Source organism: Podarcis muralis, chromosome 9, assembly GCF_964188315.1.
Source record: "Podarcis muralis chromosome 9, rPodMur119.hap1.1, whole genome shotgun sequence".
In the NCBI taxonomy this organism is placed as follows: Eukaryota; Metazoa; Chordata; class Lepidosauria; order Squamata; family Lacertidae; genus Podarcis; species Podarcis muralis.
The window spans coordinates 12,466,443-12,533,367 of NC_135663.1; the positions used below are offsets into that span (position 1 = coordinate 12,466,443).

Consider the following 66,925-nt stretch of genomic DNA (forward strand, 5'->3'; position numbering starts at 1 on the left):
CAGACTCAACACATCTCCTACATCCCTGGTCACACCGGGAGCCAGCGTGGTGTAGTGGTTAAGAGCGGTAGACTCGTAATCTGGTGAACCGGGTTCGCGTCTCCGCTCCTCCACATGCAGCTACTGGGCGACCGTGGGCCAGTCATACTTCTCTGAAGTCTCTCAGCCCCACTCACCTCACAGAGTGTTTGCTGTGGGGGAGGAAGGGAAAGGAGATTGTTAGCCGCTTTGAGACTCCTTCGGGTAGTGATAAAGCGGGATATCAAATCCAAACTCCTCTTCTTCTCTTCTTCATTGATGAAGCATCGAAGAGAAGAGAGCAGAGAGAGAGAGCAGGCATGGGGACATGACCAGCTTATATAGGTTGCACCCCTTTACCTGGCTGGACACAGTGGGAGTGGCTCTCACAGGGTGGATTTTCTGTAGACCCTATGAGATCCAGCTTTCTCCGTTGTGTGTGCCTTTCTAGCAATCAGAAGTAGTGGCTTTGACTGCCCTATTTTAGATATCTCCCAGTTTGTTCCCTAGTTCTCCTTGCCTTTCCCCTGATGTTCCATGCATTCACAGTACATACAAGACAAGGAGGACTGCCAACAAGTTAGAAGACTTTTAATCAGTTAACTCCCTGGCTATTAATCACAGAACAAATTAACAACTCAATTGAATTTCATGAAATGTACATCTATTAGAATGTCGGTACAAATGCTTTTCTGAGGATTTTAAAGGAAAGAGAAGATTTGTTTCATTTGAAAAGAAAGGAAGAAGCCAGCACTCATTGCTTCTGGTGCCTTTTTAATCAGATTTGTAGAAATGAATAATGTCCTTTTCATAGCAATATGATGAAGCAAAAATGACTTTGTAAAAACACAAGGAACTGCAAGACCTAGCAGTGCTGTGGAATATTCAGATCTAGAAGATGTGCTGACATTGGTTTCAGCTGAACAATCTTTGATTGCATATCATTCTTATGGCTGGAAGAAAAGTCACAGGCCCCATTCCAGAAAGTTAGTAATGACAAACTCCTACTGAAAGTAATCAAACCGAAGTTAGTTATGACTAGCTTGTTCCAAAGAAAGATGGAGCGCACAAGGAGAAGGGGACGACAGAGGACAAGATGGTTGGATAGTGTTCTCGAAGCTACCAGCATGAGTTTGACCAAACTGTGGGAGGCAGTGGAAGACAGAAGTGCCTGGCGTGCTCTGGTCCATGGGGTCACGAAGAGTCGGACACGACTAAACAACAACAACAACAACTTGTTCCATCAACTTCCATGGGAGTCACAACTAAACAGTTTGAAGAACTTTCTCATGGTGTGTAAGAGCTGTTCAACAGTAGAACAGACCAAGATAATAATGCCCACTCACACCATAAAGAGCTCATAACCCACCATGAAGAGCTCATAACCCACCTCCTCTCAGCAGCCAGGAACATCATAGCCAGACACTGGAGAGACCTGTCAGGAGTAAGCATGGACCAATGGTATCAAATAGTATGAAACAGTTTATTGGTTATTAGAAAAACTAACCAATAAACTGAAACTGACACAGGGACAAATAGAAGAAGAAGCCTTCACCCTGGTATCAGGGCCGGATTTAGGTTTGATGAGGCCCTAAGCTACTGAAGGTAATGGGGCCCTTTATATGTCCAGCTGTCCTTTGTCAACAACAACTTGTCCCTGTTTTTTGTGTTGAATATATCCTATATGGTAATTTATGGACCTAATAGGTATTTAAAGCCATTTGCACATGCAGAATGTAGGCACCCTATACACAGAAATGAGCAAACCAGTGATATTTTAGGGAGCTAGCTAAATAGGCAGGGCCCATTACTTACATCACAGGAGCCTACACAACACAAAACACTGTTGCTGTATGTAGGTTTTATTGTATTTGCTTTTTAGCTTATATTTTGGAAATGTATATCCATGTTTTTTTCCTTTAATTTTTTTGGGGCCCCCAAGAGAGTGGGGCCCTAAGCTATAGCTTGTTTAGCTTATACGAAAAAAAATCTGGCACTGTCTGGTATGGCTCCCCTTTATCACATACACAACCCAACAAGACAATGGGGAGAATTTGCCAACAGTATGTGAATCAATCTGGTTAACCTGATTCAAAAACACACACACCACACTCACACATGAAAACAAAGTTCACCACAGCCAATCACAAACAAACAACTACACCCTAGGCCAACCCCAACCTCTCTCACCACCAAAGGAACACAAGCGAAGTAAAGAGAAACCTGCACAAGCGATGCTGACACAAAACCCCCCACATACATTAAGCAGAATAGAAGCATTGCCACCCCACCCCACTCGCCATGCCCCACTCTACCTCTTTCCCTCTTTTCTTCCTAATGTAACACTAATGTCTCAACAAATGTAACTGATCTGTAGAAAATGTAACTTGAAAAGAGACATTGTGCATACAGTGGTACCTCTGGTTGCGAACGGGACCCTGTTCGCAACATGAGCAGAATGCAACCCACGTCTGCATGTGCGCGTGTCACGACTCACCGCTTCTGCGCATGCATGTGACGTCATTTTGAGCATCTGCGCAATGCGCGAGCGGTGAAACCCGGAAGTAAGCTGTTCCGTTACTTCCGGGTCGTATCCTGAAAGAACGTAACCTGAACTGAAAGTAACAAGAGGTATGACTATATTTTTGTAAACCAAGAAATCTTTGATTAAAAATATGTTAAAACAACAACAACAACAGTAGAACAGACAACTTGGGAATGTTGGTGGACATAATATGATTCTATGGATGAAGCCATTGTCTTTCTTGCTCGATGATCTACTAGTTTAGGTGCAACCTGAAAGGCAAGGTCATCTCTAAGCTGATTTTCTCTTTGATCCAAAATGAGTGCACTGAATCCAGGGAGTCACAACACAATAGTTTCATTCATTTTGTGCCCTTGAACCACAGCTTGTTCATAGAATCATAGAATTGCGGAGTTGGAAGGGACCCTGAGGGTCATCTAGTCCAACCCCTGCGATGCAGGAATCTCAGCTAAAGCATCCATGACTGATGACTATCCGACCTCTGCTTAAAAACCTCCAAGGAAGGACAGTCCACAATCTCCAGAGGGAGACCGTTCCACCGTCAAACAGCTCTTGTCAGTCCCCATGAAGCAATGAATCATGGGTCAAATTTTAGCCCCTCGAAGTTAGAACATTGGGTGGAATGATTTCACCAGATAAAACGTGCAAACTAAGATAGCAATTTCCTTTTTCTGAATGCAGCTTTCTCCAGCTGATGCCCCTCAGCCTTTACCACTCTCCCCCCTCCAAAATAAAATAAAAAAGCCCCTCTCCTAAAAGGATCTGGTAATAATCCGCAAAGCATATGAACCGCTAGATGACTGGCAATCCTCGAATCCGTTCCGCTCTATTCTTTTCCAAAGGAATGTCTCCAATCTGACGGCACTCATTCCCCTCTTAACAGATGTTGGAGCCGCGGGCTGCTGGTCCTAAGGGGGAAAGAGGCTGGGTTGTCCTTTATTGACATCCTCTGTCAGAAGTCAATAAACTGTCATTGGGTCTTCAGTAGTCCCAAACAGGTGTTTTCTTCTCCTCTCTGTCTCACTACCAAAACCTCCTAAGATCTTGCCTATCGATGGTCCCCCGGTTACCACTTACCGCTCCCAATGACAGGTGTTCCTCTCTATTACCAGACAACAGGTGCTCCCTTTCTGACTACTGCCAAATGCAAAGGAGACTGGGTGGCAAACAAAGCCCATTTGCAAAAACCGATTGCTGTAATTAAAAGATGCAGGAAGTCCATATTGCGAAACGTAGGAGCATCGGCGAGGAGACTTATAGGCCACAGATTGTGTTGCGGCACATTTCTCCTTCCGAGGCAGAGAACATCTGAACGCACATCTTCCTTTAGTTTGAAAGGGATGGGTTTAGTCGGAAGGGAGCACTTAGCGATGGGGAGAGTCCCTCGCATCCTGAAATGGAAACAGAGCTCATTTTCCATCTGTTTGCAATGCTCCTTTCATAAGCTTTTTTTGCGGTGTGTCGGAAATTGCAACCGCAGCCGAGCATTAGACTCTAACAGGGTCTTAGCAGGGGTGATGCCAGACTGAAATTGTATCTGCACAGGGCACTCGTGCCAGTTTCTTTTCTCCCTGGGAAATTACTCCCACGTAGCACTTGCCTGTGCTTCACTTTCATGAGGATGCACCAACCACAGACCATTTATTGCTAACTAGCTAAAGGCCTGTCAGGTTTGTCAGCCAGGGATGCGGGAATGGGGTCTGGAAATAGAACAGCTAGCTCAAAACAAAAACTACGGCATGATAATGATTACTTCCAAGCTGTGAAAGCTTTGCATGCTGATTTCTGCAGATCAGACTTCTGTTAAGAGCATAAGGGAAATGAAAGAGCCTTTGCTCTGCCCATCTAGATGAGGAACTGTATAGCTCAGGAAAGTGCAGCTTGAGGTCTGGGGTTCCCATGAGGTCCCAATCTCAGTTTCCCAGAAATAACTTTTTCTAATTCTTTGCTTTTTAAATGTGTAACCTGCTTTTTCCTCAAAAAATATAAACCGAAGGGCACTGGCGGAGGAAGAAGAGTGCAGGGGGAGCACATTGCCCCTGGCAGCGCAATTCCGGTGGGGTGCCATTGCAGCTGCCCCCCTGCCCGCGCTGAGTGCCATGCCCCCAGGATAAATGCCACGCCCCCAGGACACGTGCCAGCCCTGCCCCCGCCTGCTCTCCACACACACACACACACACACACACACCCGGTGCTGGAGCATGAAGCTCTGCCACTGCTGAAGGGCTTGCAAAGGTAAAGGGACCCCTGACCATTAGGTCCAGTTGCAGACAACTCTGGGGTTGCGGCGCTCATCTCGCTTTACTGACCGAGGGAGCCGGCGTACAGCTTCTGGGTAATGTGGCCAGCATGACTAAATCACTTCTGGCGAACCAGAGCAGCACACGGAAACGCCATTTACCTTCCCACCAGAGCGGTACCTATTTATCTACTTGCACTTTGACGTGCTTTCAAACTGCTAGGTAGGCAGGAGCAGGGACCGAGCAATGGGAGCTCACCCCGTTGTGGGGATTTGAACCACCGACCTTCTGATCGGCAAGCCCTAGGCTCAGTGGTTTAGACTATATAGCCACTGTATCCACACACACCCCTGGTGCCGGAGCATGAAGCTCCGCCACTGCCAAAGGGCTTGTACCAACCCTTAAAAATAAAATAAAAATAATGTACAACATTATCCCAAGGCCAGTAAATCAAATCATTATATTAGGGAGAATTGCTTTGCAATATTTGTATGAGTCAAAACTGCAAATGAGATATTTGGGTAAAAATTTAGTAAAGTGCTGATGAATTTTCATGGAAACTTTTTAAAAAAATAAAAATAAATTGCAAACAAATGTGGAAATGTGCAGAACTGGAGATTGGGGAAATGTGAAATTAAAAGAAACCAAAATCAACATTCCCCCCGCCACCCTACCCAATTGTGATATAAGTGTCTCATCCAGAAAGGATCAACAGGAACATAGGAAACTGAGAAATACTGAAACGTACTATTGGTCCACCTAACTCAGGATTCTGTACACTCACAACCACAGCTCTCAAGATTTCGGGCAGGAGACAGTGCCAAGACTACACAGAGATGCTTGGGATTGAACCTGGGACTTAGGGGGGGGGAGTTATATTATTTTTTAAAAATGTTAATTTTGTAAAAAACAAAATCAAGGATAACAAAGGTATGTATAACATCTCTGTTTTCCTCTCGTAGATATGAATTTGGTGTGAGCCACTGCTCTCACAGGGCTTTTGAGGTTTGGGCAGAGAGAGAAGGGGGATAATGATCTTGCCTTCTTTTGCCTTCTTGAAGCTCCCTGTAAACAGAGGGAGGGGCCTGACACAGAGGGATAGGGAGTGGAGGGAGAGCTACAAGCCAGTCCAGAAAATCGCTTCATTAAGACAGGAGCAACCTTTAGAAGTCTCCGGGTGTTCTTTGTTCTACTTGCCGATCAGAAGGTCGGCGGTTCGAATCCCCGCGACGGGGTGAGCTCCCGTTGCTCGGTCCCTGCTCCTGCCCACCTAGCAGTTCAAAAGCATGTCAAAGTGCAAGTAGATAAATAGGTACCACTCCAGCGGGAAGGTAAACAGCGTTTCCGTGTGCTGCTCTGGTTCGCCAGAAGCGGCTTTGTCATGCTGGCCACATGACCCGGAAGGTGTACACCGGCTCCCTCAGCCAGTAAAGCCCAGAGTCATCCGCAACTGGACCAAATGGTCAGGGGTCCCTTTACCTTTAACTGTAAGTTAGCCCAGTGTTTCACTCTCTTTCCCTGACTTGCAAGCGACCTTGTCGGCTCCCTGATATGACCACATCTCCTGGTGGCAAATTCCACAGTTTAACTGGGGACTGTGTGAAGATTCTTTCGTCCATCTTGAATCTCCCAGCATTCAGCTTCATTAGATGAACTCCTTCAGTTCCAGAGTCATAAGAGAGGGATTGAACTAAAACCTATCTCTGTCCGCTCTCGCAACTCTGTGCATCATTTCATACGCCTCTCTCATTACCCGCTTGTTCACCTTTCTACTAAAACAAGAAGCCTGTAACATTGCAATCTTTGCTCATACAGGTGTTGCTCAGGGAACGGGAGCATAGGAAGCTGCCATCACACTATGGGTCCATCTAGTGCAGTATTGCCTGAATACTTCAGGCAATACCTGAAGGAGCATCTCCATCCCCATCGTTCAGCCCGGACACTGAGTTCCAGTGCCGAGGGCCTTCTGGCGGTTCCCTCATTGCGAGAAGTGAGGCTACAGGGAACCAGACAGAGGGCCTTCTCGGTAGTGGCGCCCGCCCTGTGGAATGCCCTCCCATCAGATGTCAAAGAGATAAACAACTACCTGACATTCAGAAGACATCTTAAGGCAGCACTGTTCAGGGACGTTTTTAATATTTAACACTGTACTGTTTTTAACACTTGATTGGGAGCCGCCCAGAGTGGCTGGGGAAACTCAGCCAGATGGGCGGGGTATAAATAATAAAGTATTAAAGTATTATTATTATTGTCTACACTGATGCGATGTCAATACAAACTCTTTATATAATCTATACAGAACATTGACCAATATGAAATATATGAAATATGCACTCTTTGCAAAACCAAATAAACAGAAATCTTCTAAATCTGTGAAAGTCACAGAATATGACACTCTTGATGGATTCTCTTGAAAACATAGAACCAAATAAACATAAGTCTTATATGTCTCTGAAAGTCTTTGTGGGCTATGCAAGTCTCTGAGAGAAGCAATAGGCCAGATTCTTATCTGGTGAAAACAGGCCATAAAGCTTTGTTTTATGACGTCCAATGCTGCTGAAGTGGTCCGCAAACAGACGTAGTGAACATTGATTCCAGATACACCCACTGTTTCGTGGAATTATTCTTCAGCACAGCAGGATACAGAAATGCTTCAAAAACCCATCTATATGGTGAATGGAATTGTATGAATAATTGCTATGGAGTTCTACTTCCTTGGAGATTTTTAAACAGAGGTTGGATAGCCACCTGTCACGTATTCTTTAGCTGAGATTCCTGCATTGCATGGGGTTAGACTAGATGACCCTTGGGTCCCTTCCACCTCTACAATTCTACAATTCTATGACTCTATTATTCTAATCCTGACATTAAGCATGTTGGTTATATGAGGTCGGTCACCCACAAAATGCCAGAGCATCAAAGTCTCTTTCCAGCATCCGAGAATGTGCACAGATTTGTGGACAGCAAAGGAATGGTGAGGGTTAATGGGTTCTTGTTATTGTTCTTATTGTAAAAAATGTCACGCATGAGTACTTTTGGAATCCAGTGTGTGCAACGTATATCTGTATATTGGGAAAACATAGATAAACCTGTTGAAAAAGAAGAATGTAAAGGAGAGATTTGGGGAGATGAAAACAAGGACTGTCATGATAATATGCCAGGGATTTGCTTTCATTAAGACACAACATAATGACAAAGCTATGATGCATTTCACGGATCATTGAAAGCAAAATATTATGTATTAGAATGTGAATAATGAATACGTTTGCCCACAAGTACTATTAACGCTGTGATGTTGATTGATGTTTCAGTTTAAATGTAATACATGGTGGTTTTAGGAGCTGCTATTGGTTTTTTAAAAAATATTTGAGTATTGATGAATAAGTGTATGTATTTTGATTGTCCTCTTGAGAGAGGTTTTTTTTTGGGGGGGTGCATCATTGTTTTCAAAACAGTATAAAGAATTTTATTAAAGGAGAAGGTTGTGTTTCTGAAGGAAAGCCAGAGAAAGGAAAATTAAAAGAGGAGATGAGTAAGGGAGAATCACAGTATCATAGGATTGTAGAATTGGAAGGGCCCTGAGGGTCATCTAGTCCAACCCCCTGCAGTGAAGGAGAGTCCACCACCTTGCGTGGGAGTCCATTCCACTGTCAAACAACTCTTACAGTTGTTTTTCCTGTTACTTAGTTGGAATCTCCTTTCTTGTAACTTGAATCCATTGGTTCAGGTCCTACCCTCCAGAGAAGGAGAAAATAAGCTTGCGCCATCTTCCATGTGACAGCCTTTGAGATATTTGAAGATGGCTATCACATGTCCTCTCAGTCTCCTCTTTCCCAGGCTAAACATACCCAGTTTCCTCAGCCATTCCTCATAAAGCTTGGCTTCCAGACCCTTGATCATCTTGGACGCCCACCTCTGTTCACACTCCAGCTTATCAATATCCTTCTCAAATTGTGGTGCTCAGTCAGTTGAGAGTGGATCTGTCAGCAGTACAGACAGCATGGTGGAGCAGAGGAGCCAAACTGATGTCCCAGCAGGTGAGTTGCTGCTGCTTACTGAGAGGGTGAGGAATGAGTTGACAGACAGTCCATTGTGGTGCAAACACACCAGTTGAACCAATCCAATGTTCCTGCCATTGCATTTCCACCTTGAAGCTCTCACCAACCCTTTGCTTCTCCCCCTTTCCCTCTCAGTAAGCAGCAGTGATTCACCTGTCAGGAGGTCAAGGAAGCACCTCCTTCCCAGCTTGCCACCTGCTACTCTCAGTAGGTAAGTGCTAGAATAGTGACATATGAAATCTCAAGATGGAAACCTGTTTTACTTTCATTGTTTGAAATTACAAACAGTGAGGTTCCCTGAGGAACCCACTGGCCTGTTTTGTCTGCATTTCTTTGTGCTGCCATTCCCCCTCGCCCTTAATCATGTCAATTTGTTACTGTGGTTTGTGAAACACAAGAGCAATCAAGTACAACATTCCTAGAGTGAACATGTTTACACATGGGGAGGAATGTATGTCCAGCCAGCAGGTAAACTTCCTGTTTCCTTCTGGGCTAGGACAGACTTCCTCTGCATGTGACTAGAGGTAGGTGTGGCCTCACCTGTGTGGGTAATGACAAAAGCACAGGGCAGGGCAGCCATCTCTCTCTTTTTTGACTACATGCATCGAAGAAGCAACATCCGCTTAGCCAAGGATGCTTTCTTGGCTCCAGCCAAGAGAGGACAAAGGGACTGTCTTCTTATGATATAGTTTCCAGGTATATGTTACTTTTCTAAGCTAAGTCTGCCTTCTGGGATCCGATTGTGAACAGAATGATATGTGAGTAAACTCTTTTTATACTTTTATAGAAGACTGTGTCGTGTCTTATCTTTTATGAGGGAATAAGGGGAAAATACCAGAACAGTTATTATAGAGGCTTTAGCGAGCCTGAGCAAAAGCATCCTCTGCAAGTTTAGAAAGGAGAATGTTACTCTGCTAAAATTGTGAACTTGTTAACACAAGTTTGAAAGGCTATAATCAGACAATATATCCTCTCCTGCATCCCTGAACATTCCCACAGTTACATCATTTAAAGGCCAATTGTTTTTCGTTTTTCTTTTTGTAAATACAGTTTCACTTACAATACACACTGCATTGTGGGTTTTGTAGTCTTAAGGGCTGCATAAACAGTCCTTCTTGCATATGCATCTCTTCCTCAAGGGAACAAAAACGGTTTGTTGTGAAGGGTTAAAAAAAAATCACACCAACACAGATGGTTTGGCACAAAAGAGGTTAAAATAGCATGAGAAAGCGCAGATGGCTTGGTGCAAAAATGTCAAAAAAAATATTGCGAGAATGCAGATATTGCAAGAACACATGATGGTTGTTCTTGTAAGCACAACTCGTAAGTGGATTTGTCAAAGGCATGGTGGATTTCTATGAACAGCTGCCAACTTTTTTGGATCTGGGGTTCAGAAATGGCAGAACTGCTATATTCAACCCAAATTCCACTGTTTTCAAATTTCAGGAGCAACTCTAGGCTAAACTGTTCCAGGAAGAACTTTTATGGAGTGAAGGTCTGGAGAAAAAGCCTTGCGGATTGGAGACAAACACACAGCTGCTCCTATATACGGAAAGTATCATATAGAACTGTAGTCCCCCACCCTACCCCCATAGACCACTTGAAGATAGCTGAAGGTTTTGGTGGACCACTTAATGATTTTTCTGCCTGTTTTAGCACTTGCAATGCACTATGTAAGATGCTGGGTGATTTTTAATTACCACATTTTTTGCTCTATAAGACTCACTTTTTCCCTCCTAAAAAATAAGGGGAAATGTGTGTGCGTCTTATGGAGCGAATGCAGGCTGCGCAGCTATCACAGAAGCCAGAACAGCAAGAGGGATTTCTGCTTTCACTGCGCAGCGATCCCTCTTGCTGTTCTGGCTTCTGAGATTCAGAATATTTTTCTTCTTCTTTTCCTCCTCCAAAAACTAGGTGCGTCTTGTGGTCTGGTGCGTCTTATAGAGTGAAAAATACGGTATATGCTTAATGCTTCTACTTTTTCTTGTATATTGTCTTTTGTATTGTATTATATTGCATTTTCTCATGAGTATGGGGGCAACCCGGGGTGCCAACTTGAATAAAATATTGGGGTGACTGGTAAGCCCTTCCCCACATAATCCATCACATTACAGGTGCACTATTTGAATGGCAATGCCCATCAACATGGGAGAGGGGCAGCCTCCTCAAAAAAAGATAATTTATGGGTGACCAAAGACCTTTGGGCCCCTAGGATTTGAAAGCTATGAATCGGTGTGTGGCATTTGCACTTCAAAATACCATTAAAAACAAACGCCAAGACTTCAGGTTGACTTGAGGCCTAGGGTGTCGACCCCTCACTCTACCCCCTGCTTCTAGGGTGAGACGCTAGTCCAAGAATATCAGCAAAGTATATATATATTAGGGGACATGGGTGGTGCTGTGCGTTAAACCACAGAGCCTAGGACTTGCTGATCAGAAGGTCAGCGGTTCGAATCCCCGCAATGGGCTGAGCTCCCGCTGCTCGGTCCCAGCTCCTGCCAACCTAGCAGTTCGAAAGCACATCAGAGTGCAAGTAGATAAGTAGATAAATAGGTACAGCTCCGGCGGGAAGGTAAATGGTGTTTCCGTGCGCTGCTCTGGTTCGCCAGAAGCGACTTAGTCATGCTGGCCACATGACCCAGAAGCTGTACGCTGGCTCCCTCGGCCAATAAAGTCAGATGAGCGCTGCAACCCCAGAGTTGGTCACGACTGGACCTAATGGTCAGGGATACCTTTACCACATATATATGTATGTATAGATAAGATGATAGATAGATGATAGATGATAGATAGATGATAGATGATAGATAGATAGATAGATAGATGATAGATGATAGATGATAGATAGATAGATAGATAGATAGATAGATAGATAGATGATAGATAGATAGATAGATAGATAGATAGATAGATAGATAGATAGATAGATAGATAGATAGATAGATAGATAGATAGATAGATATTACGATCAGTCAGACACTCTGTGTTTTCGCATTCTGGAGAACATTCGCAGCCGCGCTGGGATTATGATTGTTTTGTTAAGGTAGCGCGCAACTTAATGAATCATATACATCAGGGAAAGGAGAAAGTGGAGAGCGCGTGGGACGGGATAATTCCCGGCTTCTTGCAGGCGAGGAGACAGCCAAGGTCTCACGCACAGGCGTTGTCCTAACCGAAGGGAGTGAGACTCCTGGTGGCGTCGGCGGTGTCTGGATGGGAGCGCGCGCGCGCCTTGAGCATCGCACACGTCGGGTGAATAATTCATTGGCCAGTCAGGTAGAGGCGGGCGGGGCGAGGCGCGGCACGTAGCAAGCCCGGGCCAGTCTTGTTCTGGAGGAGACTCTCATTTGCAAAAAGACAACGTCGGGCGCTCGAATCCTGAGCGTCGCCAGGACGGCCCATTGACTTCACTAGGGCCACCCGCGCCTGCCAACACACCCCACAAGGCGGCCAAGGAAACGGAAGTTTGCCCAGTGAACATACATACACACCTGGGGAGGGGGTTTGATCCCTGGTGGTTTTAAGGAGGAGCAATGACTTCCAATCGAAGGGGTTCAGCTAAATCTTGTACAGTATTTTAAGATAATTTTCTCCCGAGGCCTCCCGATCCGCAACTGCGTTGGAGGCAACACGAAGGCCAAACAGGTGATTTCTGTCCCCCGAGGGTTCGATCCCGGATCCCGTTTCGCAACGTCATTCCTTGCGGATAGGAAGAGCGTTCATCTGGGCATGTACAGAGCAGCATCTCTCCTGTCGTTAACCACAGCCAAACTTAATACTTTTTGGAGGTAAAGAAAGGAGGTTGGTTGTTAGTTCAGAAAAGTGACGGTTCTCAAAGTTTGAGCCTTTGTATCCTTTTTTATTTTTACAGCAATTCTAGTTTTAAACAACAGTGCTTATGATAAATAAGATTGTGAATTTGGGTTTAGTTTCTTTTCCGTGAAGACGCCACTTTAAACACAGCCGGTGGAGCGTCTCACCGATTTCAGTGGGAGCTGCTTCGGAGTAAAGTCCACAAAGACCCGGCATTTTCCCAGTAGGGATGTATGGAAGTGAGAGCTGGACCATAAAGAAGGCTGATCGGCAAAGAATTGATGCTTTTGAATTCTGGTGCTGGAGGAGACTCTTGAGAGTCCCATGGACTGCAAGAAGATCCAACCGATCCATTCTGAAGGAAATCAGCCCTGAGTGCTCACTGGAAGGACAGATCCTGAAGCTGAGGTTCCAATACTTTGGCCACCTCATGAGAAGAGAAGACTCCCTGGAAAAGACCCTGATGTTGGGAAAGATGGAGGGCACAAGGAGAAGGGGACGGCAGAGGACGAGATGGTTGGACAATGTTCTCGAAGCTACAAACATGAGTTTGACCAAACTGCGGGAGGCAGTGGAAGACAGGAGTGCCTGGCGTGCTCTGGTCCATGGGGTCATGAAGAGTCGGACACGACTAAACAACAACAACAAGACCCGGGCTGCTTACAGATTGGGCGGACAGTGAAACGCTGGAAGGCCTGCCTAGTCCAGCTTCCTGTTCTCACGGTGGATAAGCAGATGGCCACGCGAGACCCGCAAGCAGGATCTGAGCGCAACAGCGCTCTCGCCTCCTGCGCCTCGCAGCAAGTGGTATTCGGAGGCGAACTGCCTCTGTCGGTGGAGGCAGAACATAGCCACCGAAGCTAGGAACCAATGATAGCTTCGCCGATACAATCCAAACATCAGGGCTTCAGTGGTACCTGCGCTGGCCTGCCAGAAACATGCCTATTCCGAGACTCTTCTCCAGACCTGAAATAGCTTTCCACCTGGATTTTCCTTTCCTTCCAGCGAGGAGGAGCGTCCCCTGACCTATTCCGCAATCTGCAACCGGATCCACTGCCTAGTTAAACCAGAGTCATGCCGCAGCCCTCAACACAACACTCCTGTCCGTTAAATGTTGCTGGACTACAAGGGCTCCCATCGTCCCTGACCATTGGCTACGCTGGCCGGGGCTGATGGGAGTTGGAGTCCAACAATACCTGGAGAGCCACACAGGTGTCCCCCATCTCCTGCACAAGGGCGCAAGTAATCTCCACTTCCACACACTGAGGCTTACTTCTGAGTAAACATGTTTAGGGTGGCGCTTCCGCGCGCGCACACTTTCCGCCTTCCTTCTTTATTTTATTCTTCATCCCGATCTGCCAAGCCGGAGTGAGCTATGCAAGACCACTGGACGACTATTCTTTTCTAGAAGAAGGTTGCCCCAAGAATACAACACCCTTGTTACATTTTTTTTTAATATTAAAAAAATCAACGTCAGCTCTATTCCAAAGGTAGACTGCCTCTAAAGGTGGACGTTTAGCTATCTCACTTACTGATCGCTCCTCCTCAAGGTGGCTCTAATCTTCTCTAATCTAATGGCCATCGCTAGTACTGGTGGCAGGGAATTCCAGGGACCCCGCTCGGCGGAAATCATCCCGACCTAAGTGGTTTGTGAATTGAGCTGGCTTGATCCTTTCCCCCAACATCACATGAGTATCGGATCCATTCTGTCCCACTCCCGTTCAAGTTGCCTCCAGAGAATGTGGTCTGGCTGGGGGTGGCTATATTTCCCCCCTCCTCCGGGGAGCCCCTTTCGCTTGTCTCCGTTTATTAATTATTCGCAACCCGCGAGCCTTGACGGGGGCGGCGCGGGGGGGGGGACCCGGAATCAGCCTGCTGGTGCGTAAAAGCGCTGCTGGCGCCGAGGGCCGCGCGTCCCTGGTGCGCTCTGCGCTTCTCCAGCGTGGCCAGGGGTGACCCTCGCCTCTCCGCCGCCGTCTTCTTCCTCCTACGTTCCTTCTCCCGCCGGGGGTCTTGCGAGGCGTCCTTCTCTCGCCTCCCCCCCACCCCCCGCCCAGCCTCGGAAGGACTGAAGAAGCGAGCCTCGTTTAGACTCCAGGCATGTAGGGGAGAGCTGTGAGATCACCCGGGTTATAAATATCTCCGTGCCAGCAGCTCCGCGCTCTCGGATCGCGCTCTCCCTCCAGCGGGCCGACGATGCCTTCCCTGCGCGCCGGAGCGCACGCCCGTTTGCCCCAGAGGTGCCGCGGCATTCGCAGCCGCCTCCGCAAAATGCCCTGCGCGTCCCTCCCGCTGGAAGAATGAGCTTGTCTTTCTTCCTCTGCCTTCTCTTTCTCAGCCACCTGATCCTCCTCGCTTTGGCACAGAAGGAGACGTTGCCCCCCAGAGCGCAACTTGGAGACGCGGCTTTGAGTGCCAAAAACAGCAGCAGAAGCAGGCTTGGAAGTAGGAATACTTCCTCCTCCTCCTCCTTTTCTGCCCCTTCCCCTTATTTCGCCCCCTCTTCGGGAGTTCAAGGCAGCGGTTCCGAAAGGAGCAGTTTCCAGTGGAGCCCATCCGGGCGCAGAACCGGCAGCCTCTATTGCAGAGTGGGCATCGGTTTCCATCTCCAAATCCACCCCGATGGGCATGTCAACGGCTCCCACCAAGGCAGTATCTTAAGTAAGTGCGTTTCGCTCCTCTCTCCGCCCCTTGCCTGGGGAACTGGGGCCACTCGGGGACATAAAATTCAATGTTGCAGTTCAGGGTATTCATTCTTTAATTTTTTTAAAAAGAGCATTTTTACTGGTTGGTTTTATAGGAATCTGTGTGTAGATGCTTATTCCTAAACGTTCTTTTAAAAAAACAAAATCGTACACATTTTTAGTCTTGCTCGGTGTAAGTGCGGCTACCTACCTGCCCAGATCCCTTGGGACCCTAAGCCTAAAAACTTTATGCATTTGATGTAAATTCGGTTAAAATGAAAAGCTTGGCTTCTGGGCACACGCTGAAGTCCCTGTGTTGCAGCCCAGAGCCGTTCAGAGGGACGCAGCTCAAAGAGATGGAAATTTCGCCAGTGACTTCGACAGCAAGTAGATTGCTTCCATAGCAGGTGGAGATCCTCATAATCTGTCTTCAATTTGGCCTCTGGAGGGAATGCAGAGAAGCAAGGTGGACTTCCCCACCCCAAACCCCCCAACTCCTTGGCTTGTTGTTATATTGTTTGTCCTTCTTCATAGAAGTTTACAGCCTGATTGGGGAGAGCTGGGAAAAGAGGCCATTCTATGCTGGTGTCTGCATGTGGGATACACAGCATTTTGTAAATGGAAAAGTGCCATTAATAACTTTACTACTACTAATGATGGTGATAATGATAACAATAGTGATGGCTTTAAGCAGGGCACAGACTACTGCAGGTTTTTCCTTGCACAAATCAATGTTTTGGTGTCTTCTTTGCTTTTGAGTGCCTTGCCTCTGCTCACTTCTATTTGAATTGTGGAGTCAGACTGCAGTCTGATAACCCTTTACCTGGGAGTAAGCTCCTTTGAACACGTTGGGCCTTGCCTCTGAACGGACATGGGTAGGATTGCATCACACCTCCTCTGCACACTTTCCCAGAATTAAGTTCCGCTGGGATCTATTTAAAAAGTGAAACAAGCCAGCATCAGCTATAGTACAGTCACATGTGAACAGCTGAATAACACAGCATGTCATGTTCACCTGTTGGTGAACATTTTATGTTTGGCTGATAGGAACCATCAGAAACAGACTGATAATTCCAAATGCAAATGGAAACAGTGATGCGAATAGTGGGAAAGGTCGTGGCTGGGGAGCATACACACTTTGAATAGCCAATGTCCAGCTTATATAGCCAGCAGCCAAACATTAAATGTTTTTCCAGGGCTGTGGCAAGAGGGAAGATTATATATTTAAATGTTCCCACCATCCAAAAATCCTTGTACGTTGCATGTCAGGAAGGAAGGTTTAGATTAGCTAAACTGTATTTCTACATAGAACCCCCACTTTTAAAAGCATCCCCCACTTTCTCAGTTATGAAGTTATGAAATATGCAGTTCTCTGTCAGCAGTCTGATACAGGACAAACTTTACTGCTCAAGTTTCTGTTGCAACTGATTTAAAAAAAAGGTGTGGGAGGGGAAAGCAAACTACTGAGAATAAGAGTGCTTCTTGGGACTTAGCAGAACTGAAACTATTTGCAAGGAGTGGTTAGATTTCTCCAGCAAATTCTAAATGACAATAGGTTTTGTTGTAATATGAAACCATTTTGGCACATTAAGTGGTATTTTTAAATAAAATAATTATGATAAATTTTATTAGGATTTCCCCCTTCAGCATTACTGAAAATGCAAAATCATTGAATTTAGTAAAATGAAAAGATTACTGTCATAAAGTTTATCGAGAGTTTTAAGTTTTCCTCCTGCAGTGCAAAGGGATTAGTGACTATCGCTGAAAGTTTAGTTTTTAAAAAGGAAAAATAGTAATGTTTTAAGTATCTCGCAAGTCCTATTGAAATTCTGGAATGCTGCTGAAGTATCTGATTTCCATGAAACTTTGTTTCCTGGGCCTAATTCTCACTGGGGTGGCAACTTGTATGTCACTCCAGACTGTAGGTTGGAGAAGACTGGACAGCTTCTCCCTGCCCCCTCCCCCCAAAAAACCTCATTGCATGTAGAGATCTAGCATGTCAGGGTGATTGCTAGAGTAGGACCCTTCTCCCTAACCTGCTACTTTTCTGTATACAGAGGCGGAGTTATAGCAAAGAGCCACTCCCTGCAGTCTGGAATTGTGTATCCCTAACTGAGGGATGCGGGTGGCGCTGTGGGTTAAACCACAGAGCCTAGGACTTGCCAATCAGAAGGTCCCGTTGCTCGATCCCTGCTCCTGCCAACCTAGCAGCTCGAAAGCACGTCAAAGTGCAAGTAGATAAATAGGTACCACTCTGGCGGGAAGGTAAACAGCATTTTTGTGCGCTGCTCTGGTTCGCCAGAAGCAGCTTAGTCATGCTGGCCACATAAAGCCTTGGCCAATAAAGAGAGATGAGCACTGCAACCCCAGAGTCAGCCACGACTGGACCTAATGGTCAGGGGTCCCTTTGCCTTTAACTGAGGGTGGGAGGGCACGACATGCAACAGTTCAAATGCAGCCCTCCATCCTCTCTGTCTGACCTCTCAGACTCTCTTGAGGCCACACACCCCACCAGCCATGTTCTGTGCCCCCCCCATCAAGTGCTTTTCTCTGGCGGCTAAAATGTGTCCTTGAACTATCACAGCCCCTCTAGCCTGAATGGAGAGATGCTGGGATGGTGATACAGAAAGTCCTGTTGGCTCTTGCATGGCTGGGATGTAGCCTTCCTGTCTCTTTTGTTGCTCCGCCCACTTTTGGCTCCACCCCCCACCCATCACTTGCACAAATCAGTGGGCCGCAAATTAGCCTGGTAAAACAGGGGTCAGCAAACTTTTTCAGCAGGGGGCCGGTCCACTGTCCCTCAGACCTTGTGGAGGGCCAGACTATATTCTGAAGAAGAAAAAAAATGAGTGAATTCCTATGCCCCACAAATAACCCAGAGATGCATTTTAAATAAAAGAACACATTCTACTCATGTAAACACATGATCCGGCCCCTGGGTCTTAGTTTGCCTACCCATGCAATAAAAGGTTGACTTCATAACCATGCTCTCCCCACTGACTTCTAGGAGAATAATTCTGATTTAAGTAAGATTAGATTAGATTAGATTAGAGGATCTACTTGTTTACCTCTGGCTTCTTGTCTTCTGTGCTCACACCTCTTTCCTAGAATACCTGTGTGGCTCCCTCATTCTCTTTTCTTTATTACTTGTTAATCATTGGAACAAAGACGATGTACTTGCGACATCATTTCCTTTGCATTCAGAAGGTCCCAGGTGCAATCCCTTTACATCCCAAATAACCAAAATCCTACCACTTATTAATTTCTAGGATTTATTGTACTCAGGTTCTGCTTTCGAGCTTCCCACAAGCATCTGCTTGGCTACTGTGAGAAGAGGATGGTGGACTAGATGAGTTTTCGGTCTGATCTTGCAAGGCTTTCCTTATGTTATTAAGAAATAATAATGAATGTTCAGGAAAGGAGCCTGGCAGCCGACTGATGGTGTTGACCCCTGCAGAATCAAAGTTGTGCATTGGTTAGTGTTGGGCTAGGATGGAGGAAATCTGGCTTGGAAGAATCCCTGCATCAGCCATGAAGCTCACTGCATGACCTTGGGCCAGTAACTATCTTTTACCCTAACCTACCTCAGAGGGACACGGGTGGCGCTGTGGGTTAAGCCACAGAACCTAGGACTTGCTGATCAGAAGGTCAGCGGTTTGAATCCCCGTGATGGGGTGAACTCCCGTTCCTCGGTCCCAGCTCCTGCCAACCTAGCAGTTTGAAAGCACATCAAAGTGCAAGTAGATAAATAGGTACCACTCCGGCGGGAAGGTAAACGGTGCTCTGGTTCGCCAGAAGATGCTTAGTCATGACCCGGAAGCTGTACACCGGCTCCCTCGGCCAATAAAGCGAGATGAGCGCCGCAACCCCAGAGTCGGCCACGACTGGACCTAATGATCAGGGGTCTCTTTACCTTTACCTTTACCTTTACCTTTACCTCAGAGGGCTGTTGTGAGAATAATGTGTGTGTGCAGAGGTGGGGGAAAGCTGCGTATATCTTATTGAGCTTCATGGAGTAAATATAAAATGAACGAATGAATGAATGCAGCTCTGCACATTATTGTTAGGGAAAGGTCATTGGTCACATGTATTGCTGCCATGTATTGCTTAAGTGCTTTAGCATTGTGGTTTCTGAGCTATGGTTTGTTTGGCCTTAGCCCAGAAGTTCTGGGATAGGAGCAAGTCAGGCATTGCTTCCCTATAGGGCTAGAGCTGGGGTCAGCAAACTTTTTCAGCAGGGGGCAGGTCCACTGTCCCTCAGACCTTGGGGGGGGGGGCAGACTATATTTTGAAAATAAAAATAAAAATGAACGAATTCCTATGCCCCACAAATAACCCAGAGATGCATTTTAAATAAAAGGAGACATTCTACTCATGTAAAAACACGCTGATTCCCGGACCGTCTGCGGGCCGGATTCAGAAGGCGATTGGGCCAGATCCGGCCCCTGGGCCTTAGTTTGCCTACCCATGGGCTAGAGTTACAAGGAAGCCTGGGGGGGGCTGCTTCCTTCGGGGATATTCCGGCTCCCCCACCTGACTCTCAGGTATTTTCCTCTTTCTGTTTAAAAAGTAAGTTCCTAGACTTTACGTGTAAAAAGTAAAGAAGGACAACACACAGGCAGCAGTTCTAACCAACTGCCAACTAAGAAACAAGAGAGCCTGTGGTGCAATGGGTCAGTGCGTCTGGCTGTTTACCAGAAGGTTGTTGGTTTGAGCCCACCCAGGAATGGCGTGGGCCTGTATTGCAGGGGGCTGGACTAGATGACCCCTGGTGTACCTCCCAACTCTATGATTCTATAAGCAATGCAACTAAATAACTTTATGCTTGCTGTGCTGCCTGTATTTATGTTCTGACCGTTCTGCAATAATTCCCAGTTCATTAAAGCCCCTTCGTGATACAATTCCTGGCTAAGGGTCTCGCTGCTTAATTCCTTCACTACCAGGTCCTGGGCCCAGTGCACTTTAAGTGGATTGGGTCCCTTGGTCCACTGCAAAAGAAGGTGCTGATCTGCATAAGATTTGTACCTGCTTTGTGTCCTATTTTGCAGATTTAGGAGTAAGTACCTTTAAACACAAAGTGACCTGAATAGACATGTACACCATTGTACTGTAAGTTAGCTATACAGTTAATTCTTAAGGACGCACGTGGTGCTGTGGGTTAAACCACAGAGCCTAGGGCTTGCCGATCAGAAGGTTGGTGGTTCGAATCCCCGCAACGGGGTGAGCTCCCGTTGCTCGGTCCCTGCTCCTGCCAACCTAGCAGTTTGAAAGGACGTCAAAGTGCAAGTAGATAAATAGGTACCACTCCGGCGGGAAGGTAAACGGCGTTTCCGTGCGCTGTTCTGGTTCACCAGAAGCAGCTTAGTCATGCTGGCCACGTGACCCAGAAGCTGTACACTGGCTCCCTTGGCCAATAAAGCGAGATGAGCGCCACAACCCCAGAGTCGGCCAAAACTGGACCTAATGGTCAGGGGTCCCTTTACCTGTTCTTTGTATCCTGCACAGTAGGAAACATGCCTAAGCCTCTTTGCAAAGTTTTCACATTTTGCATTTAACTTTTTTTCTTGTTGGGGGTTGGTTAACTACCACTTGTGCTTCTTGTGTTTGGCGAAAATGACATCTAGGGAGTACCTGATCTCAAGAGAACCCACCACAGGAAAGATACTTCTTTGCTGCTAGGGGAGAAGGAAGGGGAAACTATGGAGTTTCCAAGTATTTGAAAATGAGACAGAAACAGGAAAAGTGTACCAAAGGGTGAAACAGAAACTCATTAGGACCCCACGGATTCCTATGGCCCGGTATCTAAGCCACTCACTCATCAATCACAGCTCTGACTTCACTCATTGGTTAAAAACACTGATAGTCAGTAGCAGTTAGACTGACTCTTCCAGAAATTGCATAAGAGGTACCTGCATATTTCACTTCATAACTTTTCTTCCAGGAGAGCTAGAAACTTACTTTTAAAAAATGAGGCCCATTCTGGCTATGAACCTAGTACATCAGTACCCCTGTACCCTGTGTGCAACATCGGTGCCGGCCCTACCATTAGTGAGTGTCATGAAAGATCAGCATGTTGTTATGTTATCCCGTTTATGATTGCTGTTGCATTCTGAGTGCACAGGAGAGGTGCTTGATGGACTTTCTGCCAATATAACATAGCTGGCCTTGGGTACAATGCAGCCCGGGTTAGCAAGGGGTGGGTTGGTGGCATTTGCTGTCCTGGCTCAGGTGGCAAAATGTCTTGGGTCGTTCCCTATCCATTGCAAAGGTGTGTTTAGCATGAATTTGTAGAACAGGGTTCGACAACCCTGTTCCCATCATCCCTGACCACTGCTCCTGCAAGCTAGAGATGATGGGAGTTGCAGTCCACAAACAGCTGGTGTAAAGGATCAATCTTAGGGCAAAGATTTGGACTATATGAGTTTCAGGAACGTTCTCATTCCGAGGATGCAGTGAAATTACTTCCAGAATAATGGGCTTTGGGGTAACTTGCTAGACAGCTTTTATCTCTGTTACAGAAGCATCCTTCTAAGTTGCACTGGTATCACTGCTGTTTAACCAAACCTTTTATTTACGCAGCAAGAACCAGAACATTTGAGTCGCTGCTGAGCAGTTCCTGCTGGAAAAAAAGCGCTTATTGTGTCAGCAGTTTACTGCGATTCATCCCACTTTCCCCAGCCTCTTTATTTCACTGCATTGTTCGCCTCTCCTCGAGTGCTTAGTTTGAATTATCCATCTGCCTCCAGCTGTTCCTTGTCAAATCTCTCTCTTTTTATTTTTCATCTGCTCATTTTCTTTCAGTATCCATAAATATTTACACAGTGACAATGAACTATAAAGATAGTAAGGACCAGGCAAAAGCAATCGTTCACAAATGGCAGCATCTATTGGATTTCCTCCCCCACCAAAAAAAAAAAAAAAAAAAACACAACCCAAAGAAACATGAAAAAAAGAAAGAAAGGAAAAAGGGGAAAGAGGAACATGCCCACTTCTGTATTTATTTATGCCCTTGGCTATGCATGATTCCTGCATTCCAGGTGCCCAGTTTAATGTTCTCATGGACAGCCAGTGCCATTCCATAAATAGTTATCTGGTACTAGAATCACATGATGAGGGTTCCAGTACTGTGTCACTTACAAATTTCCATGACCAAATCATAGGGGCCACTTCTGGACTGTCGTTATTTTGCAGGTGGGATTCAATTTCATACAAGTAAATTCAGGTTGTGCAATTGAAGTGGATCTGGTGGTCTTGCACAAACCTTTCCAATCATTACCACTTCTTGTGGTCAGGAAAGTGACAAGGAAAAACACTGGAAACTGTGGGGGAACCATTGTTTGACATGACATGTCCTATGTGTGTACATTTATGGGTCTGGGGGGGGGTTAGTCTGTGTGAGAGTGTGTGTGAACAGAGTAAAGGTAAAGGGACCCCTGACCATTAGGTCCAGTCGTGGCCGACTCTGGTGTTGCGGCGCTCATCTCGCTTTATTGGCTGAGGGAGCCGGTGTACAGCTTCCGGGTCATGTGGCCAGCATGCCTAAGCCGCTTCTGGCGAACCAGAGCAGCGCACGGAAACGCTGTTTACCTTCCCGCCGGAGTGGTACCTATTTATCTACTTGCACTTTGACGTGCTTTCGAACTGCTAGGTTGGCAGGAGCAGGGACCGAGCAACGGGAGCTCACCCCGTTGTGGGGATTCGAACCGCCAACCTTCTGATCAGCAAGTCCTAGGCTCTGTGGTTTAACCCACAGCGCCACCCGTGTCCCTATGAAGAGGGTAGCCATCACCAATTATGGCAATACGTACTACTGTTATGAGACCCCCCCAAAAGCCTGATAAAGGGTTTAAACAACCCCAACTTTAGCTCCAGATTTTCAGCCACGATGGCCAGGGCTAAGGGGTTTGTTTATCCTTTCACTTGACCTGTGTTTTGGACTAGGATCTTATCAAAGATGCATAGAAAACACAAAGAGAGATTTTGCTTAACCAAGCTTCGATTAGGAGGGTAATAGCGGATTTTTGCAAGGCAGAGCCACGTAAGAAGAAAAGATATTGGACCTGGGGGAATTAATCGGGACATAATACGAGCAAAATAAAGGTCAAGCAGGACTGTGGATCAGCCCCAGAGAAACAGTCTTTGGATCCACCAGCACTGTACAGAATTGTTTAACAATCAATCCCTCTTTGCAGGGAACTCTGAATGTTGCAGCTCTGGGAGGGGAATAGAGGTCTCAGTACCCTTAACAAACTACAGCTCCCAGAATTCTTTGGGGGAAGCTGTTTAAAGTGGCATGATGCTGCTTTAAATATGTATGGTACAGATGGGGCATTTTTCCACTTACGTCTTCTCTTTAGAGAAGGAGAGGTGTGGAGCTGAGCAGCCCATAGTTGCTTTTGCTTTAGAACGTTCTGCATCGAGTAATAATATGCTTTTAACAATTTCAACCATTTTCCCTTTTGCATCTCGTCTTTCATGTTCTGACCCCCTAATAGCTAGCGCTTAGATTGTTCTTTCCAGGCTTTCGTAGCCCTACAGGGGAGATTCAGAATGTGCACTGCCATGTAAAAATAGTACCCGCTGCACTCCCTCGCTCTCTCCTTTTAGAAAGAACTGATCCTTATGCGGATTCAGAGCCAGCGTTGTTCACCTTCAGCACAAAGTAAATCTGCTCCTTCTATCGTGCGTTTGCTTTTGATAACCCCCTGAGCCAGAGCAACAGAAGACAAGAGGAAAACATGCTCTCTTCAAAAGCAAACCACCAAAAGATTTGAGAGGCAGGATGAAGCGAGGACAGCAGCAGGAAAATGGAAAGGCAGAGATGGGCTTCTGGTGTTGTGGTCCATCACAAAGGAGGGACGCGGGTGGCGCTGTGGTCTAAACCACTGAGCCTCTTGGGCTTGCCAATCGGAAGGTCAGTGGTTTGAATCCCTGTGATGGGGTGAGCTCCCATTGCTCTGTCCCAGCTCCTGCCAATCTAGCAGTTTGAAAGCACTCCAGTGCAAGTAGATAAATAGGTACCACTGTGGCGGGAAGGTAAACAGCATTTCCGTGTGCTCTGGCTTACTTCACAGTGTTCCGTTGCTTCACAAGCAGTTTAGTCATGCTGGCCACATGACTTGGAAAGCTGTCTGTGGGCAAACACTGGCTCCCTCAGCCTGAAAGCGAGATAAGTGCCGGAACCCCCACAGCCGCCTTTGACTGGACTTAACTATCCAAGGGTCCTTTACCATCCCAAAGCATTCAGTTCAGGATTTGACCACACTTCTGCTTGTCCCATGCCTAGAAAGCATGGGTCTGAGCGGTTTCCCACTTGCCTTGCTCCTTTTTCAGGGAAAATCCACTCTTTAGTTCCAAATCAGAACAAACAGCTATCAACCAAAAGCCCAATTGCCGTTTGCTCTGACTGAGTGCTAAAGAGTAGTTTTCCCTGCAGGAAAGCGGGAGGAGAATCATAGAGTCATAGAATGGTAGAGTTGTAAATTTGGCCACTAACTTGTTAGCAGGAATGCAGCAGTCAGAATGCATGGATATTATACCAACTGTATTGCTTACATAGAATCGTAGAATCTTAGAGTGGGAATAGACCCAAGGGTCATCTAGTCCAACTGCCAGCAATGCAGGAATTTCAGCTAAAGCATCCATGACAGATGGCCATCCAACCTCTGCTTAAAAACCTCCAAGGAAGGAGAGTCCACCACCTCCTGAGGGAGGCTGTTCCACCATCAAACAGCTATTTCTGTAGGAATGTTTTTCCTGATGTTGAAGAATCTCCTTTCTTGTAACTTGAAGCCATTGGTTCAAGCCCTACTGTCCAGAGCAGGAGGAAACAGACTTGTTCCCTCTTCCATGTGACAGCCCTGGAGATATTTGAAAGTGGCTATCCTATCTCCTCTCAGTCTCTTCTTTCCCAGGCGAAACATGCCCAGCTCCTTCAACCGTTCCTCATAAGGCTTGGTTTCCAGACCCTTGATCATCTTGGTTGGCCTCCTCTGCACACGTTCCAGCTTGTCAATATCCTTCTTAAAATTGTGGTGCCCAGAACTGGACACAGTGTTCCAGGCGTGGTCTGACCAAGGCAGAATAGAGTGGTACCATTACTTCCCTTGATCTGGATAAGAGACTTCTGTTGATGCAATTTGAGAGCCCAAAGTCCGCAGCTGCAAAGGAGGCAGCCTGGTAGCACAGTTGGCTCTGGCTGGCTCCAAGAGCTACTCGCTGCCATGGCGCCCGCCATTTTGCCTCGCCAGAAGTCCCCATATGATGTGTCTTGTGCCATTGAACCAATCACACAACATCCATTCCCTGATAATAAATCTACAACACTTAAAATATAAATCCGGGGACATTAAATGAAATCCGGGGACAGATTTTGTCCGGAGACATATTTGTAAATCCGGGGACCGTCCCTGGAAACGGGGACGTCTGGTAACCATAGACTGGATGACCATTGTAGACCCTTCCAACTGTATAATTTTGAGAATGCTATGAATGCATAGCCAATGAAACTGGGTAATGACAGCAGGGTGCTCCTTGTTTTCTTCAACCTAACAGCTGATCGGGGTTCCAACAGTCACATCTTGCTTCTCTGCATCCTACCAACAGACCGTCTGTCACCAACCCTTGTGAGCTTGCAGTTGTCTCTCCTCATGAGCAGTTAGAATGACCACGACACTTCCATGGTGTCCCACAACTCATCCATCTGCTGGAGAGAACTGCATTTATTTATTTTTTGCGGGGGTTGGAGGGGGAGCGAAGCCAAAGCTCTTCAGCTAATTGCTAGGGAACTTTCAAAGACTGAAGTCAGCATGCAACCTTGGTAAGTCTCCTAAACTCTCCTCCAGAGGCTTCCTTCCTTTCAGTTGCTATCGATAATATAAATGTGATGGCTCTGTGTCAATATAGGGTAAGAAGGGGGGGGGGGGCATAGCGAAGAATGCTTATCTTGCTTTCATGTATCTGATGAGCAGAAGGATCCATTGGTCTTTAGCTGCAATCAGGTGGAGCTTGGGTAACCCCAGGCTGCAATGGTAGATATGCTAGATGCATGCATTATAATCAGGAAAATTCTTTGCAGGCTTGTGCATCTTAGCCAAAATTGCATACCATAATGTGTATATTAGGAGAAAGTCATGCTAAAATGCTAAAGAATTTATCATTTTTTAAAAAAGCATTTGCAAACTGATTTGGAGAACTGAACGTAAGATTTAAAAAAAATAACAACGAGGAAGTGAGAGACCAAAGCAGACGGATTTGCCAGTCCCTAATTGCACTTGGCTTGTTTCAAATGCTCCTGGCTGCTTCCAGATCTGCCTTTAACATGTTCAGGAGTGAATGTCTTCTTCTTCAAACAATATGCTTGGTGATCAGTAGAGTCTCAGCGCTCCCCAGCACTGTGCAAAGCAGCTGGGTGTGTGTGTGAGAGAGAGAGGTCCGGAGTGTGTGTGTGCATGTGGTTAAAATCATTTGCAATGGATGCAAAAACCTTAGGGTATTCTGGAGGCTCAAGCCTGCTGGGATAGGGCGCTCTTTATTCTGCAAGAACTGTTCCTAAACCCAGGTGTATGGAAGCAGCTGCGTCATGTTATGGTTTATTTATATAACCCCAAGTGGTGAGCATCATATCAATAGGAAAGAAATATATAATAAGAGCACCAATAGATGCAGTCTATCAAAGCCATATAAAATAGCAAAATTACAACATACCTACCTGGATATGTGTTAGGAACACCAGTTAACCCCACAACAAGGAAACAGAAAAACCATAAAGCAAGCCAGCCCTGTCTCTCACCTGGGGTGAACACACTCCCTTCCCATCTCTGACCTGGGGTGTGTGTTTTACTAACTGAGGTTAACACCCACATCATATATTTAAAGCACTCTTCTTATTCTTTAACAGTCACGGTTTCCCACAAAGAATCTTGGGAACTGTCGTTTGTTAAGGGTGCAGGCCTGCCGTCCCCAGCACCCTTAACGAACTATATTTCACAGGATTCTCCACGCCTGCTAAAGCGGTGTAAGAATGATGTACAATGTATGTTGTGGTTGTGACAAGACTTTTTCTCTGGCACAGAAACCACTTCCCCTCCCTGGCTGCCGTCAGCCAGCCAGCTGACTCATTTACCCCAGATTATAATTGCCAGAGCCTGAAGGAAAAAATTGGGAGGAAATCCTACAAGCCTTCTGTCTCCCACCCTAGGGACCCACCAAACGCCGTGGTTATCTGCTGGCAAGAGAAACGCACTCTGTACATCCTCAGAGATGCTCTCATCTATCTAACTATGTCACTTGTTCCAACGTTACACACAACCACTGAAAACAAGTTTCCAGGATTGAGCCCAGAGGCTACAGGAATCAAGCATGGGGGCAGGGAGGTGGTCCTGGCTTAAATAACCCTTGCCGATTTTGAAGGTTTGTTCTCTTCCCCCCACACTGGTGGTTCTCAACCAGTGTGCCGTGGCACCCTGGGGTGCCTTGAATGATAGTCTGGGGTGCCATGGGCAACACTGGCCTCTGTCCCTCTTCCCTTCCCTCCCTCCTCTGATTAGCAGTGGACTTGTAATCTGGTGAACCAGGTTCGATTCCCTGCTCCTCCACATGCAGCTGCTGGGTGACCTTGGGCTAGTCACACTTCAGAGAAGTCTCTCAGCCCCACTCACCTCACAGAGTGTTTGTTGTGGGGGAGGAAGGGAAAGGAGAATGTTAGCCGCTTTGAGACTCCTTAGGGTAGTGATAAAGCGGGATATCAAATCCAAACTCTTCTTCTTCTTCCTCTTGCGTCTCTGCCTCCCCAAGGCTTGCACAGCTGTTTGTTGCAGAAGCCCTGGCTATAAGCTCACCAGGCGAATGGCGCCTCTGGTGCTGGCCAGGGGGTGCTTCCCAGGCCCCTGTGGGGCAGTGTGAAGAGGCACATCTCTTTGGGGCAAGAGGGGGCAGCTCAGAGACTAGGGGTGGCAGTTGCAGATGCCCAGAGGACTCCCAAGGAAAGGGGAGAGGAGAGGAGGCTGAGGGCACACCCCACAAGGGAGGCTGTTTGAAAAAGGGTGAGAGGCTGCCAGCTCTGCAGGCAAAGGGCTCTTGAACCCAGGCCCAGACAGAGGGGAGGGGCATATGGGCCACTTGGCCCGGGCCTCCGATTCCAAAGAGGGCCTCGGTCAGCATATTTATCCATATTTTCCATTTTGTCTTTATATGCAGATACGGTTCAAGCCTTGAAATAAAATTATTTGTCAGCATAACTTTTGTGAAAATTATTTATGTACTTACTTATTTATAAGACTTCAGTTATCCCCAGGGTTAAAAAAAAAGGGGGGGGTCACCTGGCCCAGGCCTCTGCCTGGCTCTGTAAGGCCCTACTTGAACCCCACAGAGGAGCCACAGAAAGAATGTAGTTGGTCAAGGGAGCCGTGGACCCAAAAAGGTTGAAAACCTCTGCCCTAAACCGTCTCCTGATGCCTTCCTGTTGAGGGCAGGTGGATAACCCCAGAGTGAGCAGCCATTAAATTCCACTCACACCAGTTGTGTCCTTTAAAACCTCAGGACGTCTATAAATAAATGTATATTCAGATAACCCGAGCAAGCAAGCAAGAAGCAATCAAGCATGAAATCACAGTTTAAGCCTAAAATGACAAAGCTAGTTTTTCTTCTTCTTCTTCTTCTTCTTCCTCCTCTTCTTTTCCCTCCCCCCCTTTTTTTTAAAATAAAAAAGATCTGACAATGCATAAGATTTCTTTCTCTCTTCTTCTTTTCTTTGCAGTGCTGTGAAAAAACGAATTGTGTTTTATTTTGGGATTTCTGTCATCCTAGGTATTTTGGAAATATTTGCTGTGTCTCAGGGGATTGTAGGAATACGAGGAGTTTTCAGCAACAAATTTTTAGCGATGTCAAAAAAAGGAAAACTCCACGCAAGTGTAAGTAAAAAACACCAAGATGAAATAAAATACTGCATTTCTAGGGTATGTGAAAAATGTCTCTTGTAGTTTGCAAAAGAGTGAAAAAATTGCAAGGTCGTCTGCGCTGCACCTTGTGAGATTTGAGTCCACAGCTCTACATATCACTTCATTCATTTCCCACCATTTCTTCAAAGGGGTTCAAGGTTGAATATGGGGCCCTTTCTCCTCATTTAATCCTCACAACAACCCTGTGAGGTAGGTTAGGCTGAGAGACAGTGACTGGGTTCAAGGTCACCCAGTGAAATTCATGCCTGTGTCGCGATTCGAACCCTGATCACTCAGGTCCTATTTCAACAACGCCATGCTGGCTCCCTGCTTATGAAAATACAGAAGAATGAAGTCCCCGTTGACCTTAAATTCCTCATCCCAGTCCAGCATAATTTTTGACCCAGCGTGCTGGGATGGTAGAGTGTGAGGTTCTTGATCTCAGAGTAATTGTAACTCACTCTACGTGGGGCTGCCCTTGAGACTGACCCAGAAACTCCAGCGGGTGCAGAATGCTGCGGCAAGACTCCTTATGGGGTCCTTGCCGTGGGATCACATTCACCCAGTGCTAGACCAGCTGCACTGGCTCCCAGTGGAGTACAGGATCGGATTTAAGGTGCTGGTTTTAACCTTTAAAGCACTACACGGCCTAGGACCCTTGTACCTATGGGACCGCCTCTCCTGGTATGTCCCAAGGAGGACCTTACGGTCTTCAAACAAAAACATCTTGGAGGTCCCAGGCCACAGGGAGGTTAGGCTGGCCTCAACCAGAGCCTGGGCTTTTTTCGGCTGTGGCCCCGATCTGGTGGAACGCTCTGTCACAAGAAACTAGGGCCCTGTGGGATTTTTTTTTTTTTAAATATTTTATTAAGGATTTTCTTGTTTTACAGAAGTGTAGTGCCTCGTTTTTTGTTTGTTTTTTCCCTTTGACATTTTTACAAATCCATTTCATTTGTTGAGGCATTAGGGGGAGAAGAAAAAAGAAAGAGAGAAGAAAAAGGGGGGGTGGAGAGAGGGAAGATGGATGGGGGTGGGGTCGGGTGGCGGTGTTTCTATTATGTTTAATGTGTGTAGAGTTTGGTGTCAGCGTTATTTGTGTCGTTCACTTGTGTTCCTTTGGTGGTGAGAGAGGTTGGGGTTGGCCTAGGGTGTGATTGTTTGCTTGTGGTTGGCTGTGGTGATCTTTGTTTTCGTGTGTGAGTGAGGTGGGTGGGTGTTTTGGATCAGGTTAGCCATATTGATTTGTATGCTGTTGGTGGATTATTGTCATTGTCCTGTTGGGCTGTGTGTGTGATAAAGGGGAGCCATACCGGGGTGAAGGTGTCTGTGGGATTTGACATCTTTCCGCAAGTCCTGCAAGACAGAGCTGTTTCACCAGGCCTTTGGCCAAGGCACAGTCTGACCCCCCCCCCCTCATAGAATGCTAGCCCAATGGTTGCCATTAATTTGATTTTGAATTGATTTTAGAATGAATTGATTTTAGAATGCTGTGTTACTTTTATTGTTGTTAGCCGCTCTGATCCCAGTTTTGGCTGGGGAGGGTGGGATATAAATAAATTATTATTATTATTATTATTAGTTAGAGTCCCATGCTGGGGGAACAATAGGATTCCTGACCTTGACTAGATGACCCTCCATCAACCATGTATGGCAGCAGCCCATCAAGGATTTTGTTTCAATATCCCGATGCTGCTGTCTGCCCAAGCTGTGTTGCACCAACACTACTCCAAGGGTTCAGGTTTCAAAGCCCTAACAAATCACTGCAGTTTTGTTGTCTCTTACTGGATCCATATAGGCATACAGCAAAACTACTTCTACTTCTTTTGCCAAATCCGACACGGGTGGCGCTGTGGGTTAAACCACAGAGCCTAGAACTTGCCGATCAGAAGGTCGGCGGTTCAAATCCCCACGACGGGGTGAGCTCCCATTGCTCGGTCCCTGCTCCTGCCAACCTAGCAGTTTAAAAGCACACCGGTGCAAGTAGATAAATAGGTACCACTCCGGCGGGAAGGTAAACGGTGTCTCCGTGCGCTGCTCTGGTTCGCCAGAAGCAGATTAGTCATGCTGGCCACATGACCCGGAAGCTGTACGCCGGCTCCCTCGGCCAATAAAGCGAGATGAGCGCCGCAACCCCAGAGTCGGCCACGACTGGACCTAATGGTCAGGGGTCCCTTACTGGCCCAGGAGACAACCTTCAACAGATGAACCTGCAAACAGGGTCTTCTGCAAGCCTGGCTAGGATTCATCATAGATAGTGTACTGCAGGGATGGGAAGCCTCCAGCTCATGGGTCAAACCAGTCATCCAGGCTCCTTTTTTTGGCCCCGGGAATCTCCCCAGGCTACACCCTTCACTGGTCTTGCCTCACAGCCTCTTGGAGTGGTTTTGCCTGGCTGGAATGTGCCCATCCTTCCCCTCGCTTGCCTGGATAGAGGACAGAAAGTGGTGTTATAAGAAAAACTGCTCCCTTTCTCTTGTGGGGTATTCCAGAGCCCTTATAGAGCCCTTAAGTGGGTTCCCTATCGGTAGGAGAAATAACAGAGGCCAACCAGAGGCCATTGAGAAGCAAAGCGGCTCGTAAGCCTGATCTTTATTCAAGGAACTGTGGCAACAGGGTTCCCACTCACTGCGCGCAGGAGGGAGGAGAGAACCCAGAACAATGGTGCGCAAGCCCTTCTATAGACTTTTGAAATTTCCCACCCTGTAGCCCAAGACCACCCCCCTAAAACATCATACATACATCACAGAAAGAGGTGGTCTACAGCAGAGGAGGCGGTCTACAGCAGAAATCCTGTCTGCCAGGATACCTGATAATGGTCACTGATTGCATTGCCTGGGTAGTCTAGCCATTCTTTTATGATGGCAATAACAATTATAATTATAATTATAATTTATTATTTGTACCCCACCCATCTGGCTGCGTTTCCCCAGCCACTTTGAGCAGCTTCCAACAAAGACTGAAAATACACTAAAATGTCACAAATTAAAAACTTCCCTGAACAGGGCTGCCTTCAGATTAATACTTTCGTACCTGAATCCATGTCATAGGTAAAGGTAAAGGGACCCCTAACCATTAGGTCCAGTCGTGGTTGACTCTGGGTTGCAGCGCTCATCTCGCTTTATTGGCTGAGGGAGCCAGTGTACAGCTTCCGGGTCATGTGGCCAGCATGACTAAGCCGCTTCTGGCGTACCAGAGCAGCACACGGAAACGCCGTTTACCTTCCCGCTAGAGCAGTACCTATTTATCTACTTGCACTTTGATGTGCTTTCGAACTGCTAGGTTGGCAGGAGCAGGGACCGAGCAACACGAGCTCACCCCGTCGCAGGGATTCGGACCGCCGACCTTCTGATCAGCAAGTCCTAGGCTCTGTGGTTTAACCCACAGCACCACCCACGTCCCGAATCCAGGTCATAGGCCCACCCTATTTATACACAAATATGCCCTTAACACAGGATTTGCAAGCAAAAAGACAATGGGAAGGCTCTCAACCATTTGCCTCCCTTACTGCAGAGGAATATTTGAGGAGAGTCAAAATGGCTTCAGGACTGCTTTCCCATACTATGAATATTTATTCTATATTTGAGACCTTAAATTTCTTATAACAGTGGTTATGTGAGCATGTGTAGAAACTAGCCTCCCGAATAAGGTTAAGATGTACACTGATTTCCCACCCACTTTTGCCTCTGGCTGTGCCCATCCTGGCATGTGGCCCCTGGGAGGTTACCCAGAAGAGAATGTGGCCCCTGCAGAATTCCCCATCCCTGCTGTACTGGAAGAGTCCATCTCAAGTGCTGCCCTGGCAGATGCCCAAACAAAGATGGCGGCCTTCCTTTGGCGTAGTGGCCCACAAGTTGAGCTGTTCCGCTCCCCCCCTCTCCACCGATATGAAATCGTCTTGTTATTTCATGCTATGAAATTCTGACGTGATTCAGCGGCTGCCGAAATTAAATAAGCCCCCTTCCTTGGCTTCCGGCTAATTGCTGGGAGCAGGACGTGGTTAGTTCCAGGGGGACCAGACATGACGACCTACTTCAGACAGGTCACCAGGAAAGGTTAAGACCCCCAATTCTTCAGCCAAATCAGCGCAAGAAATTAGTCGAAACCTGAGCCAAATGTCTAAAGTTCACTGGGCTAAACAATGCCGATAATGTAAAAACAGCATCTGTTGTTCTTTGCTGCTTTGGCAGGGCGCGTTTATTTTGTGGGATAATGAGTTCGAAGAGGCGCGAGGAAGTGCTGTGCCTGTCACTCAGGGAAGCGCTTTGATTTTAACGGCGTTTTGATTACTTCTAGCTGAACTAGAGATAAAATCAAGTCCCACTGTTGTTTTTGGGTTGGGGGGGGAGGAAGTGGAAGCAATTCCGTGGGCTGTAATAGGTTTCCCCTTCTGTATCTGAGGTCTGGCCTTCCATTTCAAGTGGTAATCTAATTAAATTATAAAGCAGTTTATTTTTTATTTTTTTAATAAGGAAACTGGATTCAGGAGCAACGTTAATCCTGGCAATTATCAGCTTCCCAAGCAGATGGCTCAATTTTTTTGTTCTGAAAGGAGCACCCATCCACCCCTCCTGTTATAATGTTTCAGGCTAAAACCCAATGGCCACATACATGAGGAGCAAGTTGCAGCGAATCCGAGGACATTTTTCTCCTGAGTAAATATGCATTGAACTCAACATCGTCCTGCCCAGTAGCTTTTCCTTTTGTGAGGTTGTTTTCTCAGAAGAAGCTTTGCCGTTTGAGGAAAATATGTATCTCAAATAGGACATTTCTTTCTCTTCTTTTTACAGTTAAGTTTGTGGGTGGCGCTGTGGGTTAAACCACAGAGCCTAGGATTTGCCGATCAGAAGTTGGGGTGAGCTCCCGTTGTTCGGTCCCTGCTCCTGCCAACCTAGCAGTTCGAAAGCACATCACAAGTGCAAGTAGATAAATAGGTACCGCTCCGACGGGAAGGTAACCGGCGTTTCCGTGAGCTGCTCGGGTTTGCCAGAAGCGGCTTAGTCATGCTGGCCACATGACCCGGAAGCTGTATGCCGGCTCCCTCGGCTAACAAAGCGAGATGAGCGCCACAACCCCAGAGTCGGCCACGACTGGACCTAATGGTCAGGGGTCCCCTTTACCTTTACCTTGCAAGCAAAAGGGCGAAAACAGACGAGACACCCGTAGGGCAGTTAAGGGTTCCCTCAGTGTGATCGGTTCTACCAAACCTTTCCCACTGATATATAAGATAATAATCTGTGGGGTTTAACAACGCTGAACTCACTTGTCATGCTCGTAAGGGAATACCCATTAGCAAGAAAGAGGCTGCCTTGCTGATGTTCCCAACTTGCACAAAGGCAAAATTGACAGAGACATCTTCAGTGTAGCATCCAGTTTTAATAATTCTCTCCTCATTGATTGCAAAGGCAGCTGAGCAAAATTAATGCCCCGTGAGACAAAGGATTTGCTCTTCTGGTTGACACAGATCTTGGCAGGAAACAGAGGACCTGCTTCAGTAGCCTCAGACAAGATCGCATTGATACTTTTTCATCCTTTTGTACTAGCCCGGATGGCCAGACATAGATTAGAAAGGAGGAATGACCTTCAGAAGAGACATCTGTTCTATTGGATGTACCCCACTGTTAATACTCTCTCGGGATCCATCCGTCAAACTAGTATAGTGTTAGAAATCCCAGAAGTCAGTCTCTCTCTCTCTCTGGAGCTTATGTCTAGAAAAAACTTTACAAAATCTAGACACCCCCTCCTGTCATCAAATAGCTGGAGGCAGATAGAGAAGGAAAGTGATAAAGAGCAGCAGCAATGTTTCTGTATGCTCCAGTGGCATTGCGGCATTTGCTGCTGCCCGGAGCACACATGCACATACCGGGCAGGGCATGGAGAGTGAACAGAACCCACCACGTAGTCCTTGCCACCAACACCTGTGGGTGGGGGCCAGGCATGGGCATAGCCAGGATTTATGTTGAAGGGGCAGGGTTCATGTTGGGTGGGAGGGCAGAACCTCAGTTAAGTATTTACCGCATTTTTCGCTCCATAAGACGCACATTTTTCTTCCTAAAAAGTAAGGGGAAATGTCTGTGCGTCTTATGGAGTGAATGTGTGGTCCCTGGAGCCAAATTGCCCAGAGGCGAAAAGCAGATTGTGCTTTTTTTTTTTTTTAAAGAGGGAAGTGGGTGTTGAAACAAAGCCGCTAATGGGCAAGCGATCAGGGAGGGAGATAAGGGACGCTAGAGATAAAGGAGGCTGCCTGGGAGGGGGGAGGCAAAGACAGCTGTCAGGGGCTCAGGAGCAGAGGCACAGGAGAGGGAGGAAATAGAGACCGAGGGGGAGGAATCTGAAGGAAATGTTAGCGATGACAGCCGTCCGAGGTCTCTGAGTCTCTCCAGCGACTCGGAGGATTCACAGAAAGGGGCTCCCATGGTCAGAGCAAGGGGGGTGCCTAGGGGGACACCCCAGGAAGAAGGGGCAAGAGGGGACTCAGAGAGCAGCAGTTGGAAATCAGGACCAGCTTCTCCACCAGAGCGCAGTAGGGGGGAGGAGTCCCAGGCATCGGGATCAGGCGGCGCACCGCCAGCGGGAGGACATGAGTCAGGATTGGCCACACCTCCATCGGAGAGCGAGGAAACGGTCAAAAGGAAGGTCGGAGACTGGGCGCGCGCGCCAAGTTCAAATGTACAAGAGGGTGGCGCAGTGGGCAGCCCGGACAGGGAGCCAGGTCCTAAAGCCCGCCGAAAGGAGGGAGGAGACTCGGGGGGGTCAGCGTCAGCGTCAGAAGAGTCCAGGACGGAAGGGACCCCGGGGGGTAGAAGGACCCAGAGGAGAAAGGAGAGACGGAAGAGGTGGAGTAAGGTTAGAGTCTTAAACTGGTGTACAGGGGGCGGAGACTCAGATGGAGCTTCGCCGGTCTAGCCTCTAAGATGTAGAGCTGGGGCGCTCCGGTTTGGAAATGGAAACTGTACTTCAATAAAGACTTTTGTACATTACTGCCTGCTAGCGTTGGTCCTCTGTGAGCTGGGACCTGGAGCCAGCTCTGACAACAGCAAACTTACAAAGGGGGGAAACAGGAAGACTAAAGCAAAAGAGAGAAATTAGAAGAAAAGGAGGAGCAAAAAACTGCTCCAGCTAAGGAAAAGACACTACACTAAGGCAAACAAGAGGGAAGGGTATGTTGAAAGGAAACAGCTGATCAATGGGGTCAGAAGAGAGATAAGGGACGCTAGCAGAGGCTGCCTGGGAGGGGGGAGGTAAAAGCTCATGGATCCTCTGGATTTTTACATTGGGTCACCCCAAATTCACCATCAGATCACATAGCATGTCCATGGCTACAGCCTGCACCAAAAAAAATCACGCATTTACTGTTTCCTGGGGCTGCAATGGTGCAAAAATGTGGTTACAAAGCACGGATCCACATGGTTCCTCAAGATTTTTGCATTGGGTCACCCCAAATTCACCATCAGATCCTCCTCCAAAAACTAGGTGCGTCTTATGGTCAGGTGCGTCTTATGGAGCAAAAAATACGGTATATTGATTTACTTGGCTACGCCCATGGGGCCGGGTGCAGAGGGTCCAGGGAGCCCACCATGCCTATTCAGCCATCGCCACCAGAGCCAAGTGGGGCTGCAAAGAGGAGTGTGGCCGACCGACACGGCCCTTGGTAGGTGAATTCCCCCCTGATGCTGACTGGGCAGCCATTCAGCAATGGGGCTGGGGATGTGGTGGCAAGGCCAGGCAGGGCTCCGGGGCCCAGAGACCCCTGGTGGCAGCCAGGGCAGGCCTGCATGGGGATGCCTGGTTTGTGCCCCCTCAAAATCGTTCACCCAGGGTTAAGGCCCCCCTGCCTCCCCCACTATGCCTCTGGTGTGCCCTATGGTCATGTTTGAACTATCTCTTAGGTTGTGCATGTATAGGAGAGTGAGGTTTGGGTCTTGCAGGCTCTGGGAAGGTACCTACTGTGGGAATGTTCAGGGATGCAGGAGAGGATATATTGTTTGGTTATAGCCTTTCCAACTTGTGTTAACAAGTTCACAATTTAGCAGAGTAACATTCCCCTTTTTAAACTTACAGTGGATGCGTTTGCTCAGGCTCGCTAAAGCCTCTATAATAACTGTTCAGGTATTTCCCTCTTATTCCCTCATCAAAGATAAGATGCAACACAGTCTTCTATAAAAGTATAAAAAAAGAGTTTACTCACATTCTGTTCACAATCGGATCCCAGAAGGTAGACTTAGCTCAGAAAAGTAACATACACCTGGAAACTATCTCATAAGGAGACAGTCCCTTTGTCCTCTCTTGGCTGGAAGCCAAGGGGGCATCTAGGGCTCAGTAGATGTTGTTTCTTCGATGCATGTGGTGAAAGAGAGAGAGATGGCTGCCCTGCCCTGCGCTTTTGTTGTTACCTGCAGAGGTGAGGCCATGTCCACTCTAGCAAAACAAGGAATGTTGTATATGACTGCTCCCAGTGGACTACATCCCACATTTATATGGGGAGGGAGTTCCACAATTTGGGGGCCGCCAAAGAACATGCCTTCTCATGCCCCACCCCCCGCCCATCTTCTGAAAGTGGCAGAGGCAGCAAGAGGGTCCTGTTTGCCAATCTTAGCACCCAAGGGGGGGGCTCTGTGGGGAAGGGGGCAATCTCTCAGATATGTGGGACCTGAGTTGTTTAGGTTTTAAATGCTAATGTGTGCACCTTGATTTGGTCCTGGAAATGAACTGGCTGCTGGATTTATATGTGATCGCAGTGAAACCCTGGCTAGTAATCTGGTCGCTGCATTTTGGACCAGTTGAAGGTGCCAAATAGTCTTCAGGGGCAGCCCCATGTACGGTGCATTGCACTAATCTAGTCTGGGAGTTACCAGTGCATGGTGACCAAGTCAATTCTGTCTGAATGGGGCTGTAGAGCAGGAGTGGAGAATGTTTTACCAGCCCAAGGGCCACACTGCCTCCTGAGCAACCTTCCAGGGGCCACGTGCTGTTGCTGGGCAGAGAAAGAGGCAAAATGAGTTCTGGCTCTTACATTAGTACACTAGTCTACATTCTAGCTATGCAAATATCAGTGGTTTCTACACAAACACACCCTTCTTTATCCTGAGGGCAAAGGACAAGATGGTGCGGTCCCCATTCTGTGCACAAAATCTAGATAGACTAGTGGTTGACTCTGACTTCAGCACTGGTGATGGAACAGGGTAGCAGAGTCTTCCACCACTAGCACACATTTCTAGCCACTTTCAGCCCTTTAGAACTTGCCGCCTGAGAACTTGCAACACTCTGCCTCTTGGAAGGGCCAGGCTTGAAGTGAGGCCTAGGGAGAATCACAAGGGCCCAACAGAGAAGCATGGAGGGCAGCCTCTGAGGTTCTCCACACCCGATATGGAGAGTGGGATCCCCAAAGCCAACCATCTCCAGTCCATTTTTCAACCCTAGAGATTCCATGGGGCATCACAAAATCCAAGATCCCCAGATTACTGGGGCAGGGAACGAAGAGGCGGATTGTCACAGGACAAGACCTCATTGTAATCAGAGAGGGAGAGGAAGGCCATTCAGCTGCTAACCTCTCCATTACTCTTTCCTCCTCTCCCTTAATGAGTAGACCCTTGACATCAGGACCCTCTCCCATCTACCCAGACCTATTGATGGATGAGACACGCATTTCCGTGCCAAAACAATCCAAACTCCTTTGGGAGGCAATCATGTGGAATTGTGTTCTCAGATTTATAGTGAGCAAGTCAGCAACGCTATCATCTTTCAGCTCCGCTATATTGTTAAGTAGCTACTTAGCTCAATCTCTCTCCTTTTTTGGTGGGGAAGAACAAGAGGAAAAGGGAGCAAAAACGGTTCTTCTTTTCACATGCAACCCATTGCGATGGAAATTTTGAAAGTGCTTCATTAAAACCATTGTCTCCCTTTCTCTCCAGCAAAATGTTAAAAGGAGATGAAAGGTTGTCAGGAAAGTTTTGTTTTTTTTAAAGACTCTCTGAGGGGGAAAGCTTTTATTATTTATTTTGTATATTTATATTCCACCTTATCCTCCATTGGGCATAAGGAGGCATATTTGCGTTTCCGCAGCCCATGTTAGCCTTACAACAACCTTGCGAGGTGGGCTGGGTTGTGAGATACTGAACTAGTCTCAGGTCAGCCAGCGAACTTCCTGGGCGCATCTGAATTCATTACAGTCAAATCAGGCCCCCTAAATCAGACCTTTCATATGCACAAGCGAATCCCAAATGCCGCTGTTTAACAAAAAATATAATTTCTGTCCATGTGCCCATTTTTTCAGACATCAGCTTAAGAGATTGGCATTTTGGATAACATCACTTTGATCATTGGACTTGGGCATTTTACAGCACTTTCCCCCATCCACCCCAAGGCCTGCTGGACACATGATGCAAAATTTTGTAAAGATTGTATGGCCTACATCCATTGACTTTCCCCCAGGATCTTGAACAGAGTGGCCATATGCTCTCTTTTACAGAGGGCAGTCCTATTCGAGTAAACCCTCTCTGCTTAAAGGACTGCCTGGTCCAAGTCTGGTTGAAAGATAAAGAACTGTAAGGCTGAGTAAAGCACAATACACCGTCATGTGATAGACAACAATCCCATGACTGCAATCATGGAGCAGGAATTCTAACAGTTTACCCCTTACAGACCTACAATTCACAGCACCCATAACAAACCACAGTTCCCAGTATTCTTTGGGGAGAAGTCATGTGCTTTAAGGAAGGAGAGCAGGGAGGTGGTCTTCAACTTGCCCATCACAGGTCACCTGACCACAGTCTTCCCCATTACAGTATTTTATACTGTTGCACGCTCCACCAGGAGCTCCATACAAACTGCCCAGGCTTGCACCCCAGGAAGGTCATTGCTAATGCAGCGGTTTGACTTCACCCCCGGAGGCGCACTCCATTGTCTCCTGAGGCAGATGGATGCCAATAACTCCTAGCAAGAGCCGCATACCACCCACCATGTCTAAATCTGCATCTGTACAATGATTAGCATTTGCAGATTGTATGCAAAACCATGTCCTCCTTTTGGGGAAGTGGATAGCTTAAGTGGCTATCCTAACCCCATATGAAAGTTGGGTTGGTGTGTACTCTCAGTGTCCAGATGAGATAAGATTAAAAAAAAACCCAACCCAATAGATTTACCAACCCTTTAGCTTCAGGACTTTTCCATCTCATAGTAGCCTGTGGGATCAGGCCAAAGGCTCATCTGCCTCCATATACGTTACCCATCTATGGACCAGCCAGAGATGTCTCTGGGAATCTCACCAATAAAGCATGAAGGCAAGAGAACATTCTTTTTTTTATTTGCCCCTATGGCTTGTCCCTGGGTATATAGAGCCCTGTGGATGGGCTCCAAAAGTACTTATCATCCATAAATCAAACCTATATATATATATGACCCCTGACCATTAGGTTCAGTCATGACCGACTCTGGGGTTGCAGCACTCATCTCGCTTTATTGGCTGAGGGAGCCGGCGTACAGCTTCCAGGTCATGTGGCCAGCATGACTAAGCCGCTTCTGGCAAACCAGAGGAGCACACGGAAACGCCGTTTACCTTCCCACCGGAGTGGTACCTATTTATCTACTTGCACTTGACGTGCTTTCGAACTGCTAGGCTGGCAGGAGCAGGGACCGAGCAATGGGAGCTCACCCCGTCGTGGGGATTCGAACCTCCAACCTTCTGATCGTCAAGTCCTAGTCTCTGTGGTTTAACCCACAGCACCACCCGCATCTATATATGTGCTTAGCATCTCATTCAGGTTACAGTTAAGTTGCACATTATTTCACCTCACCCCCCCCCATGCATCTTAATAGTTCAAGACACAGAAATAAAATGAATGATTATGTGTCACAGTGCCAGCTCCCCTCCATTAGGGGGGAAAATACTCCAATCCATTGTATTCTCACACAGGGTAAAATTGGCTTTACTGGTGACTTGAAGCATCAATATGGTGGACGTGTGCACTCTATATGCCCTTTACGGTTAGTTAAGTGACTGTTTCTTACCTTGCATTATGTTAGTCATGCAAAAAGAAAAGGCGTTTCTGCAGCCTCATGAGAAATTTCAGGGAGCTAATCAGGAAGTGTGGACAAGAGAGAGTCTAAGGAATAATTTGAAAACCGGGGGGAACACGTCTATAGTAACAATAATGATGATGATAAAATAATAGTACTTGCTGGGGCTGATGAGAGTTTTGGCTATGCAACATCTGGAGAGCCAAAGGTTCTCCGCACCCTGTCTACAGCAATAAAATGGGCTTAGAAGTTGGGTTGTCGTTTATTGGTGTTTAAATCATATTGTGCATTTATGTGCTGTAATCCACTTTGAGACCTTCAGGCGAAGGTTCAATAAGAAAAATTAGAAATATTATATATTATTACTATTTTTTTTAAAAAAAAATATTAGATTTTCCACAATTATAACAAAAACCACAAAGCAGAATGACACACAAAAACAGAAAAAAAGAAAAATACATCAATGAATGAAAAAAAAAGGAACAATAAACAGATAAACAATAACAACAAACTTAATTCTTTACAAATCCAACCTTTTAAACATCTTGGTTGACTTCCTCTAGTCCTTCCCTTCTGAGTTTCCTTGTAGTTGAAAGTAGAAGCTTTCCAATATCATTATTAAACTAAAACAATTTCCAATTATAATCCATCTTATTTGCTTTTCTGAATATTCTAAATCCCGATTATTTAAGAAATAATAATTATAGGCCAACAGAGGTACAGTGACAACCCTTTTATAAAGCCAGCATTTGATGCTATTGTCCTTTCCTCCTTCTAATTCCCTAGGCCAAATTCACAGACGACTGCAAGTTCAGGGAGCGGTTTCAAGAAAACAGCTACAACACGTACGCCTCAGCAGTTTACAGGACTGAGAAGACGGGCAGAGAATGGTACGTGGCCTTGAACAAACGGGGCAAGGCCAAAAGGGGGTGCAGCCCCCGGGTGAAACCCCAGCACATCTCGACGCATTTCCTCCCGAGGTTCAGGCAGGCAGAACAGCCAGAACTGGCTTTCACTGTCGCCATTCCTGAGAAGAAGAAACCACCTGTCGCCATCCCTGCAAAGCCAAAGGTCCCGTTGCCGGTGCCTCGGAAGAACTCGCCTCCGGTCAAATATAGACTCAAGTTTCGCTTTGGATAGTAATGGCCCAACTCTCTTCCGCTGAGGAATGTTGTTTTCTTTCTTTCTCAGGAATGGTTGCTGCTTATATGCGACACCACAGGGCAGAATAGCGGATGGGATTCTGCTCTGCGTTTCACTGTGCCGGGAGGTCCTTTGGGAAAGAGTCATGTTCGTTTGGGTCCCTAGCGCCCGAGTTTAATTCACTTTTTTCCAGTAGCTACAAACGAAGTGGAATTCTCCAAGTGCTCTAAGGCGTAGGGTGCCAGAGATGAGCAGAAAGGTTGTTTGGGCATGGGTGGGTTGGGGACGCCTTAATTTTCAGTCTCATCTCTCCGCTTTCCAACTGCTGAGCATGGATTGTGCTTAAAACGGCTGTTCAAAACTGGCAGGCACTATTGCTGCAGTAATGTGTTTTCCTGCCTCGGCAGGGACTGGACTATATGGCCTTTGAGGTCCTTCCCAAATCTATGGTTCTGTGACTGCTGCAAGATGTGAAAGATTACCTCATATGTTGAGTCTATTTTTTTTCTTCAAATTCCTGATAATTGTTTTCTTACTGTGATCTTTTCCTGTGAGAAGGGGGAGGAAATTGCTCGTGTCCTTTCCATGACGCCCCCATCACCTTTTTCTGCACTTTTACGATTTCCCCACCCCCGACATACCTCAGACAAACAGAAGGTGGAGTCACCCAACTGGTTTCTCTCATGATTTTGATTTTAAAGACGCCATTAACTTTGGAATCCAGCAGGGGGGAAATAGTGGCACAGCAAATTTGAAATAGTGATGCAACAAAACCCCCGAAAAGGTTCTATATGAACCCACAAGGCCAAAGCTTGTGGTTTTAACATTTGCACGGTGTTTTGCATGCACCTGTTCTCTCCTGGAAGTCCTCAGTAGCGGAGTAGCCATGATTTTTTTTAGACGAAAGCAAAATTTAAAACCAAATTGGAGTGTTCCTCTTCAATCAGAACAGTCAATGAATTTCAAGGGAAGCCAAGACAGTTGGCTAGCAACATTTCATGAATGGGGTGAGATTGTTCATTCCTACTTCATATACACCATGGGCTCCTCCAGATTACCATTTTGTTATTAAGCATTCATCCTGATTTGCTCGGCCAGTGGATATAGGTCTTCCTGTTAGTCATTCATTCATCCTAAACCTTTCAGTGTCCCCCTCATCACTTTCCTAACAGCAAAAGGTCATTTTGCAAAAAAAAAGTGGGTTTCTTGTGCCAGGATAACAGAGGGTCTGGCATGGCCCACTGATGAGGGGAGGCAGCAGAAGTCTAAGAAGTGGCACCCAGCTCACCTCCCCCACCCATTCGCCCCACCACCCCTGCCACCAGCAGAGAGCCATCAGCAGCAGGGTGTGCAAGATCGCACTGAAATTTCACGAGATCTCACTGAGCACTTGAGATCTTGTGAGATTTCAGCAAGACCTTGTGAGATTTCAGCAAAAGCCAGCGTCGTCATGCCACACAGGTAAGAGATGCGGGAATGTTCAGGGAGGCAGGAGAGGATATATAGTTTAATAATATCCTTCCCAACTTGTGTTAGCAAGTTCTATAATTTAGCAGAGTAACATTCCCCTTTTTAAACTTACGCAGCGGATAAGTTGTTGCCAGGCTTGCTTTAGCCTCTAAAATAAGTTTCCTGGTAATTCCCCTTTATTCCCTCCTAAAAAGAATAGACACGACAAAGTCTTGTATAAAAGGTATAAAATAGTTTACTCACACATTCTGTTCACAGATGGATCCCCGAAGGCAGACTTAAGTTACAAAATATATACACTTGGAATCTATCCCATAAGGAGATAGTTCCTTTGTCCTCCCTTGGCTGGAAGCCAAGAGAGCATCTCAGGCTAAGGAGATTTTGCTTCTTCAAGGAATGGAGTCAGAGAGAGAGATGGCTGCTTGCACTGTGCTATTTTGTTACCTGCACAGGTAAAGGCAACACCCGCCTCTGGTCACATGTAGAGGAAGTTTGTCCCAGCCCAGGAGGAAACAGGAAGTTTATCTACTGGCTGGACAAACATCCCTCTCTAGGACTGTTGTATTTGACTGCTCTGTGTTTCACATCCTACAAGAGAGGCACCAGCAGTGGGGCACCAGCACACCCCTGCTTTGTGGGGGTTGGACCCTCACAATTCTATGACCCCCCTTTCACCTCAAGTGGTGAAATGGGACAAAGCACCCTTGCAAAGGACTTTGGTCTGCTTTAATTGTCCAAACCTAAATTTCCGGTATGCACTTGAAACCTTAACCCTTTCTGCGAAAGAATCTGGAGGAGACCTGGATGAATTGGTTGCTGTTGCTGTTGCTTTGAAAGCATATTTCCTCAGATCACCTGATTGGAAAACCTCATTGTTCCTGGTAGGTCAGATGATCAGCGATGTGCTGTGCTCCAAATAAACATATGTTCACAACATCCTCATGCCTCTCACCATCCTGGGGAAAAGCGTGGAACACCGAGGCTCCACATTGTGTTGAAATTTGTTCCCAGAAAGTAATGAGTGGACAATGTCAGAGATTCCCCCTCCCAAATAAATATGTGCAACTTTCCTAAAAGAGAACAGGCCAGCCATTGCTCCCCAAAGTTCCCCATGCATATATATGTGAGCCCAGGGGAATTTTGGGCAGCGCTCATAATGTGAAGAGGGTAGAAATACTGTTGTGTGACTCCATCCTTACTTCTGTGTTGTTGTTATTGTGTTGTTTTATTTTAATTTTTTTTAAAAAAACAAGGATTGATTCCACTCTTTGTAGAATTTAGTTCGTGTTTCTTTTTTCCTCTAAAGAAAATAACAGTACCTACCTTTGGATTCCATGCTATCGCATAGATTTCTGTCTGTCCAGATCTTTTGCTCTCTGTCTTTATTCTCCCCACCCTACGGAGAGGCAAATGAGGGGATCAAGATTGAGGAAGCAAAGCTCTTCCGTTCCAAATGACCCTGATTCCATTCCCCCTCCCGCTGTTCCTTAGACAGCTGGAAGGACAAGTCTTATTCTGTCCATCAACCTCATCGCTTCAATGTCTGCGTTTAAAATACCTCTGCCATGAGCCTCTGGAATTCCTGCTATTATAGGTCCAAAGAGACTAAGCTGCTCTAGAGGAGAGAGATGGAGGGAGGCGAGACCCACCCCAAAGGTGGATCAGATAACAACCGCTGCTGTCTCCTCCTCTTAACAAGTGTTTTACTCAGCGTGAAAAACACCCCCTTGAGACTCCTTTTCCGAAGGTGAATAGTCCTTGTTGCTCTTCCTGCTCTCCTCGTGACTATTTAAAGGCTGCTCATGTGTCACATAGGATCAGACCACCTCTGAAGATACATTGGGCTGCTCTTGACACCCAGACAGATTGAACACACACACACACAAAGAACCGTGTGTTAACATACGGGTGATTTATTGCTGCGGCTTCAACTTTAAGCTGAGAACCATCTCTGTAAAATAGGGATTTCCCCCCCGCCCAGTGAGACTGACTCATAACGATCTGGTCACAGTTTCTTCGTTTGCCTGATCAAGGACTGTATACAAGCATGCACTTTGGCAAAGAAGGATAAAACTTGATGCAGCAGTACGGAATCAGTTCTGCAGGAAGACAATCTGCGTTATGTGACATGCATACATTATGCAAATCTCTCCCCACTTCACATGGTTTATTCTGCTTTTTGAGGAAGGGGTCTTATATGGTTTTTTTCTGTACAGTGGTACCTCAGGTTACATACGCTTCAGGTTACATACGCTTCTGCTAACCCAGAAATAGTGCTTCAGGTTACGAACTTTGCTTCAGGATGAGAACAGAAATCGTGCTCCGGCAGCGCGGCGGCAGCAGGAGGCCCCATTAGCTAAAGTGGTCTTCAGGTTAAGAACAGTTTCAGGTTAAGAACAGACCTCCAGAACGAATTAAGTACTTAACCCGAGGTACCACTGTACTCCTGTTGGTCATGGCGAAGGAGCTCTAGAGAGCACTGAAGCAAAGCCAGTGGGAACTTTAACTCCTGAAGCCCCTCTGGCTCTTGAGATTTTAACAGGTGTTTCCCGCACACTTGTAAACCCATCATTCCATCTGTAAGGAGTAGAAACCTGAGTGCAGGCCGAGAGCAGGATTTGGTTCCCTGTCCTGCTCAGTCATAGCCTGGGACTGGTGTAAACAGCTCCAGCTCCGATGGAGAGTCACTTTGCTGCCTTTACACCAAGGGCTCAAGGGAAGGAATATTCAACCCTGCGAAGCATACCTCTGCCAGCTTCCCAAATGCAATCCGTAGGATGCTCATATGCCTTTGAATCGCCTGCTGCAGCAGAACAGAGCATAAGAAGAAGATCCTGCAGGATCAGGCCTATGGCCCATTAAGTCCAGCATCCTGTTCTCACAGGAGCTAACCAGATGCCTGCCGAAAAGTGGCCCGCAATGCCTGAGCGGTTCCCAACAACTGGTATTCAGAAGCAAGCTTAAATACTCCTCTGTTTGCATTACGATTGCCCTTTTCATAACCTTTTCCAGCTCCTTTTTTAGGAGAGGCGACCAGAGCTGTCAGGAGATAAGCAGGAAGTAAGGCAACTCTTTCCCTACCGAGTTCCATCATCTGCCCCTCTTGCAGATACTGTATTTTTCTCTCTATAAGACGCACCAGACCACAAGACGCACCTAGTTTTTGGAGGAGGAAAAGAAGAAAAAAAATATTCTGAATCTCAGAAGCCAGAACAGCAAGAGGGATCGCTGGACAGTAAAATCAGCAATCCCTCTTGCTGTTCTGGCTTCTGGGATAGCTGCGCAGCCTGCATTCGCTCCCTAAGATGCACACACATTTCCCTTTAATTTTTAGGAGGAAAAAAGTGAGTCTTATAGAGCAAAAAATACAATAATTAAGGTGTCTGGAAAAGAATTGGGAAGTGGGAGCAGTCGGCGGCTGCCTTTTCCCCCTGCTGTACTGAGAAAATTCAGGTGCATCGTATTCTCTAGACTGCAAACCTGGCAAACCAATTGTGAGTCCTCAGAGGTTAGAAGGGAAAGGATGAGACCCAGTGGAAGAAGGTGGGACACCTACAGCTTTTCAATATGTAATCGAAGGTGAAGTGTTTTTATATTATTCTTTCTCTTAAAGAAGAACAGAACAGCCAGCGGAAATGCCCAGCTCTACTCAGATACAACTAAGTGCAGGACCAATTCACACATTCATTTGCTCTGTGATTTCTAGTCATGGGTCTGATAGGTTTGGGGTTTTTTGCTGTCCCATTGCTTTCCTCGGGAAAAAACCCTGTTCATTGCTGAATTGGAACAAACGCCAGTCAGTTTTTCTGTGGGCTGACGTTTGTTTTAATTCAGACAAACAAAAGTGTGGGCGATCCCTTAGTGACTACACTCTATAACAATAATACAGTCGTACCTTGGTTCTCAAACTTAATCCATTCTGGAAGTCTGCTCCAAAACCAAAGCGTTCCAAAACCAAGGAGCGCTTTCTCATAGAAAGTAATCCAAAACGGATTCATCCATTCCAGACTTTTAAAAACAACCCATAAAACAGCCATTTAAATGAATTTTACTATCTAATGAGACCATTGATCCATAAAATGAAACCAATAATCAATGTACTGTACTATAAAATAAATAAAACAGTATTGTAGATAATAAAAATGAAAATTATTATTATTTTCTTCCCTGCACTGATGATAGTCATTGTTTGGATGGGGAGCTTTTATCCATTTCCGCAGTCACACAATCAATCAATCAATCAATCAATCAGTAGCTGAATACAGTTACAAAAACAAATTAACCAAAAAAGCCTCAAAAGCAAAAACACAAAATAAATAGCAAAAACAAAAGCGCCAAACTTAATCCGTTCCAGAAGTCCATTTGACTTCTGAAATGTTCAAAAACCAAGGTGCAGCTTCTGATTGGTCCAGGCGCCCCGGAAACAATAGTCAACAGCTGCATCAGATGTTTGGCTTCTGAAAAACATTTGGAAATCGGAACACTTACTTCTGGGTTTTCGGTGTTTGGGAACCAAGGTGTTTGAGTACCAAGGCATTTGAGAACCAAAGTACCACTGTACAAAAGGATTAACTGGAAGACAACCTGGATGATGTCATCAGGAAGGGACAGCATTGTTAGTGAGTTATGATAAAGCACTTGGAAAAGCTGGGCATTTTAGGAAATGAAAAGAAAAGAAAGCTGGGACAGACCTGGCTCTTCCGAGCGCCTTTTTACAAGAAGGCATTTGGAAATGAGACGTAGGCTGTCATAGAATCTTAGCATGCCTAAGATTCAGGTTCAGTCCTTGACATTTCCAGGTAGGGTTGAGAGAGACCCATCTGAAACCCTAGATGGCCTCTGAGCTGGGTGGACCAATGGCCTGGCTCCATATAAGGCAGCTTCTTAACTCATTAATTGGATACAGGGCTCTATAGTCCATGTTGCTTGCAATGCTTGCTTATGCAGCAGGGTCAGGGATCTAGGTTCACAGTCCTCACATCACACCTCCCTTGAGTCAAGATCTACAGTATACGTTCTCCCCTCTCTACTTTCCTTTTGGAAGTTAAATCATCCTAGTGCCATACATTCAACCCCAACTGGAATTTATGCTCAGTTGCACGAAAGAGAACGCAATTTGCTGTGACTTAGCACCTATAGGATTCATCAACCTGCCTGGAGGTCAACATGGAAGCAACTGAGGGTGTGGCCTACATTTGCTTGGCAATAGCATCATGTTTCATCCCTCATCTCCTAGGCCTTGTGCGAAACCAGGGCCGATATGCAAGGTTAGGGCTGCGGCTGAGAAAGGAGGCTGCTGCAAATGTCCCACGGTGTCCACTATTTCCTTGATGGATGAAGGCATGATAAGTATGAGAGAGCAATGCATAGATCTTGAAACTGTGATGTTCACTTTGTTTATGGAAGGCACGTAAGTGTCATGTTTGGAGAGACATCCTAAACTTGGCAAAGTCCCATATTATACTAAAAGGTCTTTTGAAATGTCGGTAGAAGAAAACCGTCTAATGCTTTAAAAATAATAACAAATGTGAGATCTGCTTGATAATTAAAGGAAGCGATGTTCAAGAGCAATATACCTCTTCATACCAGGTGGTGGAGCAGATGACACAAGGACGGCTTTCTTGCATTCATGTCTTGGCTGTGAGCATCGCAGAGGCATCTGTTTGGCAGCTTCTGCACGAAAGAGAATCTGGGCTCAATGGATGTTATTTGAGCTGATCCCTTTTGCTGTCTTGCAAGGAAAGTTGTTCCATGGACAATCATTAATTTGTGTGGTTTTTATCATGTATTTATAATCCCTAGCACTGCGTATAGAGAAAATGCAATTTATTTTATTTTCAGCAAGGCATTTTGGGCAATAAGCAGTGGTGCTGGTATCTGAAAGGCCTTTTTCCAAAACCCATGGTGAATCTGTGCAGCTTCTACATTTCAGTGGTGAAAGCATTTTATACAGACGTTCGAAGTAAATAATTATGCATAAAACCTCGCTGTGTTGTATAGGTAAAATGAATATCAGAAAACGGAACCAATCACCAAGTAAGCCTTAACAAATTTCCTTTTAAAAAAAAAAAAAAAAGAATGGTTTGAAGTTGGGATGATCAGCTTCTGAATAACCGGTCCTTTAACAGCAGTTTGATCTGCAGCGAGTGAAACATTTAACTCTGTGCCATTGAAAGCTTCATCAGCTGAATTTGGCAGATCGGACCTTTGCTAAGGCAAAGGGCAGGACTATGACTGCCTCTCCGTGTCCCCTGACCAACCAGCAGTCGCGTTTGCAATAATGGAACATACGCTTCAATCTTGTTACTCATACTAATATCTTTCAGTTGCATATTGGCAATAGCAAAAAGCAGCCATGTGGTCCATTTAGAGGTTGACTGAGAAATGGAAAAATAAATGTGCAAAACATTACCACCAACACACACTTAGGAAGTGTGAGTTTTCTCTCTCTTTCCTGAATGATGACAACCTCCCTTTTTCTAACAGTGTCTCATTTCATACCAAGTTTAAAAAACAACACACTGTTCAGTGTTCCTATTAATAATGGATGAAAAGAGGTTTCCCTAAGCTTCTCCACCACTAAGGATATTGCAAATGACAATGATGCCATAATAAAGTACACACCTATGCTGGCTTGTAAACAACACAGTATGGTTTTGGGCCTTTTCTTTCTAAATTACTACAATACAATTGTGCTTCCAGTATGTGTTTATAGTTGTTGTTGTTGTTGTTTAAAACCCGCATGTGTAAGTCACACATCTTAATCCTTGCAAGTGGGCATAGTATTGAGCTTTCCACAGGTGGACATTTGCTCCAATTCGGGGTGGGTTTCCCCAGGGAAAGTGGCCGGGCAAACGGAAAACTGCTCAGACCTGTGCTTACCAGGTGCAGGACAATCAAAGAGCGGGTGATCCCTTAGTCCAGGCTTCCTCAAACTCAGCCCTCCAGATGTTTTTGGCCTACAGCTCCCATGATCCCTAGCTAGCAGGACCAGTGGTCAGGGATGATGGGAACTGTAGTCTCAAAACATCTGGAGGGCCGAGTTTGAGTAATCCTGCCTTAGTCTATCACCCTATCCCTTTCCCTAGGGAATCCAAGGAAAATATTCTAGTCCCTCTCTTTCAAAAAAAAACCAACTGTGAAAAATATACAGTGGTACTTTGGGTTACAAGGGATGCGGGTGGTGCTGTGGGTTAAACCACAGAGCCTAGGGCTTGCTGATCAGAAGGTCGGCAGTTCGACTCACTGCGACGGGGTGAGCTCTCATTGCTCGGTCCCTGCTCCTGCCAACCTAGCAGTTCGAAAGCACGTCAAAGTGCAAGTTGATAAATAGGTACCGCTCCGGTGGGAAGGTAAATGGCGTTTCCGTGCGCTGCTCTGGTTAGCCAGAAGCGGCTTAGTCATGCTGGCCACATGACCCAGAAGCTGGATGCAAGCTCCCTCGGCCAGTAAAGCGAGATGAGCACCGCAACCCCAGAGTCGGCCATGACTGGACCTAATGGTCAGGGGTCCCTTTACCCTGGGTTACAGATGCTTCAGGTTACAGATGCTTCAGGTTACAGACTCTGCTAACCCAGAAATAGTACCTCGGGTTAAGAACTTTGTTTCAGGATGAGAACAGAAATCGTGCAGCGGTGGCAGCGGGAGGCCCCATTAGCTAAAGTGGTACCTCAGGTTAAGAACAGTTTCAGGTTAAGAACGGACCTCCAGAACGAATTAAGTTCTTAAACCGAGGTACCACTGTGTGTATTATTATTTTTTAAAAGGTTTGTAGAAACACTAATTGAGGGGTGAGGAATAGAGAACATCATTGCACACTACTTTGAAAACATGTCCACCGGTGTACAGACGAAATTCATAGCAGCTGCAACTTTAGATGACGTTATAGACAGAGGTGCCAACTTGTGAGGGACCTGTGGGACACACGTCATGTGTGCGACATCCTGGCATTGAGTCAGGACGTCGGGAGGAGCTAAGGGGCAGAACTGAACATGGCGGCAGCAAAACTTCAACGGCTGGCAGCTCCTGCTGCTCCTGCTGCTGCCACCACCAGCCAGGGGTCGCTTCACCCTCCTTCCCCTCTGTAGCAGGAGAGGAGGAGGAAAAGGACCTGGGCACTGGAACCACGCTTGGCTCCATGCTTGGCCCTGATTCTTTTGAACATTGCCCCCCCCAGAAAATATTTGGGAGGCAAAGGGTTGGGGCTTCAGGCATTGGCCTGCACAAAGGTGTGTACAATTGCAAACTGCTATTTACAAAAGTGCGAAGGAAATGATAGGTTTACAAAATACAAATACCGTAGTTTGCTTGTTATATACATAGGTCAAAGGTAAGATGGTTAAGTTCAGTCAAAGGCAAGTATGGGGTTGCGTCGCTCATCTCGCTTTCAGGCCGAGGGAGACGGTGTTTGTCCACAGACAGCTTTCCGGGTCATGTGGTCAGCAGGACTAAACTGCTTCTGGTGCAACGGAACACCGTAGCAGAAACCAGAGCTCACAGAAGCGCCGTTTACCTTCCCGCTGCAGTGGTACCTATTTATCTACTTGCGCTGGCGTGCCTTCGAACTGCTAGGTTGGCAGAAGGTGGGACAGAGCAACAGGAGTTCACTCCATTGCAGGGATTCGAACCGCCCACCTTCCGATAAGCAAGCCCAAGAGGCTCAGTAGTTTAGACCACAGAACTCATGCAAGCATGCCCCACCCCTTGCACCTTTTGAGCTCCATGATCTTACACGGGCTGCATGACTTCTGTGGGAGCACAGCCAGGACGATGTGATTCCCAGTTTGGGGACTCAAGACATTGGAGGATATGCGACTGAACCTCTGTATGCAAAGCAGAATTAATCAGCCAATTAAAACTAATCGAAGTTTTAAATGCACAGGCTTTCTGCACCCCAGAGACACTGGCAAACATGCAATCTCCAGTTAATTACTCATATCTCAGGCTGTGGCCTCAGCCCAGAACAAAACACAGGATATTATGAGACCATCTGGAACACTTTGTATACCACCTTGGATTCTGTGGAAGGAAGAAGGGATATAAATGCAATAAATAATTATTTTCACTTTCGTCATTTTCGCCTTTGATAGGAAAGGAGTTAATTTTCCAGACTTCAGTGCAACCTGGTGAGATTCTGCAGAAGAAGCAATATGACTCTTTCCCTTTTTCATCTTCATTTTCTTCCTCCAGGGTACAATTAAAGTAGTGCTCCCTTAGCATTATTTTACCTGACTGCAGGTTTCTTTCCGGTGCTTTAGAATTCCGAAACCTAGCCTGACACTTTTGTGCCTCTCTTTGAAAGAGGAACACGGAAATCTTTTCCTAATTGGTACGTGCATTACAAAGAAGTGCCATCCACACAATGCGTCCCTATGAAATCTCATTGGGCTGCAGAATAACAGGGCTCCTTTTTTCTGAAACTCTGCTATTAGGCTGGTCTGCCCTTGGCAGCAGGTTTTTGAGGTACCATTAAACAGCAGGAAATTGGCTATCATTTAATTTATTCTTACAGTTTGTTAAAACCAAGGAGAGGGAGCATTTGGCTTTTCTGCCTCAGGCACCAAAATGTCTTGAGCCAACTGAGATGAAAAAAGATGTACCATCTAACATAACAAAAGACCATTGGAGACAGAAAAGTTGAAGACTGCAACTGGGGAACAGAGGAAGACTGGAAGTGAAATGGATTGGATGGTCTTAGGCAGGGGTCAGCAAACTTTTTCATCAACAACATCTTGAGGGGCAACGCTGACACCAAACCCTACATACCATATTTTTCGCTCTATAAGACGCACCAGACCACAAGATACACCTAGTTTTTGGAGGAGGAAAACAAGAAAAAAAATATTCTGAATCTCAGAAGCCAGAACAGCAAGAGGGATCGCTGCGCAGTGAAAGCAGCAATCCCTCTTGCTGTTCTGGCTTCTGGGATAGCTGCACAGCCTGCATTCGCTCCATAAGACGCACACACATTTCCCCTTACTTTTTAGGAGGGGAAAAGTGAGTCTTATAGAGCAAAAAATACGGTACATTAAGCAAAATAGAAACATTGCCACCTGACCCCACCCCCACCATCTTTTCCCCCTCCCCCCCAATGTCTCAACAAATGAAACTGATTTGTAAAAATGTTACATGGAAAAAATACGAGAGACATTACACATACTTCTGTAAAACAAGAAAATCTTTAATAAAAAAAACACACACAAAAACCTCGGCCCTCCAGATGTTTTTGGCCTACAACTCCCATGATCCCTAGCTAGCAGGACCAGTGGTCAGGGATGATGGGAATTGTAGTCTCAAAACATCTGGAGGGCCGAGGTTGAGGAAGCCTGATCTAGGCAACACTGAGATGGACCCCTAGTGTTCGTGTATAAAGAAGCTTCTCGTTTCAGTGGCCTTTGGCTGCCTGTTGAGGGTGCTTAGCTGTGCCTTACACTTGTATATTTGAGTAAATAAATAAAAATGTTACAAAGCAAAAAAAAAAAACCCCCAACAAAAAAAACAACATCTTGAGGGCACCAGGTTGGGAAAGGCTGGTGCAGAGTATACTGAGCCAGATGGAACAATGGTTTGACTTGGTGTATAAGGCAGCTTCATAGAAAACCAGATTCTGCCAAAGATGGACATTTTGATCTAGCAGGTCTTACATCCTTGGGCTGTTTGGGAAACTGCAGTTACAACACGCATATTTGATATTACTGTAATGGGCTTTCCCCTCCTTTCGCATTAGCCGTAATGACCCTATCTCAGAACAGCTGCCATGGCAATTCAACGCATATGCACCCATCGCTGCAGCTTGCGGCTTCTGAATAGACACAAGGCGAACAACCATGGGATTTCATGTTGGGAATGTGGACCCTTTGATCTTTGAAGCCAGCTGGTGAAACGCTTCCATATTGTTGCAGGATATAGAATGCGCTCTGTCAGTCTTCAGACTTTGCCAACCTGGTGCCCTCCAGATGTTCAGTTCTGCAGCTCGCACCAGCCTCAGCCAGTGCCAAGTTGGTGAAGGCAGAGTTTGTGTATATTAGAGGAATGTGTGCAGGAAATTGCATATAGTAGCAGAGGCAACATTTCCCAGTAGTGATGTATGGAAGTGGGAGCTGGACCATAAAGAAGGCTGATCGCCGAAGAATCGATGCTTTTGAATTATGGTGCTGAAGGAGATTCTTGGGGTCTGAGAGCGGGTGATCTTCATAAAGGGGAGGGGGAGGGAAGAGAAGGGAAAGGAAATAAAAGATCAGGCTGAATTCAAATTAAAGGCCAGGTGGAATAGCTCTGTCTTACAGGCCCAGCGGAAGGAGGTTAAATCCTGAAGGGCCCTGGTCTCATGGGACAGAGCATTCCACCAGGTTGGAGGCATCACTGAAAAGGCCCTGGTCCTGGTGGAGGATAGTCTGACTTCCTTAGGGCCCAGGACCTCTAACCTAAGATATATAGCAAAGGAACAAAGAGCATTCCTGGGAAGAGCATTGCATACCCTCCAACATTTCTCCAAGGAAAATAGAGACGTTGCTTCCAACATTTCTCCAAGGAAAATAGGAACGTCCAGTGCTATTTTTCTAGAAAAAGAGGTGCCAGAACCCACCATGAATGCCTCTCCTGTTCTCTTATAATGACAATGGAGCCCACCTGAAAGGCGCCGGAACTGAGTTCTGGTGAGCTCAAGCTGGAAGAAAAAAAAGCCCTGGGCATTGCACAAGAGGGGAGCCACCGCAGAAAAGATCCCTTTTCTGGAGCTCTTGTGGAGGTAGCACATGAAGAAGAGCTTCAGAGGATGATCACAGGATCTGGGCTGGTTTATATGGAGAGAGGTGATCCTTGAGGTATCGCAGCCCTGAGCCATTTAAGGCTTTATAGGTCAAAACCAGCACTTTGAATTGGGTCCAGAAACTAATTCTGTCAACTGGTGAAGACTTTTCTTTCCTCCCAGGTCTTTTAACAGTGCAATCATTTTCACAAATCTTACTGGCTCAGTGTTTCAGACACCGTGATGTATGCTGTATCCCTGTTGCACACTGTTACAGTATTAAGAAGTATGCAAATAAATAATAGGTAATAGATAAATATCAATAAGCAGATGAGGCGGCAAGCCAACCTCCCAGCCATCGCCTGCATTTCAGGGTGGAACTCCAAATGCAGATATTCCGAGTAACTCAAGCGTCTCATCCTGGCATTCGCCGGTGTCTTCCAAGGTGAATCATTCTTGAAGCTGAACTCATTTTTCAGAGCCAGCTGCAAAGAACAAGCAACAATCTGAACATGTACGGGGAGCCACAAACAGACACATTTGATGAAACAGAAGTGCTCTGGGAGGGGCTGCTGTACAAGGTTTTGCAAAACCCATGAACTGTGATCAAAAGCCTGAGCCGACGGAAGAGACTCTCCCGCTATCGCATTTATCCTCAAGGACAGATAGATTGCCAGGACTGCATTATTTAGGGATGCACAGAACCGAGAAAGCGAGGAGGGATTCAAAACGGAGAACCTCCTCTCAACTCTGAAGGCGGCAATAATAAAAGAGCCTTGCAGGATTGTTTCTTTGAGAAGTTGAAAATATATTGTCCTTTTCACGCTTGCAAGACTTTGCTCCCCTAAGGTTACATTTAACTTTAATGGAACCAGGTTCTGGAAGGGTGGGGCTCAGGATCTAGGGTCCCAAATCACTAGCAGGGATGAATGAATCTGTCAGTTTCTCATTTTCATGCCCCCCTACCCAAGTCTTAAGGTCAGTTCTCCACATATCTGCGTCAGGTTGCAATTCTTTTCCTCGTGAAATTTCGTGAGCATTTTATTGCAAATTTTTCCTGATATACACATTTTTGCATGGACTTTTTCCAAATATGCATGTTTTGGCAAGCAATTTTTCTTCATATGTTGCGGTTTCCTATGTTGCCTCTGCTTGTTGTTGTTGTTGTTTAGTCGTTTAGTCGTGTCCGACTCTTCGTGACCCCATGGACCAGAGCACGCCAGGCACTCATGTTTGTAGCTTCGAGAAGACTGTCCAACCATCTCGTCCTCTGTCGTCCCCTTCTCCTTGTGCCTTCCATCTTTCCCAACATCAGGGTCTTTCCCAGGGAGTCTTCTCTTCTCATGAGGTGGCCAAAGTATTGGAGCCTCAGCTTCAGGATCTGTCCTTCCAGTGAGCACTCAGGGCTGATTTCCTTCAGAATGGAGAGGTTTGATCTTCTTGCAGTCCATGGGACTCTCAAGAGTCTCCTCCAGCACCATAATTCAAAAGCATCCATTCTTCAGCAGTCAGCCTTCTTTATGGTCCAGCTCTCACTTCCATACATCACTACTGGGAAAACCATAGCTTTAACTATACGGCCCTTTGTTGGCAAGGTGATGTCTCTGCTTGGGGAACCTTATTTATTTATTTATTCATAAAGGGTATTTACAGACTTCCCTCTCAGAAAACGTCAGGGTGGAGTAGCACAGCATCGTAAAAATCTTTTAAAAACCCATTCAAAACAATCGTTCTGTATTGACCAGCTACTCCAGAAAGATTTCAAACTGCACGGACCAGAATTTATGGTGCAGGTAGATAGATATATGTGGGAGGAAGCAATCTTCTGGGTGACATCACAATGAGCTCAGATCGTGAACTGAATCAGCATATCGGATGGTACAAGAGAGATGTAAGAAACACAGCTGTCATTTCCTCCTTTTTTTGACTGATGCAGAGACTTCTAATGGATATAGATCAGGGGTAGGCAACCTAAGGCTCAGGGACCAGATGCGGCCCAATTGCTTTCTCAATCCGGCCCGTGGACAGTCCGGGGATCAGTGTGTTTTGCCATGAGTGGAATGTGTGCTTTTATTTAAAATGCATCTCTGGGTTATTTGTGGGGCCTGCCTGGTGGTTTTACATGAGTAGAATGTGTGCTCTTATTTAAAATGCATCTATGGGTTATTTGTTCGTTCATAGGAATTCGTTCATTTTTCCCCTTCAAAATATAGTCCGGCCCCCCACATGGTTTGAGGGACAGTGGACCGGCTCATGGCTGAAAAAGATTGCTGACCCCTGATATAGATGTTTGCCTGCTGCTCCAACTGTGCTCAACATATGCTTCTTGTCCTTGTAGCATCCTTTTTCATGTGACCTATTTTTCTCTTTGCTAAGACTAGAATTCTGGAGTTAAATGCTGGTTCTGAACCACCAGTGCAAATACACCCCCCCCTTCTCGGAGCACTGTGTGGCTGTAACTAAAAACCTACCACAAAAGGTGGCCCTTTTCCTAAGCTTGTTAGTTACCTTACATCTAGCCTTCATGGGGCTTTCTCCCATATTTTTGAAGAAACACTTCCAGCGTGAGTTACACTAATAATAGGAAGAGAAAGCTACAAGAGAGAAAGTCACATCAGGTTATCCTCGCCACATGCTTCCAGACCATCAGACGGTAAGAGAAAAATCTCTCCAGTACTTATCAGGCAGGGCGAAGATTCAACTTGCTCCTTAGGGAACCTCTTGGGAAGGCAAATGGTGAATGCTGTCGCTCAGTAGAGCTCCTTGAGACTTTGAAATTAGATTGTTGAACGGTTATGCACTGGTCCTGAGAGATCTGCACTGGCTCCCAGTACATTTCCGAGCACAATTCAAAGTGTTGGTGCTGACCTTTAAAGCCCTAAACGGCCTCGGTCCTGTATACCTGAAGGAGCGTCTCCACCCCCATCGTTCTGCCCAGACACTGAGGTCCAGTGGCGAGGGCCTTCTGGCGGTTCCCTCACTGCGAGAAGCAAAGCTACAGGGAACCAGGCAGAGGGCCTTCTCGGTAGTGGCGCCTGCCCTGTGGAACGCCCTCCCTTCAGATGTGAAGGAAATAAGTAGCTATCTTATCTTTAAAATACATCTGAAGGCAGCCCTGTTTAGGGAAGTTTTTAATATTTAATGCTATATTGTTTTTAACACTCGATTGGAAGCCGCCCAGTGGGCTGGGGAAACTCAGCCAGATGGGCGGGGTATAAATAAATTATTATTATTATTATTATTATTATTATTATTATTATTATTATTATTATTATTATGCTGGAAGAACACTGTGTGTGAGACTTCTGATGACCCCTCCAGGAAGTTTGCATCTGGGGAACAAAGCTGGCCCTACCATTAGACAGGCTGCCTCCTAGAGATAGCAGATCTGGGGAATAATTGAAGCAGGGGGTGCCAACTGGAATAAAATAGGTAAAGGTAAAGGGACCCCTGACCATTAGGTCCAGTCGTGGCTGACTCTGGGGTTGCGGCACTCATCTCGCTTTATTGGCCGAGGGAGCCGGCGTACAGCTTCGGGGTCATGTGGCCAGCATGACTAAGCCGCTTCTGGCGAACCAGAGCAGTGCACGGAAATGCCGTTTACCTTCCTGCCGGAGCGTACCTATTTATCTACTTGCACTTTGACGTGCTTTTGAACTGCTAGGTTGGAAGGAGCAGCGACCGAGCAATGGGAGCTCACTCCGTCGTGGGGATTTGAACCGCCGACCTTCTGATCGGCAAGTCCTAGGCTCTCTGGTTTAACCCACAGCACCATCCGCGTCCCAAATACTGCCCCACATAATCACATGCCATGGCACACATACATTTGAATGGCAATGCCCATCAGCTTTGGGGGCCCCTGGGCCCCTGAAATATTTAATTGGGGGAGGCAAAGGCCCCTCGGAGTCGGCAGGTGACTTGCGTTATCTGCATTTTTGTTTTGTTTCACTAGAATCCCTGTAATGGTGTTTAAAGGTTTAAGACCAGAATGCATTGGATCTCTTCATACATACGTCGCTTATCTGTGTTGAGTGATCCAGAGGATGCAGCTTTTCAGTTTTAAACATCAGGTGTACCTTCCTGAATCAAACTGAGCTCCACCTGGTCCATCTCTAGTTGCAAGAACCCCAGCAATCAACAAGCACAATGGATTCTATTCTATGCTAGTCAAGCTCAGAGGAGACCCATTGAAATAAATGGACAGAGTCCATTAACTGGTATGCTCAAAGTATAAATTAGTTGGATATTTCACCCAGTTAAGGTCTACAAAAAATGGAGCCAATGGACCACAATCCAGCTACTCCCCCATCCATGTTATTATTATATTGAGAGCCAGTGTGGTGTAGTGGTTAAGAGCGATAGTCTCGTAATCTGGGGAACCGGGTTCGTGTCTCTGCTCCTCCACATGCAGCTGCTGGGTGACCTTGGGCCAGTCACACTTCTCTGAAGACTCTCAGCCCCACTCACCTCACAGAGTGTTTGTTGTGGGGGAGGAAGGGAAAGGAGAATGTTAGCCGCTTTGAGACTCCTTAAAGGGAGTGAAAGGCGGGATATCAAATCCAAACTCTTCTTCTTCTTCTTCTTCTTCTTATATTTTAACCATCAAGCAGTGTGTGTGTGTGTGTGTGTGCGCGCGCGCACTTGCCCTTTGGAATATTTTTTTTCTCAGGCTCTGGAAATATCATCTGTGAGTAAGACACTTGTTTCTGGTGCCTAGCCTTTTGGTTTTATTCTTTTAATTTCTACAGAGAGCTTTAAAAGGAAATAAAGGTGCATTATGGTATCTTGATATAGAACTAAAATACCTGGATGTAGACTAAGAAGGTAACAGAAAAAGGTGCCACACTTAAGAAGGATCCGGGCACTTCACTAAAACTGGGGATGCAATCCTATACCCACTGGCTTGGGAGTTAACCCCATTGAATTCAATGGGGCTTACTTCTGAGCTTGCAACTCTGAATTAGGACCAGCCCAGTAAATTTCGGCACCTTAGGCAAACCACATTATGGCGTCCCTGCCAGGGAAGAAGGGATGAGTGAAGAACAAGCGGAGCAGGAATCAAATCGACCTTACCCAATATTAAAGTGGAAATCAAAGGTCATTGCAAGGGGGAAGGGGAGGAATATACACAAAGTATCAAATTTACTAGAATAATAACTAGATTAGAGATAGACTTGTAACTATTCAATCAACAAACATACTAAGGTGCCATGTGCAAAACAAAGCCTGGAGATACTGTAAACATGGAGTGGATAAATATACAACTGCATCAAGTTACATGTGCAGTAAACATTATACAGACTGGATAAATGGACCATTCAACAAGTAGCGTAAATCCAATCACAGAACGGCAACCCCGTGCCGCCATAATGGCAAGGCACTGGAGAATATGAAAAAGTTTTTCAAAGCTGTTTTTCAAAGATTGAACTGGATGAGATGTTCTTCAATGGGTCTTGAGTTGGAAACACAAAGCCGTATGCATGGATCAATCACAGGAAGGCAAATCAAAATCACCACCCTGGTGAGAATAATGCAAGTGGGCGAAAGGAGACCTGTTCTCCGGATATATTACAGGTTTCGCAACACGCTTCATCAGTCCGAAAAGCCAGTCACACAAAACTTTGCTCAGGATAAAGAAAGTATTCACAGGCACAGGGAGGAGAAGGGGCCTGCTCTGAATCAGAGCCCAGGAGACTCCAGAGGGCAGCCCCTGTTATTTCCCCCCTGGGGAGGGAGGAGACAAGCAGCACCTCCTATTCGTGGAGAGGCCACTGTTGAGGCGGCACATGGGTGGTGGTGGTGGTGGGGGCGCCAAGGAACTGGCAGACCCGGCCTCCAGGATGTGCATTGCTGGTGTTGTTACCACCGCAGTAGCAGCGCCAGGCAAAGCACTTTTGAAGGCTAGATCTGCTGTCCCTGTGGCTCTTGCCACCCGAGGCAGTTGCCTCACCTTGCCTCTTGGTGGGGGAGCCCAGCTCTGAACCACGATGCGGGAAACTACAAAAAGTTCCCTTAATACTTCAGCGTCAGCAAATCAATTTTAATTGTGCTCTGCCTTGGGAATCTTCGATTGAGAAGCAGGTTAAAAATAACCTTATTAAATAAATAAACAGCCAACGGCCACAGCGTGCTTTGAGCTAAGCAGTTCTCCAATATGGCACAAAAACTGATGATCTTCCATAAGGAATTGGTATGTCAGTGATGAAGCCTGACACTCAGTTTTTACCAGGGATTGGCAAGGTTTACCTCGCCTGGGCCGGTTCACTCCAGCGGAGATCCCTCTGTGAGCCAGATTGTGTGCGCGCATGAGCGCCCGCAATTTCCAGTGTCTGCGTCTGCGCAGTTGCGATTTTCGGCGCCGCGGAAGCAAGTCCCTGTGCCGTGCTGGTTTAGCGCAGTGCATGGGGACTCGCCGAGCGGGCGGCTTGGTTCGGGGGCCGGTTAAATGACCCCCGTGGGTCGCTTGTGGCCCATGGGCCTTAGGTTGCCTACCCCTCGTTTATGCGTTGGGAGGTACCACTCTTACATAGGTGTGTTTACTTAGAAATGTTATGGGATTTGTGGGTAAACCACAGAGCCTAGGACTTGCCGATCAGAAGGTCGGCGGTTCGAATCCACATGACGGGGTGAGCTCCCGTTGTTCGGTTCCTACTCCTGCCCACCTAGCAGTTCGAAAGCAGGAGGAGGAGGGGGAGGAGGAGGAGGGAGAAGAGGAAGAGGAGGAAACAGAGGACAAAGACACCCGAATCTAAATTAGTAAAAACCTAAATTTGTAATCTACTGACTTAATAGCAATCAAAATCGATTATGAACCTAAAAATTTTAACATGGAATGTAAATGGTATGAATGATAAAACCAAAAGGAATAAAATTGCCAATGTGTTGAAAAAGAAAAAACTGGATATAATTTGTATGCAAGAGACTCATGTAGCCAGAAAGCACAAGCATGTATTAGTAAACAAAAACCTAGGTACAGAATTTATAAACGCTACGGCTGAGAAGAAAAAAGGAGTAGTAACATATGTTAATGAAAAATGGGAACCTAAACTGATATATAAGGATGAAGATGGCAGGATATTGGGGGTTCAAATTAATTTCCAGGGAGAAAAGATCAACGTGGTAAATATTTATGCCCCAAACTCAAACAGGTCAGAGTTCTTCCAGAAATTAGAGCAAGTGCTGCTAGAACTGGAAAACAATAAAACAGTATTACTAGGAGACTTTAATGCAGTCTCGACTTTAGAATTGGACAGACAAACGGAAAAGAATAAAAAAAAACAAGGGAAGTTACCGAAATCATTCCAGGATTTGGAAGAAAATATGGATTTAATAGACGCTTGGAGATACAAGCATCCAACAGAAAAACAGTTCACTTATTTCTCTGAGGTACATAAAAGTTGGGGCAGAATAGATCAAATATGGATATCGAGGGAGCTTACATTAAGAACCACAAAATGCGAAATACAACCGAGAACTTTCTCCGACCACAACTCGATAACTCTGGAAATAAGAGGGATAACGCAAGGAGGCTTCAGATGGAGACTGAACGAATCTCTACTAGATGACGACGAGGTCATTGAAAAAGCCAAATCCACATTAAAGGAGTACTTCGATCTTAACCTCAACACAGGAACAAATATTGAAGTGGTGTGGGACGCGAGCAAGGCGGTTATAAGAGGCTTGTTTATCCAGCAAAACAACTATAAGAAAAAAATAAGACAGCAAAAGAAGGAAGAAATTCTTAAACAGCTAAGGGAGAACGAGAAAAAACTAACAATAAACCCAAAAGACGAACAAAGTTTGCACTCGATAAAAATACTACAATCACAATATTCACTGTTAACGAATCAAGAGATAGAGTGGAAGATTAAGATGATGAAACAAAGATATTTTGAGTCGGCGAATAAAGTTGGAAAGTTTTTAGCATGGCAATTAAGAAAAAAACAAAAACAGAACGTGATAAACAAAATAATGGTAGAAGAAGAATTAATAGTGAACCCTAAAAGAATACAAAAAACCTTCCTCAATTTCTATGAGCAGTTATACAAAAAAGGAGATGAAGACCCAACTCAAATAGACAAATACCTGGAGAAATGTAAAGGGAAGACGATTACAGAGGAAGAAAAACGTCAATTAAACAGGCCCATAAATGTAGAAGAAATTCAGAATGCGATGAAAAAAATGAAATTAGGAAAAGCACCCGGACCGGATGGTCTATCGGCCAAGTATTATAAAGTCTTGGGGAACCAACTATTAATGGCACTCTGTGATACAATGAATAACATCCTCAAAGGAGGGAGAATACCTGAATCCTGGAGAGAAGCCTTCATAACACTAATCCCTAAACCAGAAGCAGACAAACTGAATGTTAAGAATTACAGGCCAATATCGTTATTAAATAACGACTATAAACTATACGCAGATATTATGGCAAACAGATTGAAAAAATGTTTAACAAGGTTAATACATAGGGACCAGGCGGGTTTTCTTCCAAACAGGTTTTTGAAAGACAATGTAAGACATGTTATAAATATAATAGAACATTTGGAAGTCAACAATGATATATCTGCAGCCTTAATATTCATAGACGCAGAAAAGGCGTTTGATAATGTTTCTTGGTTGTTTCTATTAAAATCTATAAAAAGTGCAGGGATAGAGGGCGAATTCCTAAAAGGAATACAAGCGATATATTCAAACCAACATGCTAAATTGGTGATAAATAACAACCTCACGAATACATTTAAAATTGAGAAGGGAACAAGACAGGGATGCCCTCTCTCCCCGCTCTTATTTATTATGGCCTTAGAAATCCTGGCGAATAAGATAAGATCAAAACCAGAGATACAAGGGATTAAAATAGGTTCAAAAGAATATAAACTTAAAGCCTATGCGGATGACCTGATATTAACTTTAGGAGAGCCTCAAGGAAGTATCCCCAATGCATTGGAAATAATAGAAGAATATGGCAAACTATCGGGATTTAAATTGAATAAACACAAAACAAAAATGCTAACAAAAAATTTGGACAACGAAATAAAAACTAAATTAGAGAACCAACATGGAATTAAAGCGGCCAAAAAAGCAAAATATTTAGGAATCTGGATTACACCGAAAAACATAAATTTAATTGAAGATAATTACACGGTAACATGGAATAAAATTAAGAAAGATTTAGATGTCTGGAACAGAGTCAAACTTTCATGGCTGGGCAGAATGGAAGCAATAAAAATGAACATACTACCCAAGATGCTGTTCTTATTCCAAAGCATCCCCGTAATTAGAGGACCTAAATTATTCAAAGACTGGCAAAGAATCCTCTCGAGATTCATATGGCAGGGCAGAAGGCCCAGGATTAGATTTAAATTACTTACAGATAAAAAGGAGAGAGGAGGGCTGGCAGTCCCCAATTTAAAATTATACTATGAAGCAGCTTGCCTATGTTGGGTTAAAGACTGGATAACCCTGGAAAATACAGATCTACTAGACCTAGAAGGGGCAGACAATAGGTATGGTTGGCACGCCTACCTTTGGTCAAACAAAGAAAAAGTACACAGAGGATTTAAGAACCATATCATCAGAGGCCCCCTATACGAAGTCTGGGAAAAAAACAAAAAATTGCTGGAGTGGAAAACGCCTTGGTGGCTGTCCCCAACAGATATTTTATCAATCAAAAAAATCAACATGGATGAGCAAAGATTGACTTATGAAGACCTACTTGTAAGATCCCAAGAAAGCTGGAAATTAAGACCATATGAAGAACTGAAGGAGAAGTTGAAGGACTGGCTACAATACCATCAGATTAACGCATTATGGACAGAAGATAAAAAATTAGGAATGAACGAAAAAAAATCCAAATTCCAGACCGAAATAATTGAATCCAAATCTAAGTTATTATCAAAAATGTATAATATTTTATTGGAATGGGACACAAAAGACGAAGAAGTCAAAGATGTAATGGTTAAATGGGCAAAAGATTTGGGGTATAACATTGAATTCGATAAATGGCTAAAATTGTGGGGCGAGGGAATGAAATTTACGGCAAGTGCCGCTATCAGAGAAAACCTAGAAAAAATGGTATATAGGTGGTACCTAACACCAGAAAAATTAAATAGAATGTATAAGACTGGCAATAAGGCATGCTGGAGATGCAAAACAAAAGAAGGAAATTTTATACATATGTGGTGGACATGTGATGAAACGAAAAAATTTTGGAATCAGATATATGACGAACAAAAAAAAATGTTCAAATACACATTCCCCAAAAAGCCAGAGGCCTTCTTGCTAGGAATGGTAGGAAAAGAAATTCGAGAAACAGATAAAACCCTATTTCAATACTCAACAGCAGCGGCAAGAATGTTAATCGCCCAAAATTGGAAAAATGCAAATTTACCAACAGTAAAAGATTGGCAACTAAAATTACATGGCTTCTTAGAATTGGCAAAGATGACACAAAGAATCAGAAATCAAAAAAGTGCAAAGTTAAATGAGGAATGGAAAAAATTTTTGGTTTATATGGAAAGCAATTTTAAAAACGTAACAACTATAGTAGGCGCAATATAAAACTTCCGACATACAAACGAAACTAAAAATTAACACCAGCAATGACACGCAATGTGAAAAATACAACTCGAAACCAGTGGGGAAGGAAGTCGATTTTATTTAGTAATTCAGCTTTATGTTCTTGTCTTTCCTTTTTCTTTCACATTTTTGTGCTTTTTTTATTTTTCTTTATTCTTTACTGCTTTTTGTGTGTTTACTTGTCGGGTTTTTCCTTTTTTCTTTTTTAATCCTTGTTTGTTATTGTTGGTGTATGAATAATGAAACCTAATAAAAAGAAATTAAAAAAAAAAAATAGCAGTTCGAAAGCACGTCAGAGTGCAAGTAGATAAATAGGTACCGCTCCGGTGGGAAGGTAAACAGCATTTCCGTGCGCTGCTCTGGTTCACCAGAAGCGGCTTAGTCATGCTGGCCACATGACCCAGAAGCTGTATGCAATCTCCCTCGGCCAGTAAAGTGAGCTGAGCGTCGCAATCCCAGAGTCATCCATGACTGGACCTAATGGTCAGGGGTCCCTTTACCTTAGTATACCAAGTAAGTATGCGGGTGGCACTGTGGTCTAAACCACTAAGCCTGGGGCTTGCCGATCGGAAGGTCGGCAGTTCGAATCCCAGTGATGGGGTGAGCTCCTGTTGCTCTGTCCCAGCTCCTGCCAACCTAGTAGTTCGAAAGCATGCCAAAAAGTGCAAGTAGATTAATAGA

At 45.7% G+C, this 66,925-nt stretch overlaps 1 protein-coding gene across 2 annotated transcripts; it reads left to right on the plus strand.

Annotated features, from left to right (window-relative positions):
* The first annotated feature begins 14,562 nt into the window (after positions 1-14,562).
* FGF5 (fibroblast growth factor 5) lies at positions 14,563-43,224 on the plus strand. Of its 2 annotated transcripts, XM_077933770.1 has the most exons (3): positions 14,565-15,335; positions 29,165-29,268; positions 42,094-43,224. In XM_077933770.1, exons 1-3 carry the CDS (start codon positions 14,975-14,977, stop codon positions 42,445-42,447), a joined length of 819 nt encoding a protein of 272 aa, XP_077789896.1. In that variant the 5' UTR covers positions 14,565-14,974; the 3' UTR covers positions 42,448-43,224. The 2 variants fall into 2 exon arrangements, with proteins under 2 accessions (XP_077789897.1, XP_077789896.1); XM_077933771.1 differs by lacking the exon at positions 29,165-29,268 and having other exon boundaries at positions 14,563-15,335; positions 42,094-42,290.
* The last annotated feature ends 23,701 nt before the right edge of the window (positions 43,225-66,925 follow it).

What these genes read in the sequence shown, in the direction of transcription:
- FGF5 (XM_077933770.1), top strand. Translation starts at nt 14,975, where the DNA reads ATGAGCTTGTCTTTCTTCCTCTGCCTTCTCTTTCTCAGCCACCTGATC. An exon ending in CCACCAAGGCAGTATCTTAA is followed by an intron (nt 15,336 to 29,164) that starts GTAAGTGCGTTT and finishes CTGTCATCCTAG; the next exon opens with GTATTTTGGAAATATTTGCT. An exon ending in AAGGAAAACTCCACGCAAGT is followed by an intron (nt 29,269 to 42,093) that starts GTAAGTAAAAAA and finishes CTAATTCCCTAG; the next exon opens with GCCAAATTCACAGACGACTG.